At 34.5% G+C, this 72,089-nt stretch overlaps 3 protein-coding genes across 6 annotated transcripts in view; 2 read left to right on the forward strand and 1 right to left on the reverse strand.

Annotated features, from left to right (window-relative positions):
• Positions 1-6,063: 6,063 nt before the first annotated feature.
• Positions 6,064-30,748, reverse strand: rho-4 (rhomboid-4). Of its 3 annotated transcripts, XM_089645005.1 has the most exons (8): positions 30,676-30,748; positions 30,159-30,260; positions 24,670-24,928; positions 19,833-20,024; positions 16,455-16,662; positions 14,868-15,081; positions 11,315-11,465; positions 6,064-8,532 (listed from the first exon to the last, which is right to left on the reverse strand). In XM_089645005.1, exons 2-8 carry the CDS (start codon positions 30,240-30,242, stop codon positions 8,366-8,368), a joined length of 1,275 nt encoding a protein of 424 aa, XP_089501131.1. In that variant the 5' UTR covers positions 30,243-30,260; positions 30,676-30,748; the 3' UTR covers positions 6,064-8,365. The 3 variants fall into 3 exon arrangements, with proteins under 3 accessions (XP_089501131.1, XP_089501134.1, XP_089501133.1); XM_089645008.1 differs by lacking the exon at positions 19,833-20,024; XM_089645007.1 differs by lacking the exon at positions 19,833-20,024 and having other exon boundaries at positions 16,455-16,683.
• Positions 30,749-31,173: 425 nt separating this feature from the next.
• Positions 31,174-40,178, forward strand: Mks1 (Meckel syndrome, type 1). The gene is made up of 6 exons (XM_089645446.1): positions 31,174-31,279; positions 33,755-34,261; positions 34,506-34,731; positions 37,104-37,398; positions 38,573-38,820; positions 39,927-40,178. The coding sequence occupies exons 1-6, from the start codon at positions 31,203-31,205 to the stop codon at positions 40,176-40,178; spliced, it is 1,605 nt and encodes a 534-aa protein (XP_089501572.1). The 5' UTR covers positions 31,174-31,202.
• An 18,819-nt stretch (positions 40,179-58,997) lies between these two features.
• Positions 58,998-72,089, forward strand: part of Smr (nuclear receptor corepressor smrter) — a 608,275-nt gene continuing 595,183 nt past the window's right edge. The window contains exons 1-2 of one of the 2 annotated variants that reach the window (XM_089645124.1): positions 58,998-59,107; positions 68,166-69,375. In XM_089645124.1, the coding sequence (XP_089501250.1) occupies positions 69,338-69,375 (38 nt within the window). In that variant the 5' untranslated portion in view covers positions 58,998-59,107; positions 68,166-69,337. Of the gene's footprint in view, positions 59,108-59,222; positions 59,344-68,165; positions 69,376-72,089 lie in introns of those variants that run through there. The other variant, XM_089645125.1, reaches the window with a different exon arrangement.

The following is a 72,089-nucleotide window of genomic DNA, read 5'->3' on the forward strand; positions in this document are numbered from 1 at the left end:
GCTTTTTGTAGATCTACAAAGGCACAGAAAAGTTTCTGGTTTTTTGCCAGAAACTTCTAAGTGAGCATACGCAATGAAAAGATCTGGTCCATGCATCCACTCATAAAAGCACCTTGCACATCCCATATTTTATCCTTTGTTTCCTTTCTTACCCTTTTCTATCATACAGCTTGCCAACTGAGCTTAGCAGGCTAATAGCCCTATGATTCCCACATTCCATACATGACCCTTTACCTTTGTATCACAGCCCTTCTCCAATCTAAGGGTGTGTAACCCTCCTTTAAACATTGGTTAAAAAGAAGGCACAACCATGTGAGAATTATAAGGCTATCTCTTTTAAAATATTCAGAAGCAATATTGTCGAAACCGACAGCCTTACCATTCTTCATACATTTAATTGATCTTTTTATCTCAGCCATGTTGATTTCGGTAACATTCGAACTACTTCTATCCAGTATTATTGTTATTGTAGGAAAGTACACTAAGATCCTGTTAATAATGACGGCCTCTGCGGTTGAGTGGTTATGATAGTGGCTATGAAAACGGTCGCGGGTTCAAATCCCAACAATAAAAATTACATGTAAATTTTTATTTCATGATTTTTATTTTTTTTTTCATTTAAAAAGAAAAACAAACGTTACAAATAACCTGACAATATTTGAAAATCTCCTACACAGTAAGCGGAAAATGTTGGTTGTGTTGTGATGGAATTGAACACACTACGCCAATGTCAACTAGACCACCGACCGGTCAAAATTTATTCATTTAAAATAATATGTATATGTAGTATATTTTGCGGCACATTCCAGAGTTGTAGATACTTTTAGTATCGCACTGGTAAAAGACCACCATTCAAAATCTAAATGTTGCTTGAAACATTTTGTATATGCAGACGATACGGCGCTCGTAATATCGCACGAAGATCTGGTTACTGCAATGAACCTTATGCAACATGATTTTATTGCCCTACTGAAATGGTCGCATGATGCAGGCCTCTTTATAAACGCCAAAAAAACTAAAATTATGCACATCAGATCTCCACACGCCAGATGTAATGTGATTCCTTCATTATACACGGTGTCCGGAAACTCGTAGTACAAGCGGGAAACTGGAGAATCTACACCACATGGAGAACCCAAATAAACATAAAGTTTTTTGATTTGAGCATTTTCACAAAAAAAAAAAAAAAACCAAAAAAAAATATTTTTCGGCTATTTTAGGGTTAAAGTTTTTTCTGGTGTTTAGGGTTGAACAACAGATGTTTTAACCCTGCAGAGCAGAAATATTTTATGATTACACCGGATTAAATGAAGGGTGATTTCAAAATAATGCTTCAAATCCGAGTTTCTTCATTTGTTTTACTTTCAAATAGTTTTAATTAGTTGGGTACTTCGATCTTCAGTAATAATTTATAAGAATTTGATTAAAAAAAAAAAATAAAATAAAAAAAAAATCTACTTCTAACTCGATTTACTCGATAACGAAAGCTCAAATCAAAAAAAAATATTCTACAAAATCGACTCCAAATGTGATGTAGATTCACCAGTTTCCCGCTTGTACTACGAGTTTCCGGACACCCTGTATACACACACATTTGACTGCATACATAAAAATGTTGCACAGCCCTGTTCATGTGAAACCATTGATTTTGTCAAAAGTTATGTATATTTGGGTGTTACTATTGACTGCTACATGAAATGGGATGTACAAATTGCTAATGTTTGTAAACGTCTACGAGCTATTGTGGGTAGGATTTATAAAATAAAATATTTCGTGCCTATAAGTACTTTAAAGTTAATCTACTTATCTCTGGCTGAATCCACTATACGTTATGGAATTCCTTCTTGGGGACATTCTTGTAAAACTAATATAAGCTATATACAAACATTACAAAACTCCATTATAAAATTGTTAATCCATAAATATGACAATCAACACAGAAGTAACATTAAATTAATATACAAGTCTCTGAATATTTTACCTGTCAGAGGATTATTGTTTTATAATATTGTAAGTCAACATGTTATTTTGTCTGATTCATTGTATAGGGAAAGAGTTTGCCATAAACATAACACAAGATTCACTCAAAATGAAGGACTGGTAGTTCCGAAATGTACTAATAAATATGGTGAAAGAACTTTAAACTATATAGTACCCAAAATTTTTAACCTATTACCAATGACAATTAAAAATAATAACATGTATACTGCTAATGTTAAATATAATCTAAGGAAATGGTTATTGGATAATAATGATCTATACTGATGCCCCTGAAATGGAATTCATATTCTTGACTACCTACCTCTATTTATGAAACTATTGATGTACTTGTTGATAATACTAATTTGTTCATACATTTATTTTTACTTGCTTATTATATAAGGCTTTTATGCTGCTATTTAAACTTTTCTGCAATGTAACCAATTTATGTAATTATGTACCGTTCAAATTGTATCTTATGAGTGTATAAATGTTGTCTCTATGTCCCTGCTGACAAACTACATAAGTAGTTTAGCGGGTTTAAATGTGAATAAATAAAAAATAAATAAATAAAAATGGCTTTAGCCGTATTTGGTGACCAGATCTGAATAGCCAGGTACTTCCCCACCTTCTTCACATCTACTTCCCCTCCCCACTACATTTTAGCCTCACAACATACCGCAATTGAGGATCCATAGTTTCATTGGCTCCAGAGAATTTGGAGCAGTTGGGCCTCTTGTGCGGTACTCACAGAATGTTTTTTTTTAAATACGCTTGGATATATGTATCCACACTAAAACAAATTCTCTTCTTCATCTCTTTCACTTCCCCTCTCCCTCCAGCCTCACCAATTGGGGATGCAATAGTTTCACTGGCTCTGGACAATTGGGACTCCTGTGCGGTATTAACATTAAAAATAAATACTTTCAACTTTTTCAAGAACTTTTTTACTAGCACTGTTAGTGGACATGTTTCCGACGTAAGTGTTCGATTCAAATGATAATCATTTTGCTTTAAAATCAATAAAGTTATGAATAAGCAGCAGTTACAAGAATTCAAGACTTAATTTGTGAATAAGGTTATCATTTCAAGAATGCTAAAAAATCCTGAAATAAGTTTAAGGTCAGGCAAATACAAGGCAATCAATCAAGTGGCAGCCAATGCAAATTTAACAAGCTCAGAGAGAAAAAAACAGGACACATCTTGGTTAAATGCAGTCATGAATATTAAATTGCCTTTTCATGGTTGTCTAGTATTCCAAGAATTGGAAACTTGGCATCAAATGTTATTGGTTTATATTATTAATATCTGGCTTGCAAGAAACTGAGCGTCTTGTATAGGGTATAGCAGATTCTTCAATAGTAAGCAGTTGCTAACCCTATACAAATCTTACTTCTAAAAATTATAACAGAAGTTTAATGGAACTTTCTAGGATGAGTATACCAAAATAAAAACATACAGAATAAATTTTTTTTTCAAATATATGTTTTTATTTACTTAAAATTATAAATATTAATCAAAAACTGTAACAAGAGAATTGTGGGACATTGACACAACCAAAGAATGTAAAACATCTGCAACTAGTAGTTAACCATCTAGGTCAAAAATCAATAACACATCGCTTACTTGCTGCAATAACGACATAAATTATACATAAAAACTTCAATATAATGACTTATTTGATCAAAACTAACAATTTCCTCTTGTCTTTTTTCTAGTACAACGACATACCTGAACTACCAAAAGTAGATGTGAGACAGCAGTAAATGTCTAAAAATATTCAAACTCGTTGCGGGAAAATTTGCGTTTTTGGAATTGTGTCATTATTGCAGCAAACGAGCGATATGTATAAAATAAGAAAATTAGACATTTTAAACCACCTCTGAGTAAACTGTCTATTAGTGCTACTCATTGATTTACGTATATTATCTGTTCACTACACCTAAGTAACGCTACTCCTCGTGATTAAGCAGTCACCAGTTAAACAAAGTTCCTTGATGAGTAGTTACTCAACTGTTTACTCAGAGATGATAAAATATCCCCTAAGATGACACAGCACTTTTTAAAATAAAATCACACCATTAATAATATGATGCTGTAAAAAATATACATAAACAAATAAATTATTGAAAAATTAAGTCGATATTATTTACGTATGTATGTAATGAGCAAACTACATTTATGTATGTATTGTGATGTTATCCATATATACATTCATTGTAAATAGGTAATAATTTTACTATGCGTAAGTAACAAATTTAAATAACACATTTAAAGGCGTGACGTTTCATTACTAGGTGCCCCAGTACGCGGCACTTTTTCATTGATATGTGATCGCAAGACAACTGTTGTGACATCCATGTACAATAGGTTAAGAATGATAGCTACAATAGAATAGCATTGTCTCTGCTTACATCACAACAAGCACTTTATAATAATGAAATTCTTATTTTAAAAAGAAAGATAAACGTTCCCGGGTTATGAATAACTCGACAATATTTGAAAATCTGTTACTACCATCATTAATGTAGGATAATTTCGCTTGTGCAATGCAGGAGAACATTTCTAGAGGAGGAATTTAAAGGAATTGAACCCACGATGATGCCTCGGTGGGAACCCGACATATTTATCCTCTCAGCTACTAACGGAATTAATTTAAAAAGGCAATCAACATTTATTTATGGTATATGCATTAATAAATTCAAACAATCTTTACTAAAAATATCACATTATTTAACATACTTAATTCAAGCACAGAATAAAGAAGAAAACTACTTTCCATACAAATTTGAATGGAAACAAATTTTCCATTTATCGTATTAGTCCAGCGCTGTCTCACTTACACTCGCCTGACATCGTAGGTCTCCCATCCCATTTGAATTTCACAAACACAGTCTTGTATTCGAAATTTAAGGCCCGATTGGACAAATATTTAGATCACGAAAAACGTCCACAACACAGTTCATGTGTGCTTCTTTATTCTATGAATTCAAGCCTTTAATTTTAAATACTATTTTGTATGCAAGGCATGGTTTTTAACATTATAAAACTGTTCATGAAGGCAATACTGAAAGTCCAAATACATAAGTCATCTTATCCTCTCTTACTCTTAGAAAGCACATGGATATAAATTTGGGCCAGTTTTTTACTAAAAGAAAGACAAACATCATCGGGTTATGAATAACCTGATAATATTGCTTGTGCAATGATGGAGGACTTAGCCATCAGCAGATTTGAACCTGACGCATTTGTACACTCAGTTACTAACTGGTCATATAATATTCAACTGTGTTTGGTAAAACCCTTCAAGCCACAAAATGAAAACTTTACAGACGACGATAAAAACAAATATTTACAAATTCGTAAAACCAATTGAAAATGTTTATATGAAAGCGGTTATTTGTTTTTCGAAATTTCGAAGTTTTTCAATATTTTTTTGTAAAATATTGCATTTCTATTTATGATTAAGAGAAATTTGAGGGTTGAGTAATTTCATCTAAGGTTTTCTCAAAATAACTTAAAAATTTTTGTAGGCATAAATTTAATTTAAATATTATCGATTATTCTACATGAAACCACTGAATATATAGTAACATTCCCAAAAAATGTGGCTTTGAGGATTTTACCAAAACACAGCCACATTTAAAGCATTATTATGCTTTAAATTTTAATGCCAGTAGCGTATGTTGAACCACACGGCATAATATAATAAGTGTTTCTATCAAAACCTAATTATTCTTAAAAATACGAACACATTGTGAAGCTTGGTTGATATGATAACAGTGCACTTATTTAAATAAAGTTTCTAATAACCTATAAAACAACACTTATAAAATATTAACACTTGTTTATCGTAAATTTAATACATAAAGCATATTACTACGCTTACAAAGCAAATAAGTGCGTGTTCATTTTATTTTGTACCTTGTTTAACAACATAATGCTCTTGGCATTAAGAAATTACTTTTATTATAATATAGAAAACATTTATTTTAAAAGGGTATAATGAAATATGTAAAACAAAATCTAAAAACTTAAATAATAATTAACTATTTTAATTAAAATACAAATAAAGAAGAGAGAATGAGATAGAGAGAGTAAGCAATAAATATTTGTTTTATTATTTTTGGAATAACTTAATGAGTAAAACCTCAAATTGTAAAATTTAATCATTGAAGACAATATTAGCGATTCTCAAACGAAAATTTAAAACAAAAAAATTGATAGTATCCAATAAAAAAAAAATGCAATGAGAAAATGAAGATTATGTTTGTAGTTCTTAGTCGAAGATTGATACAGGTAAATATGATACGAATACTGCTTAAAATAGAGCGTTACAATAAGTATCTTCACTTAACTTTAAGTTTAAAAAAATAATATAAAGTTATATTCAAATATAATACTTAGAATTATCAACCCTTTTTTCCCCAATTAAGAAGAAATACATACTTTTATTATAACATTATAAAAGTACAACAGAAGCAAGTGTATTGTGTGGTACTCCAACTTCTTTGGATACCCATGCAATGACAGTGAACACTTGTTATATTGAAGATTCCATACTAAATCAAACACTGCCATTGTTAGTGGAAAATACTGTTTCAAAAATACACTCGATTAAATTGAAATATTTACTAAGATTTTATCTTATCACAGATATTAACGCACCTTGAATTATGGTTGCATTTTAAATGAGCATAGAATAAGTATTGTAAGACCAGTGGTGTAACGAACGTCCAGCCCTTGAAAGTGAAAGCCCAGAACATTAAATGTAATATTTTTCATGAATATAAAATTGATTTATCAGATCATGCAAGCTATTCAGAATTTTTTTTTTATATAATTAATTTATTTCATCAATCACAGCATAATTTAAATTAAAGAGCACTTGAGGTGAAATATCATAAAATTACATTATATTATAGGCGACCCAAAGTAGAGGGTCAAAGACAAAGAATGTTTATTGAAATTCTTTTATAAATATCTGACTTCTCACATGACTTGCAAGAAAACAAAAAAGATAGAAAATACTAGAATGTCAAATGTTTCCAAATATGTGTTGATAAATGGATACTTATCCAAAAAAATTCCAGCATTGTAAAGTATTCCCCAGGGGTCAAACCTTGGTCCTCTATCGATCCTCATACTTATAGACGACATCAAGGTACGGCAGTTGTCTTCAGTTGGAAATAACCTCTTACGAAGACTGGTTACAAATGCAATCTGACCTTGCTGCTGTAGCAGAATGGTCAGAGAAAAATAAGTTAGAATTTAATATTTTTTTTTAAATGTGTAACAATGACCTATAATAGTTTTTTAGTACAGCATAAAAGGACAAACAAAATATGGAGTCAATAGCATTAAAGATTGCGGTATTGTCTTCGATCCCAAACCAACATTCTCAGACCACACATCACGGCTCACTCCAGCTTGCTACAAACTCCTGAGGTTTATCATCAGAAAATAGTCATAAAATAATCATCTAAACAGTTTAATGACTCGGATGCAATGGTAGCCATATTCGATGGCAAACTGGAGTATGCTAGTGGTGTATGGACTTCGAAAAAAACAAAATACATAAATATGCCGGAACAAATCCAGAAAAAATTCTTCAGGTATGTCCATAGAAGGAAGCATGGAACTTATCCGAGTTTCATGCACCATATGGACTTACTTGAGGCAACTAATACATTTACCCGAGGCAATTTAGGCAACTAATACATTTATTAATAAACATATTTTAAATTTCACATTTCCAATACATTAATGGTTGTTCATCAGTTGTGTAAAATTTAAAACATGTTTACCTTAGCGTAGAAATCAGACATTGTGCAAATCTTGCAATACTTAGTTTTAACGTAATGCTCAACTCTATTGATGGCCCATTCCTCTTCAAACTTCAGCCGTTGTCATCACCACAACTTGTTAAAGATACCACATGGCAGAACAGATGTTGTAGCACAGCATAGCCATGACAAGAGGAATGGTGCTATTGAATGAAATTTCTAAAACTGTAGATAATATAATTTAATTACTCTTTAAAAAAAGTAAAAACTTATTTGTGTACTATCTTCCCAAATGTTAAAAATGTTAAAATCAGTAATCTTGTATTGTAAATGGATAATTAAGCTGTCATACAATAATATACTTATAATAAAAATAATTATAAAAAATTGAACAATTTACATTCTTTCTGAATCATAGTCGTTAGTGTTTCAAATAATAAAAGATGTGTATTAATGAATGTTTGAATTAGGCATAATTGTTAAAGGAATTATTGCGATGTCTTGTGATGGATCTCTCATAAGTTCTGATACATTATATATAGTATAAATGTGATGCATTATGATTAATATGATGGTATACAAGTTTAGTAGTGGTGGGTTCACTTGTACTCATATCTGGTGGCGGGGAAGTGGCTGGACCAGAAGATGTTGAGGAAGACACCGGCGGTCATGAGGAGGACGTACACCAGCACGGCCACCCACCACATCTTGTTCTCCCACGGCTTCACCTCCAGGTTTCGCAGCACCCCAATGCCGACCAGCAAGCCTGGAAAGTGAAAAAACGAATTAATTCATTCACCCCTAGTAGATACAGTCGACTCTCGTTAATTCAAACCTGCGATAATTCGAACCTCTCTATAATTCAAAGTTATCACGAGTTCCCTACGAAATCTCTTTATATTTCGAACTAAATCCATACATTTTTGTACACTTGGTAATTCAAACGAAAAAATCATTGCTATATAACAAAACGACGCGTTAATTCGAACTCATCGGCGTTCAACATTCGACAATTCAAAGTTGCAGAGAGAAAGAGGCGGAAAGATTGTTACACACACGTTAATACAAATACAATTTTGCGACAAGTTCAAACGTGTATTGTTTTTGTTATGATTAGTTTGTGACACACACTCTAACGAATTGGTTTGTGTTATCATTCAGTTACTGTTACTCTTTCGTTGTGTATACAGATTAAAATTTTCTGTTAGTCATGAGCCCTAGAAAGTATAAATGTTTGACGATTGCTGAAAAGAAGAAGTTAATTCGATACCTTACAAACCTTCTGTCTACAAAACGAAAGTGATGAAAAAGCATTTCAGGCACTTTTTCTCTTAAAAAAAATTATTGAGAAGTCTGAGCAGCAGCAATGTGCTTTGAAGCAAACCAGTATAACAGAGTTCTTTCTTTCGAAAGATTAATTAATTCACATTATGATTACATGTATGTACACGAATGTACCTATAAACTTTTGTCATTGTTATAGAATAGGAGTTAATAAATTATAATTGATCAACACTTAAGAATTCGAAGTTTTTATTTACTCTCACAAATTTCGAACCATTTGATATTTCAAACACTCGATAATTCGTAATATTTTAAGAGTCCCTCGAGTTTCGAATTATCGAGAGTCGACTGTATCTTCAAACCTAGTGCAAATATGAGTGCATTATGAAGTACTTAATTATGCTATTAAAATAACCCTATGAGTCATCGTTTGGGAATAACTAACATAAAGACCTTTAGTCAAATTTAAACATTACAGTAATTGGGGAAACTTTACTGGGGTAATAACCATTAATAATTTCTAACATTTTACTCAGAAATCAATTAGGAAATCAGTAATTGAAATTAAAATACCTATCTAGAAATAATATAAATGTATCGTCTGTAAGTGGGCTACCCACAGTTTGATAATGCCTTCAGAGGGTGAAACAGCTGTCACGCGTAATAATAATTACACAGCAGAACTTGTTTAAAAATAAACTGTTTTTATAAACCCAATAACAATATTATTGAATATATAAAAAAATTTAAATTAAAATGGAGTTCTACAAATTAAACTTGATAACAATAAATAAACAAAAACTAGGTTAAAAGGTTACGTATGTAACTATTTAACCTAGTTTTTATTTCATCACATTAATGACTTTATATCACCTTTTAAAGGTGTGTTGAATTGTCATTTTGAGGAGCTACTATGGAACATGTATTATATTGTTAACATATTTTTACAAAAAAAATTACAATTGTTTTTTTTTTAACTAAAGGTTAATATATAATATATGTTTCTTAACCTCTCAGAAAAGGACTTTTATTTACTTTGTGTCCCTTTGCGAACTGTCAAAACGCGAAAATTTTTGTGTTATTCACGAGTTTTGTTAAAAGCTTCATAACTCACGTTTTGGGAAACGTAGCCTCATTCTAAAAAATGTTTTGGAAAGATTATGAAATTCACTATCGTATTGTTTTGTTATACGTAAATATTTGCGTTTCTAAATATACATTTTCTGAAAACGTCAAAAATATGTAAAAATCGCTGACCATTATTTCAAAGCTGTGAAAAATGTACTATTTTCTGAGTATCATAAAGAAATAACACTTTATATATTGAAGAAATATAATTGAAAACTATTAGTCACCTCAAAATATTAACCGTCCAAACTAAAATATTTTAAATAAATTATTTAAAAACGCAATAAATTATGAACGAACAAGATGACAAGTCCAATCGACTTAGATAATGCACCTCGAAATTCCATAGATATTCTCGAATGCAGACGCGTAGCGTTATTCATTATCGATACTCTGTTTTTTAAATCATGGCAATCCGTATACTAGTGATGGAAATAAATCGATTTTTGTAAAATCTCGCGCGTTTACGTGAAAAGACGTACTAATGTCTTGACCGCTATTATCATATTTACGTCTTTTGACGTTCTAATGTTCCTAGTGGTTAAGTAGTGTTATTCTCAATTATGGAGGTATTAATTATCATCAATCAATTGAGGATTAATATTATTATTTAATAATGTTCTGAGATGTGCACCGTGGATTTCCTAGTAGCTCACCGCACTTGCCTTGATTTTATTGTACTTTGAACAATGCTCCTAGCGTACCAATTTTTTTTTTTATTCGCTTGGCAAGGATACAATGTATCTTAAAATTACTCTAACTTGTTATTTTATCACTTGCGAATATGTTTATATTATCTGTGAAAAATAAAAATAGTGCCATCATGATAATATTTCAAAATGTCAACGACCACAGTTTATTTTTTTGCAGGAATAATTTACGAATTGATTTTAGGTAAAGTTTCCCACTTCAATCAGCATGCATATATAAGCAAGAATGGTAATTGAAAATAGTATTTGTTTTGCTGGAGTCAGTGACTGAAGTAACTGCCGAAAACAAACATTTTTCTTCAATGGTTAACGTCTTGTATTTTCCACTTACCTACCCTGCCCCCGTCACCCGGTGGTTTGAGAAGCGCAATTTCAAATAGTAAGTAAGTAACACACATAAAATAAACAATAATAATAATGACTTACCAGCCATTGCCCCAGCGAGATGTGCCACGTATCCCACGTTACCCTCCATATCCAACACGTAACGGTTATACACGGCCGTGCCTATATCCACCCCAGCTATCAAGAGGAACACCATAAGCTGTACTATTGCGTACTCCATTTCAGACCAGTTCTGTAAGAAAAAAATTACATTATTCAATTTATTCATACATTTAAATTCTTCTTCCGTCTTTTGGCATCATGATTTGGATGTAGGCTTTTCTTAAATGTCTCCAGTAATGCTGATTCTTAGCAGCTTGAACCCATCCGAAGCTGCTGGTTTTGTTTGAGTCACTAGCCCATCCGTCCTCCGGCTGGAGAGGCTAAAGGGTCTCCCTCAACCGACCCCTCCAGATCTGGCCTGCCACGCAGCTGAACCTGGAGAAACCTCACCCCTTGAACCCAGGCACCAGAGGCGGTCCCTGCCTTAGTGCATTTGTGCAATGCACTGCCATATATAAGTAATAGAAAAGAAAGTATAATAGCAGGGCAATAACCAGAGAATACGTGCGCCAGACACCGAAATACGAACCTACGCTCCACTCATGAAGGATCCCCCCCGTATCGTTTATACCATAGGTTCTCAACCTTATTTTGCTCACCGCCCACTTTGAGAATATTTTTTTTAGAGCGCCCCTAATTTTTTTTACTTACCATGTGTCGTGAATCTGAAACAGCTATTGCTACGATTATTTTTAAATGTGTAATTACACAATAAAAAGGCTTTTACATAGAAGTGATACATGATGCAGTGTACATATGAGAATATCTGTATTATACAGGAGATACTGACAGTAAATAGATGTAATCCATTGTAAAGAAGGTACAATATACACAATTGTAAAATTGTGATTACAAGTATTATGAGAAAATATTAAGAAATAATTTTAAAAAAAAACTAAATAAAAACTAAATATGAAGCAATATTAGTAAAACGTAAGAGTAACATAAAGTAAAAAAGAAATTTCAACAACACTACATATAAGACAAATCATTAAAACTAATTTACCAACGCTACTTAACTAATTTGTAGGATTCAACAAAGTGTTGGTGTAGATTATGCTTAATTCTATAAATGGAGTCAACAAATAAATCAATAGCACCCCCATACTTGTTGCCCAGATCATGCATCCTATTGGTCAGTGAGTGTGTCTGATAGTTGGTTGTGTATGTATTGCAGAAGAATGTTATGTTTTGTCTTGTATTCCTAGTCGGTACATGGAGTTTAATAGTGGCAAGGATGGCAGGACTATCAATTAAGTTGTTAATGACTCTGTGTAACACAACCAGGTCTGAAATAATTCTCCTGTCAGACAGTGTTATTAGATGCAATTGTATCATCAAACTGACATAATTAATGTAATCAATAGAAATTCTGAGCTTAAAATTTACGTACTTAAGAAATTTGTGCTGAACTCTTTCTATATTATTAGAGTGAACTTTATATAAAGGGGACCAAATAGGTGAATTATACTCCAATTGACTTCTGACTAATGAAATATAGAGGGTTCTCATACAATCTATGGACTTAAAATCAGTTAGGACGGGTTGTTTCGGAGTATTTGAACAATTCATCAAATTTCAACGTTCATTTCTGGGATCTGTGAAAGTCCAATTCAAGTTCTGTTAGTATATCATTATAGGCTAGTTGCTTGACAAAACTGAAATAAAAACAGAACTTGAAAAAATCTTTCACAGAACTTGAAAATGAACGTTGAAATTTGATGAATTGTTCAAATACTCCGAAACAACCCGTCCTTAAAGTTCTGCAAAGGAAGCCAAACATCTTTAAAGCCTATTTAGTTATATAGTTGATGTGTGCAATGAATGACAAGTTTTTATCGATAACAGGTAATATTATATAGTCGTAAGATAGCTATTTTTGCTGGCTCGACTTTACTTAGAAATAACCATAAGTCGTTCAGTAACATGTTTCTACAGCACAAAATTCCCGTTCAGCTAAATAGGACGATGGGAATGCTGATCAGAAATCGTTGAACAATCAACCATAATCCTGGGTAGCCATTCTAAAATTTAATATTTAATTCCTCATTTGTCGTCAGTTCTATTAGTTCCTCTTCTAACTGGGATGATCCTACTGTGTTGACATTTAAAAAGGATCCAAAACCCAGTCTGGTATCTCAATGTTTAAAATATCCTGAAATCGTTCCTTGAAATCACTGTGGAGGCTTTCCAAGTGTTGACAGAAAACAAGCAAGTCGTCGTTCTTAAATGATACTGCTGATAAATTTGGGAAGTTATTGAATTCCCGTCTGCCGATATTTCTTTTGTATAATAGTAGTTTTGATACAAAAATAGCAATGTTATTTTTTCTCTCAATTAAGTTTAAGTCGTCGCCTTGAAGTTGGAGATTGACATCATTAAAAAATTTATACAGGTCTGTCAAGTACACAATATCGTTCTTTGATGAGATGAGGTTGAACTCTATCACAGACCCAATCAGATTGTAAAATCGAGTCAAACAAGTTTCTTTTGGCAACCAGCGCACTTCTGTGTGAAGCAGCAATCGGTTGAAATCTTCATCATTCCCAAAAGCGAAAAAAAATTAACCTGAGGGGTTAAATTACCTGTATTACATGCAGAGATGTACTTTATTTCAAATAAATCCATTTCAAATGGAGATGCAAAATGCAAAATGGGTATTTTCCATTTTGCATTTTAAATGCTTTTCTAAAAACCATTTTGCATTTTGCATTTTAAATGCTTTTCTCAATGCATTTTCCATTTTAAATGCTTTTTTGCAACATTCTTCCTACTATCTCCACTCATCTTCTTTTCATAAGCCCCAAATATCAGTCGGTCCTCAACCTCGCTATGAGAGATAATTTACATTTGTCAATTTGCTCCCTAGTGGAAGCCCTGGCAATTGAGTGATACCATTACAAAAAATACTGAACATGTCGCCATGACGCTGTAATATTAAATGTTAGATAGCAGTTTCTATGTTTTTACGTTGGCAACATTTGTCCCGCCCAAATTTTTTGTGGTTCATAATCCGTAGTCGTGGCATTTTTTGATTTACCATCATATAATATGTTTGTTCTACATTTATGTCCATTATTAAATGACAAAACTGTTTAAAAATTCTATAATTATTTCAATTGTTTGACCTGAGAAACCATTTTGCATTTTCAATGCATTTTGAAAACAGGTATTTTGCATTTTGCATTTGAAATGCTTTTCTAAAAACATTTTGCATTTTGCATTTTCAAATGGAAAAGTTTTGACCCATTTCCATTTTGCATTTCAAATGGTTTTGGGTACCCATTTTGCACATCTCTGATTACATGTTACCATTTTTTAGTGCAATGCACTGCTGTCACAGGCCGCCTCTGCCAGGCACCCCTTTCACCCCAGGCAATTTGTTGTGGGAGGGATGGATTCATATGTTACTCCTGAACACACTGACTCGCAGATTCCTACCCACCCCTCATACCTTTTTCCTTCCCAAAACCTCCTCTTCTTTCTGTATCCAAGCTAGTTCCATTGCCCTACATATACAACATGAGCTCACCAGCAGGATGGTGGCGATGTGCGCCGCCATGAGGGCGTACACCCCGCCCGAGGCGCCCGCCAGGAACACGTTGGGGTCCGTGATGGAGGTGCCCAGCGAGCCCGCCAGCACGCCGGCCGCGTAAATCACCAGCACGCGCCACCAATGGTGCACCATCTGCAGCGGCACGCCCAGCAGCACCTGCACCAGTAGGTTCACAGTCAGGTGGACCCAGCTGCAACACACATAAATAATATATATGAGATGCACTTTACATATTATCTAGACAGGGCGTGTGAATTTGCAAATTCACACTGAAACCAAAAATATTGGTTTAAGAAAACATTTATCAAAAATAAAGTGCATTATTTCGCAGTCGAAAGAAGCATTGCTTTTTACCCTTTGTTGGTCTGCATGGAAAAATTTGTCTTCCAGCAAGTTCGTCCTAACTCTCACTACTAGCTACTGAAGATCATTTTTCAAACACGAAATCGAGGCAGTTACAAATATTTTAAGTAGGGACTCTCACATACTTCTCTTTAATTTAATCAGCTACATAAATATTACAAGCACAGTGAGAATACAATTAAAAATAATAAAATTAAAATACAATAGAAATACTCATGCACGAAATAGTAAAATAATAGACTAGGTTTATAAAAAGAGTTCATTAATTTCAACTTTATATTGCAGTAATCAGATATTTATTACCGAAGCTATAAAGTCTCTGTATGAACGAGTTAGATACAAACAAAGTTCTTACAAAATAGTTCTTAATGAAATGGAACTATACTTCTTGTATTTCTACTACGTACTTTGAACATTATCATTTCTAGCAGGTCTACAATTCTTCTACCGGATAATTGTTTTAGTTAAAGAAAATTTAAAAGTTAATCATAGTCAACATGCAGTTGACTCTCAATTTACCGGGAGCGTAATCTTTGCGGAGTGAGCCTGGACCTTGAAGAGACTCTAGTTGTAGGAGGGAGGATACACAACTACATCTCGTGTCTGTGGTGATTTTTCACAAAAATGGTACAAATACAAATAATCCAGATATTATTACTAAAAATAACTTCTCTCAGATGTGCACCAGAGCAGAAGGAACTTCCTTTGAAATACCGTTAGAATAAGCACAGCATTCACACCTGACGTCTATGTTATAACAACTGGAATCTGTTTGTGTATATCTGTGTGTATAGCCCATGAGGTGATCTCTCACAAAAGCGGCGCTATATAAATTAGCCAAGAATAAATCTATTTATTTATTTGTAAGAAACAGCTTTTTTAGTTTTCTTTTTACAAAAATAAGTATAGGAGGTGAAGCAAAGTTAAGTTCTCTCATGCTGATGTTGTTTAAAGATAGGAGTTTTATTTTGCTAACAAGGAAAAGGGAAGAGGAAGATAGGATAGGGATGGGAGATGCTCCCGGATACATTATATCATGTGAGTATTGATATATATTATGTTTAACTTCAATATTATAGGTTTGTGCATATTTGTATAGATTTAATTTAGCAATCTAAAAATAATGACTGAAATAATATAATATAAAATCTATTTTGAATTATTGATGATAGATTAGAAATGGTATTGTCTGACACTCACCCGACGTGAACAAACATGTACGTAACGAATCGCCAAGCCTCGAACCGCTTGTACGGGTTGTAGATCAGCACGGTGGCGGCAGGTCCATTAGCCTGCGTTGTGTGATGCGCCACGGCGTCGGTGATGAACAGCGCTATCTCAATCAGCGACACCACGATCATCAGCACCGGCGGAGGCCAACATGAGTAGGCATCCTCATACAGCCCATCTGGGGAAGAGTAACGGGCATCTGTGGGCGGTCGGATTGGCAAGCGGGGGCAGACAACACGAGTGCGACGGGATCGTGGATTTTACACAAATGGATTGCGGGTTTAAGACAATGAGCAAGGGAGAGCAATTGGCACACACATGGTGTTGACTCAAACATACACAAATGCATTGCGAGTTTAAAACAATGAGCGAAGAATGGTGATTAATACACACATGGTATTGTTTTTACACAAAAAGATGGCAGTTTTGACAATGTTTTTAAAATAAATGTAGGAATTAGATATAATGGAGATTATAAACAATAACATGTAGGTAATGTAATGTAGGAAAACAATGACAAATTGATATGTTGGATAACAACCACAAACATGGATTTATGGCAAAAAGGTGGCAGTTTTAATTTGTTTTTAATATAGTGACAAAAAATATTGTAGAACAGGGGATAGTAAAAAGCATGGTTTCAGAAAAAGAGTGATAAAATGACAGTAGGTTGGAGAATAAAGAAACAGATAGACAAAATTAAAGCAAAAACGAAGACACAGCAAATAGAAGAAAATAAGACAGAAAATATAAAACATGATATTTACAGTAAATAGACGAAGACAAGACCGAAAAGAAAAAGTAAAATGATATGTACAATAAATAGATGAAGACAAGACAGAAAAGACAATGTATGATATATACAGTAAATAGATGAAGACAAGACAGAAAAGACAATGTATGATATATACAGTAAATAGATGAAGACAAGACAGAAAAGACAATGTATGATATATACAGTAAATAGATGAAGATAAGACAGAAAAGAAAAGTATTATGATTTTTACAAAAATAGTTACATTGTTTTTGTTATAACACATAAACAATTTGTAAATGGTTTGATTTATACACATGGAACGATTAATGAAAGCCAGGTGTTGTTGGTGAGAAAAGCGAAGGAAAAGGAATAGACGTAAAAAATTATTAGTATTTGTTAATGTAATTAATAGGAGTCGTTAGAAGGAAATTATGCAGATATTGCCCATATCTTGCAATCCCATATGTTACTGGTTTGTTCAGTTACATACATATGAATATGCAGAGCGCAACCATATTAGCTGCGTGGAGTTCATTTTACAATTAACATAACATGGTTATATGTACAGGTAATATGGGTTAACGTGATAACTAAGCTAGAGCAGATGCCCAGATAGCGTAAGATTCCACTTCAAATCCAGGTTGCTTATTTCGACTCTAGTATATGCTCCTCACCCGCACTAAGGGTTAAACACGTCCTAATTTTAGTTAAACTTTAAAGGACGGGTTGTTTCATAAAATTTGAACAATTCTTTTTTTTTTTTTTTCAAAAGACAAACATTCCCGGGTTACTAATAACCTGACAATATTTGAAAATCTCCTACTACCATCACAGTAAGCTGAAAATGTTGCTTGTGTTGTGATGGAGGACTTAGCCAGCCGAGGAATTGAACACACTACGCCCGAGTGGGACCCAAGCTCGATGTCAACTCGGCCACCGACCGGTCTGATTCATTAAATTACAAAGTTGAATTTCAAGTTCTGTGAAGGTTCTATTCATGTTCTCTTATTATATCATTATTGGCCAGTTGCTTCACAAAAATGAAATAATGACAGAACTTGGATAGAACCTTCACAAAAATTGAAAATCGACTTAGAAATTTAATGAATTGTTAAAATTCTGTGAAAAACTCGTCCTTATAGAACAAATTGGGCGTAATTTAGCATAATAATACCTGATTTCATAATATCACAACATACAGTAGTTTAAACATTGGTTAGGCAGATGAGTTTATCAGTATCACTGAATAGAACTTCTCACAGTGATTTGAGTATTAAAATGCATTGTATGGTTACACATGCATAATGCATTCAATCTTAATTCATTTCATAAGATAAGATATCAACCTATGATAACATCATAAATTACATTAATTATATTCATCAAGCATCAAGTGTTTCTGGTTAGATTTACTTTTAAACCAAATTATTTCAGATAAGAAGCATGTGGACCCAGAAGACTGCAACCAGAAATACAGATATTCTGATAGCAAGAAAGAATTACTATAATATTCCGGCAGAAAGTTGTGCACGATCGAAGAATAGATTTATAAGCAATAGAATAATTCATTATTGAGCCAGAACCAATATAAAATTCTGCTTTATTAGAAGATTCCAAAGAGCACAAATGATTGAGAACACGAAGAAATTATACTTTGTTCTAGGATTAATTGTTATCATTATGGAGAACTTCAGGAAATCAATCACCATAGAGAATGTATTTTATTCGAAGACCACACCTAGTCAGACTTTGGGACTATGACACCCTCGATATTTGCGAAATGTTGTGAGGAAGAAAACAAGGAAGATTTAGAGAAGCCGGAACCTGTCTTTTGACTTGGAAATAAATTTTGACTGCCAATCTTTTCATATTACGTAAATTTCGCGCATTCAATGAAAATCATATGAAATTTACAGTAGATAAATATTACATTTTATGTTGTTTGCAAAGTACACTGGACTCTCTTTTTACACGGTTTCGAAACAACACGTTGATATTGTAACAAATGTGCGTAAACGGGTTTGTATATTATCTGATAGTGATAGTGAATAATCTTTGTTATGATTTTTATAAAGTAATTTTTTTAAATAAAATTCAGATAAACAATATCGAAGAATTTTTTATTTTTGCTATACTGAATTTATTTTTATACAAGGAGGCTCATCCACCTGTATTTTTTTTTACACGGTATTGCGTAGAACGTAATACACCATGTAAAAGGGGAGTCCAGTGTAATTAACGATTTTAAAAAACAATAAAATAAAAGTTTTGACAATCTGGAGGGTGATTATTAAAATCTCTTCTACTGTTGAAGGGTTGGTATTTTAATAATTATATAATAACTATTAGCAAATAAAATTTGTCCGTGATTTATTTACAGGTTCGAGCTAGATCTAAGATATAAATAATTTAGTTGTTTATTTGATGGATATTTATGTTGTAAACTTCATCCATTGTCTTACTTAGAGGGAACAAAAGCGAATAGAACCAAGGTAGGTGGTAGATATGTATGTTATGAATTATGTATATTCAAACAAGCATTCGTTAATAATTCCTTAGCTGCGAGCATGCTGATGATGACTTTTCTCTACCTGAAAGAAGGAAACTGTAATCGATGTCCTGCTGCGTAAGAAATTCGCTAAACTGTGGAGTAACGCAGACTGTCTTGATGCCCGGGGACTGTGGCGGAGAGGCGGCAGACCTTCGACTATTACTTCTTAGAGTACTTCTTAGAGGACTTCTTACGGGACCGTCAACAGTGTCTATAGAGTCTATAGCTTGCACTGCGCAATCATATAATGTTTCAGAATGGAGGAATTGATTGTGCAAATTATATGTATATCGGTCAATGGCGTGCGGACCATCGTAATGGATTCATATCCTATAAGATAATGCCTAGCAAGTAATATTTGAGGTGATTTTTCACAAGAAAAATGGCACTATACAAATCATACAATAATTATTATTATTATAATATTAGAAAGAATATGTGTACGCAACGCATTAAAAAATCTGACAACTTACAATGCATACATTTTATTGATATATCGATGCCAAGAATGTATGTAACCGCACGCCACTGATTTTTATTAACAGATTTTAAAGTTATTTAGGTTTATTGCAAAACAAAATGTTACTTGTGTAATTATACAAAAAAGCTATATTTAAAGCACGTGAGTGCACACAGTTAAGCACAAGTAAATGATTGAAAACTCAAAACTGCTGAAAAAAATAATATACAATGAAAGTGCATGCACACAACCAAACTACAGACCTACATGTGATGCAAGTTTTTAGTTAGATTATTATGTTTACTAACTACCCCAATGTTGGCAAATTGTCTAGTTAAATGAAGCTCTTCCATAAATCATGTCCCAAAGTCAATATTCGGAATTTTAAAAGTGTTTTTCATCAACAATCCTTGAAAATGATCACTGCCTCAGTTAGAGACAAACAAACTGAAACCTTTGATGGTGCAATAGTTAATTGGTCTAACCTATTCTCTTGTGTTTGTATAAACATACACAAGACATCACACACATTCTTACAACATAACCAGTGTGCTATGGTAACCATTGATAGCTAAATTCTAGTAACAAAATATTGGAGAAAACCATTATTTTTTCAAAGAAAGCTTAACATTCCCAAGTTACAAATAGCCTGACAAAATTAAAAAAAAAAAACAGCTACCTTCATCGTAAAAGTTGAAAATATTGCTTGGGCAATGATGGAGGACTTAGTTAGCACGGGAATTGAATCCACGACGCTCAGAAGGGAACACAATGCATTTGTCCACTCAGCTTAGTACTCAACCTAACCTAACCTAACCAGTCGAGTGTCTTTGGGACATCTTTTGCAGTGATTCAATTATTATTTTGGTAAACATACCAAAAAAATAGGGACACGCTTAATATACCTACACATTTATTTTAAAAACACTTTTCATCAGCAAGATAATAATGAGAAGTATTTCAGTTTTCGGAAATGGAAAATAATGCATTTTGGTAGCTACATATTTTGTTAAAAAAATTAATAATTTTTATGTCTTTTCTTCAAGTCACATTTTGATATACATAATAATATTGACCCCTATTGTGCGGCTGGCTACATTTGCAGTCCAGTGAAATAATGACTACCTTGAGGTGCACTGCAGTGTACAGTGTACAGTATAGGACAGGCGTATGTATATATCTGTAGCGATGCTACTAGAGTATTCGGGAATGTTTGCTAATGCAAAACGCATCGTAGCTAGAACACTCTAGATACGATGCTAGCATTCGGCGCACCTACCTACAAGTCTGAATATTCTTGACGCGCTGGGCACTATAAAAAGGGCGCATCGAGATGTACTCAGTCAGTCTACAATTAGCAGTTACAACAGTGACCAACCTGTGGACCCTGCGACTGCTCGCTGCCTACTAAGCAGCCGGCCACTCCACCGTGCCGCTACCGGCTACACGTATCTACCTACACCCGGCTCTGCACGGACCACGGATTATCATGGACTCCTCCTAGACCCTGCGAGACCTTCGCCGGTCTACGCCTCGGTCCCGCGGCATCGTCGCCGGCCTGCATCTCCTTCACATCTGCCAACCAAGTTCATCACACCTTCGGCTTCCCTGTTTCACACTGGAGTACCCAGAAGACTCCACGTCATCCCCAGTGCTCAATACATCCACGAGTCCGGTCTCCACGGATGCGGTGTCGACACACCAACAACGCCTCAACCACTCCATCGCCGTCATCGCCGCTTACACCTGGTATCATCGTCATCTCACAACTACATTTTTGAATCACCCCAAATAAACGCTGTGACATTTTTTTGTACCTGTACTCATAGTACACAGTAACGAAAAGTACTCACAGAACCCACCTTTAGTGTGCAGTGCGTATAGATAGGTTTTAGAAGTTTTTAACGCATTTCATTACTGTGCATGAAAATTCAGAAGTAAAAAAGTTTATTTTGTAAAAGCGCGTCTATTATTTCAAATCCAATTTTCAATATTTAATTTGGCTTTGAGATATTTACAAAATTTTACTCATCTCATAGGGGTTAAAATAGTTTTTTTAGGCTAGTTTTTTATTTCTTTTTTATTAAACCCAAACTAAGAACCTATTTTAGGATCACAGGTTAGTATTTTGGTTTAAATAAAAAAAGAAAAACTAATCATAAAACTTTGATATCAATAAAAATGGCTGTCAAGTGAAAGTGAATTGGTTTTCATTTGAACAAAATAACTATTAAAATGCATTATTTTACATTTCCGGAAACTGAAATACCTATTTCTCGTTATCATATAACTACCACAAAGTGTTTTTAAAATAAAATGTGCTTATTAAGTGTGTTCCTATTTCCCGTATATTTACTATTATTTAATCTGTGGTTTTATGAAATGATAACACAGTAAAACCTCACTAATCAATTAGAAGTCTGGGACTAGCTTAATCCGGCACTATATTATCAGACAACGAAAGAGTTTTTAGCTTAACAGTATTTGTGTACGAGGAAACAATATTTTCATAATTATTACCACTACCCAAAAAACATGACATATTGGAAAAAAAAATTAATGAAATGCAGAAATAGTTAGGCTAGTATGCAGCTTTCATAAATAATACGTTTGCTGCCATATTGCACTGTGAAAAATTGACATAGGCCAAGGTTCATAGAAAATGTATACTTAACAAGGTTCGCTCATCCAGACACTTTTGGGAAAAAAACGCATCGAGCCGTTTGTGATTTAGCTCAAAATCCGGTTGAAGACCGAAACGAGTGATTTTACTTTTCACTAGGTATATAATATTATCATTTGGTAAATTTAAGTTGATTTCCTCGAACCTTGTGGTATACAATGGTAGAAAAACTCTCGATACCCGAGGAAGACTGAACACATTATCTCTGCACTGGAATGATAAACGGAGTGGAATTAAAGTCGATATAATGTAGTTTTCTTAACAGTTATAATGTGGTACTCAGTAGTGAAAGATAGAAAAAGTCGGGGACGCCCGGGGAAGACATAGCCCCATCAAATGAAACCAATTCATGAAGGATTTTTGAAGTGAAACTTCTTTACGCGCGTCGTGCAATTTCGAGGACCGGAGTAAAACCGACCTAGCTAATATTATATACCTAGTTTAGGTCACTCTGCAAACTCAGCTTCGCAGTCTAGAGGCAGAGCGCCCGACTGTCGTCGTGAAGAACCGAGGTTCGATCCCCGCTTTAACTAATTTTTTTTTTCTTTGGGTGATTTTTTTAATACAAGGAAAAGTGATAAAATGCTCTCATGCTGCGACTTTTAGATATTTTGACTATATGATATTTTGGTCGAAATATAGCTTACAAATCGAGCCGGTAGAGTCGCTCGGTATTTGGATTAATTATTTTCATTTTGAATCATTAAAATTACTAATCAAGGCCGATAACGCGACTAATTACACTCGCAGACGTGCGTGACAAGTTTTTTTAGTAAAAAACACAACCGTAAGTGAGTTTTTCAAAATTTAAAAATGTTTTTCAAATTCCTCCATACGGGTATGAGACTGTTAAAACACGATAGATCTTTTCCAAAACGGACAAATATACGGAAATATTTTGAAAAACGACAGATATGACTTCACACTGCCGATATATCTTCGATTCGACCCTATATAAAGCGTTAACGAGACGTTATGTGATATTATTCATTTGCCGTGTTTGGAAACGAAAAGTTGGGCGGGACAAGTCAATTGAGGAGTACACGTTGTATACGCGGTTCTCGTTGCGCGAGATACATCTCCTCGCGGTCTAGAGGCAGAGCGTTCGACACTCGTTATGCAGGACCCGGGTTCGAATCCCATATTTTTATAACTTTTAATTTTTTTTTATCACATGCTACTTATAAATATGTCAATAGACAGAAAAAAAGAGAGAATGAAATGAAAAGAGAGAGAGAAGAATACTAAAAGTTTCACTTCCGTCGTGCGTAGGCTTGCCACACACTGTATTTTTTTTCCTAGTTGGACATACAAAACATTTTTCAGATGTATATAATATATGTTACGACTTTTTAACCAATTACCGCTCTACCCCCTCGATGAGCGAACCTTATCGAATACACATTTTCTATGAATATTGGACAAAGGCCAACTTTTTTTCTTTATCCACTTGCCGTAAGTTGTATAAATTCAGTACTAAAACACAAAAAGATAAGTAACCAATTGAAATAGCAACTCGAGTGGGAAAGATTGGCAGCGAACATGTTAAGTACCATGGCCCTATGGTGAAAAGAGTTTTAACCTTTTCAATGAAATCTATCCCACCACGCAGCACGTTAAACTTAAAGGATAACAATATCCACGTACGGGGATAGCCGCTGATGGATCACATATTCGACAGCCGTGTAGAAAAGGTTTAAAGTTTAAAAATCTAATTGTACATTTTATAATTACCTATGGAGTCGACATGGCGGCGCGGGGGTATGACCATGTGCACGTACCGCTCCACGAGGTGTCCAAACACTCCCTTCAGCACCGGGTGGTGGATCATCGCGATGAACTCATCGAAGTCCAGGAGACCCGAGTTGTCGCGGTCAGCAATCTGCATGATGCGCACCACCACACGCTCCGGGATGTCATTCTCGTATTCGCGAGAGTTGATGATGGCACGCAGTTCGTGGAGGGAAATGTTGCCGGTGTTATCGTGGTCGTACTAAAAACATCATTTTCATAAATAAGTTAACACAAACAATATTATTATTACTAAGTGCAATATAGTTGTGAATGAGGAATACTTGGAGCAGGTGGATGAATTTTTGTATTTAGGGAGGATGTTTACGAGAAATGGAATGGATGACAGATATTGAACGAAGGGTAAATGCAGGTAACTCCATTAATGGAGGACTGAACGCAGTTGGCGCTAACAAAAAATTGTCCAAAGAAGCAAAGCTAGCAGTCCACAATGGAGTACTGATACCTACCTTGATGTACGGAAGTGAGGCATGGAACTGGCAGAGAACGGATGAAAGTAGACTGAATGCTGTAGAAATGAGATCCCTGAGGAGTATGTGTGGTAAAACCATGTATGATTGTGTGCGAAATGTGGAGATTGCAAAGAGTGCAAGGCTGATGTAAGCGTAATGAGTAAGATCAAGAAAGGGACGCTTAGATGGTTTGGGCATGTAGAGCGAATGAACGAAGAAAGGAGTGTAAGGAGAATATACGATACAAATGTGAATGGTAGCAGAAGTCGGGGACGCCCGAGGAAGACATGGCACGACCAAGTGAATCAGATACTAGAGTCGGGCCATGTCAAGAGTTAGAATAATAGAAGAGTATGTATGAGACGATGTATGAATGTGAATGAGGCAAGGAGTGTGTGCCAAGACCGAGTTGTTTGGCGGTCCGTCCTCTCTGCCTACCCCTACGGCGTGATGGTTAGTTAGTGAAACAATTTCATTAGAATATTTATTTATTATTAGTGGACCCCGCAATGCTTCGCTGTTGCTAATATCTTTCTCGGGCGTCTCCGACTGCTTCCACCATTCAGTACTATATACCACAATGTTACTGTTAAAAAACTACATAACTTCGACTTTAATTCAACTCCCTATCTCATTCTGATGCAGAGATACTGCGTTAAGTATTCCTCGGGCGTCCCCGACTTTTTCTATCATTTAAACCACTCTCTAAACACTCCTGCCACCAATAAGAACAAACTTTCACATTTAACTTCGAATAACCGAAAATGGGTTCGTAAGTAGGAGATTTCGAACTTTAAAGCAGTTTTCATAGGACTTACACATTATTTTTTTCTGGACCTATAAAAAGACTTATCTAAAAATACTCGATTATTTCAAAGGCCAAGATGTATTCTACTCGCAGTATTTAATTAAAGTATATGAAAAATTTCTAGGCGACCAAATTTTCAAACCAAAAACACATGATTTTGCATTACTACGTATGGCATCGCCATAATGAAAATAACTGAGATATCTTAGATATCTTATACCCCTTTGTGAAAATTACTGAGATATCTTAGATTTCTTAGATTTCTTATACACCTTTGTGAAAATAACTGAGATATCTTAGATATCTTATACACCTTTGTGAAAATTACTGAGATATATTAGATATCTTATACACCTTTGTGAAAATAACTGAGATATCTTAGATTTTTTATACACCTTTGTGAAAATAACTGAGATATCTTAGATCTATTATACACCTTTGTGAAAATAACTGAGATATCTTAGATTTATTATACACCTTTGTGAAAATAACTGAGATATCTTAGATTTTTTATACACCTTTGTGAAAATAACTGAGATATCTTAGATCTATTATACACCTTTGTGAAAATAACTGAGATATCTTAGATTTATTATACACCTTTGTGAAAATAACTGAGATATCTTAGATATCTTATACACCTTTGTGAAAATAACTGAGATATCTTAGATTTCTTACACACAGCAAGGGAGAGAGGGTACGTAATTAACAATATGCATTTAGTAAACTGAACTAAGGACAAATGGAGAATATCAGCATCTGAAAATATATTATTGTATTTTATGCATGTCCTTCTAAAAAATTAATGATGTGTGTAGTTTTTGAGTGTGGGATGTGAAGAAAAATAAAAATAAAATAAAATAAATAAATAAATTACAAATAATACATAGCTCAAAAAATGTACCACAATCTAATGTAGATGTTTCAATGGCTGTTATCAAAAAAATATCACTATTTACTTGGTATAATTTTTGCCGTGGTGGTTAGTCAATTGAGCAATTTTTTATCTTTTCGGAATACCTCTACAAAATTTTAAGATAACCACTGTAAATAGATTGAATTGGTTTCATGTGATCACAGCGCAAGAGACCCGACTGCTCGGAGATAGTGGGACTGAGGCATCCCCAATTTGAGGAATGTTGTGAGCATGAAGGAAGTGGTAAGATGAAGGTTGGGAAGTGTAACAACCGATCTGGTCACTATGCATGGTTAAAGCATTTTCAAGCAACGTACCGATTCTGAATGGAGGTATCCAAACAGTGCGATACTGAAAGTATCTACAACTCTGGAACGAGGTGCAAATATATTAAAACTTATGTCTTATTAAATATCTGCTACTTGTGCATACTAGTTGCCTAAGCTGGGTATGCACGGTATAAAATATCTGCTACTTCGGCATACTGGTTACCTAAGCTGGGTATGCGTGTTATGAGGGAGTTTATAAACTAATCGATATTTATTTCTTTTTTAAATTTTTGTGCTGGTAACCCTGCTGGTATATTATATAGTATATTTGCGGCACGTTCCAGAGTGATAGATACTCTCAGTATCGCCCCTGTGAAAGACCACTATTCAGAATCGAAGTGCAGATCTGAACAGCCAGGTACTTTCCAACCTACCACTTCACCATATCCTTCTCCCCATTCCTTTCAGCCTCACAACGTACCCCAATTGGGAATATCCAATTATAAAAATATGATAATAAAAATCTGACTTATTCTATCAATAGAAATAGAGAACCAATAAAAAACAGGAAAGATTCATGATTCACAAAGAATGTGTACACCATTACCATGGAACAGATAAATTACATTCATGACTCACGCACAGAATACAATTAATCTGTAAATAGTGTGGGACATAGGCTTGTCTAGACTTCCCAAATGTGTCTTGCTAAATGAGATGATGGTAACCATTATGAGTGAGCATGAAACAATATTCTGTGATATGCTACAAAGTTTTTAGTTTCACAATATATGAAATAATTTTTATTAATTTGTTATCCTGGTAATAAAATAACAAAATAATAACAAATATTTCATATAATGTGAAACTAAAAACTTTGTAGCATATCACAGAATATTGTTTCATGCTCACTCATAATGGTTACCATATTAGCCAACAATGAGTTAATGCAACAAATGACAATGCAGTGGAACCTCTCATAACGAGCACCTCCTATAAGAAGTAATTAGCATAACGAGTAAAACAGATATGTAAAAAATGCTCCCTTAATGAGCGACATTTCGCATAAAGAGTGACGCAAAGTCCCATCTTCACGTCACTCACTTGTGAGACAAGACTTCCGCGCCAGTGCGTCAGTCTCTGGCTAGCACTTGTTCCGCTAGCACGTTTGTGTCGCATGTAATCACACATTTTTCCAAACTTGTGTTCAGACATTATTTGTAATATTTTTTTGTACAAAGTTTAATAACCCTTGCTAAAATGTCCCTGGAGAAAAGACCAAAAGAAGACGGCCATAAGAGAATAAAAGCAACGGTAGAAATAAAACATAAAAACAAGGTATGAGCGTGGTTGATCTAGCGAGCACATTCAATCGGTCTACATCAACGAATAGCACTATTCTCAAGAACGATAAAATTAAGAAGTTTATGGACCAGCAGGTTATTTCTAACTTTAAGAAACTCTCCACTAAAACACTCTTCGAGCGTTGTTTTGAGGTGACTGAAGGGAGAAGTCTCACTCTCAAAGAGTTTTGGAAAGATCACTTTCACATCGTTACTTGCCTCAACATGATTGACTGAGAAGCTTTGGCAAGAGCGTTGTTGAATGTTATTTTGAGGGGTTTGAAACAGTACCTGTCGAGTCTACAGTCAACGAGATTGTATCTTTGGCCAATACCATGGGGCTGGAGGTGGATAACAACGATATTGATGAGCTTGTGGAAGAGCACAGTCAAGAGCTGACCACCAAAGAGCTTATGGATTTGCATTGTGTTTCACAACAAGAAGTTATGGGGGAGAGTTTTTTAGTGGATGAGGAGGGAATAGCATAGCAACAATCTTCTGGTGCAATAAGAGAAATGCTGAAAGCGTAGGAAACTGTTGCATCATACATTGAGAAGTATCACCCTAATATGGAGGTGGCTGTGCATTCTACAAATTTATTCAATGATAATGCTTAAGGCGATGCACTACGTCGTGTAATATTTTAAATTGAGCCGCTATCAATAACAACCCTTACGTAAATGGCGATAAGGTTTAAATTCCCGCTTAACACCACCCGCCTGTTTTGATTTATGCAAGAAAAAAACATGGCCAAAAAGTACCTTTTATTTTATTTTGTGGATGTTCAGGCATAAATATTAAATTTTTTTTCGATCATTTTATAAATAACTTAATTTTCCACATTATACAATAAAATTATAACCGAAAATAAGTTCGTAAGTAGGAGATTTTGAACTTTAAAGCAGTTTTAATAGGCCTTTACATTATTTTTTTCTGGGCTTATAAAAAGACTTGTCTAAAAAATACTCGATTGTTTTAAAGTCCAAGATGTATTCTACTCGCAATATTTAATTAAAGCATCTGAAACATTTCTAGGCGACCAAATTTTCAAACCAAAAACACATGATTTTGCATTACTACGTATGGCATCGCCTTAAATAAAATAACTTAAAATAGTTCAGTAAATATTCGGGATCGCTGGCCACGCTTAGTTATTTAAATTACTTATTGTAAATGGCTGTCATCCCATATGACGAAAGCGAATTTTCATTTTATTTCTCTACTTATTTTATAATATTATATAATTCCTTATGATGTTTTTTTCTTCTTTTATTATTATATTGTGTAATACATAATGTTCATTATGCACTTCCGAGAAATTCCTATTCGCCACCTTATTAGGAACTAGTACTATAGGGGAAGGAAAATAAACAGAAAACGAAACCAAAAACCTATTTTGAAACATTAAAGTGAATAATATGTATTGTGTAGGTACCATAATATAGTGTTTTCAAACAAGCAAAAGAAAGTGGTCAAGCGAATTATAGGACAACAAAATGTTAAAGAATCACAAGGAGCAATTAAAAACAATAATATAGAATAAATTTGCAAAAATTTCGCCAACCTTTGAGTTACGATAACACAGAAATTAATGACAATTCAAATAAATGGCGGCAAACTCACCCGGTTGAACACTCGTCTCCAATGAGCCAGCGATTCGTCGGACATGTTGTTCAGCGGAATCTCAACACTCCGTTGAGTCTGCATCTTGAAGGCACTTGTCTTCTATAATCGCAATAATAAAAACAACAATTTTTAACTAGGATATTTATTTAAAACTTAACACGTCACCCAACCGCTGAAAAACGCGAGTAACACATTAATGAAAATCAGGGCACGTCTATTTTACTTTACAGGAGATTGCGATTATCCGTGCAGTTTTCGCCGGAAAGAGATAAGATAATAATGGATAGCAATTTTCGGTGAACAATGTATTATAGTCACAGGATTCACGGAAATCCCACGATTCCACGCCTACTTGATGATGACAAACAACACAGTCAAACAAATTAGCGAAATTTAAATCTCTAACAATTAACTCGTTTTATTTTGTGGTATTTCATTATTTATAGGTTATATTTCACAGTTTGGGGATTAGTTTTAACACGTTTACGTTAAAAAACAGGAAAATAGGTGATACCTGTATACGTCCATACACAAAAAAGGCTTTCGTAAAAAGTAATAATTATTGTCTACTGTACTGTCACAAGTTTAGTTCAACTTAACTGTCCAGCGTTGCCAGGTCAAAATATAAACTCCCTAGAAAAGTCATCTAAAATCCATATAAATGTATTTTCTGTCGGAGATTCTCGGAATTTTGTAAAAAATGGCCGATAAAAGATTTTAGTAGTACCGAATTCTCCTTAGATTTTATCAAAAACTTTCTTTCTGTCCAGGATTTCTCTATTTCTCCCAACATCAAGGGATCTCTTCCTAGACATGGCAATGCTGCTACTGTCAACGAGCGCATGGCCGCCAACTTAATGAAGCAAATCAAAGGAATTTAATTGATAATTTAAGTTTCCTGCAGTGAATTATTTGTAATGTTACTATGGCAACCATTGAAAATAAATACAAACATTTTACAAGTGCAATTTGTACCTGTAATCTAATGCACGTATTTTTCACTTTATTACTACTTAGAAGGGTGTTAAATAAACCTTTGTAATGACAAACTTCACAAGGAGCAACAAGATATCTGCAGTTTACAGGAGCACGGATAAAATTGCGAACTTTAAATTTAAGTTAGTAGAAACATAATACCTACTTTGTTAATTTTGAACTTTGTTATTATTTTTCTTATTTTTCAACGACTGTGTTAGGTCCGAGAATGTAATAAATAAGAAAAATTTATTGTGATAATAGTTACTTAGGAAACATACTACTCTGATTTTTTACAAAGTAATTTCAACCAATGTTTCAACTGACAGTGGTTATTTTAGAATATTTTTTATCAAAGTTCCTTACACCCTGGCGTCTAGTTATCAATTCCCCGGCTGGCTAAGTCCTCCATCACCACATAAGCAACATTTTCCGCTTTCTATGGTGGTAGTAGGAGATTTTCAAATATTGTCAGGTTATTCGTAACCGTAACTGAGAATGTTAGTCTCTCTTTAAATTTTTTTTTCCATTTATTTCTGTTCTTGTACATTTTTCAGATTTTATTTAAACGCCCAAAGGGCTGTTACATACGATGTAATGTTACATAACATAAAAGAGTTAAAATAGGTAATCTGCAAATATCCCCCAAATCAATGAATAAAAACGTATAAAATTGCTAACAATAATTTACACTAGGTAGAAATACTCCGCACGTACCATAGACATATGAATATTAGTAGACCTGCCCTAAGTGATTAAAAGCGTATTATCCCCACTCCCCATACCGGTTCCATTGGAACCGGCTGTGCTGGCGTATGGCCTCAAGTGAAATTTGAAAACGTGACGTCATCATTCTTGTGCGAACTATGGTCGAGGCATCATCGGTTCATTTTACGAAATAACACGGCAAAATGTTGACTTGTCCTATGAAAACTTGTAAAAATAGATGTGAAAAAGAGAATAAACCCAATTGTCGTATTACATTCCATATACAGGGTGTCCGGAAACTCGTAGTACAAGCGGGAAACTGGTGAATCTACATCACATTTGGAGTCGATTTTGTAGTATATTTTTTTTGATTTGAGCCTTCGTTATCGAGTAAATCGAGTTTGAAGTTGATTTTTTTATTTTATTTTTTTTTAATCAAAATCTTATAAATTATTACTGAAGATCAAAGTACCCAACTAATTAAAACTATTTGAAAGTAAAACAAATGAAGAAACTCGGATTTGAAGCATTATTTTGAAATCACCCTTCATTTAACCCCGTGTAATCATAAAATATTTCTGCTCTGCAGGGTTAAAACATCTGTTATTCAACCCTAAACACCAGAAAAAACTTTAACCCTAAAATAGCCGAAAAATATTTTTTTTGGTTTTTTTTTTTTTTTTTGTGAAAATGCTCAAATCAAAAAACTTTATGTTTTTTTGGGTTCCCCATGTGGTGTAGATTCTCCAGTTTCCCGCTTGTACTACGAGTTTCCGGACACCGTGTATAAGCATTATTTTACTTTATTTTAAGCATATTCACATCGTATAATATAGATCAGTTTTAGAAACATATTATACTATCACATCGAGAAACGTCTGGACGCGAAACACAAAGCTGGTTGGTTGCTGGGAAGTAAATTATGAACATTTATAAAAGTGTCTTAACTAAATACTTAAACGAAATATTCGACTCTGAAAATACAACCGAATTTTTTTGCCGAATTTGGACTTCGCAAATTTGTTCATAACGTGGCGAGTAATTTGCGCTCCCATGTAAAAATGTCTATTCATTCAAAAGCAGATTTTACTTTTAAGAAGTAAATGGTGATATTATAATGCGAGATGCCTATTTACTGTCAGATTGATTTATTGACGAATCACAGTCAGCCTTACGCCCTTCGTTCTTCAACAGTTGATTTTACCCCTCGCCATTATCTTCTCGTCTATTAATTCCTATGTCTGTGGCACGTACGGTATTTGAAGTTTGCAAAACTCAAATTATGGTAAAAATACTATTTGTTACCAAGACTAGGTAAATGTTGTATTGGGGAATGCAAACTATATTACAGTTTACATAGATAATAAGTTTCATTAACTAATACAAAAAATGTTAATAATTAGTAAAAGTAAATAGGTTAGTAGTTGTGTTATGTGAACACCTCACTAGGAAAACCTGTGCTTCACGCGGTGTTCACATGTTTTAGATAAAGTGTTATTCTGCCGTCAAAAGTCAAAACACAGTATCCATCCACAGTATTCCACCCATGGTGGTAATATTGTATATTAGGTTAGCAGTAGTTAAAATATATAATTATATTATGTTGACACAATGTAAAGAAAAGAAATGATATTACCACATTCATTGGTGTATTATATTTAGATGAGACATTTTACTTCCAATTGACCTCCAACGCTTTTACTAAAACTACCGAATCCGGTCTACATGCACCGCTAATCGCGTTCTGACAGTGAAACACGTTGGGACGAGATTAGTATGCAATAGCTCCTCTAATTATATAGCTCTATGACCACATTGGAATAATATTTTCATTTGCACGATAAAGCTGAACAATTAATACTGTTGATCTATTTAAAATTGTGCATTCAATTTTCCTTGTTTGGTTGCAGGGTTAAATTCAAAGAAGTAAACACCGTCATACCGCTTCCAAAATTTGAAACATTTGCTTCTCAAGACGGCCCCGTGGAGCAGGAAAACACCGGATACTATGAAGAAAAAACATTCTCGTGGCAAGAAAAGACTTTAGGCCCAGCGGAGATCTATCTGTGTTCAGAATTGAGCAATTGCACCACCGATGCAGAAAAAAAATACCACGAAAAGATTGTTAACAATGAACTGAACTTAGATAACCACAAAACCAAGTTGTTTTCTTATGTAAATGAAGATGATTATGGCTGTAATCTCCAAGAAAGATTGACAACTGGGACGCAGAGTCAAATGAATGAACTTGTTAAAATGATTCATGTTCTCAAGTTAAATAAAGATAGCAGTAATAAGGAGGATGGTACTGACATTTTGAAACTGCCCAATTACAAAAAGAGTGATACCATTATTGGAGATTTTGACAGCCACCTGGAAAAGATGTATATTCTTGTTGATATGAATAATCGGGAAAGGTACCAGATAATTTTATATGTAATTTATTTATTTTTTCAAGTTCTCCATAAAACGGTTGCACATCAATATATTAAGGAGAAGATTACAAATTTGAGGTACATGTGAGTATAAATAGGTCATGGGGGCAGTTTTACTATTTTTTGACATACTTATTGGTCGATGATGATATTCCACCAAAACGGTCCTATAAAGACAAATTGTAAGAATATTTAAATATATAATATGAAATGCTCTTTTTTTCAGTGATCCAACATTTCTACTAAGACGTGAACGCGTCCTCTTTACCCTGACTTGGAACGCAGGAAAAAAACAACTAAGGGTGTTGCCAGACTTCAATGATATTAATTTAAACCCTTATTTGTTGGAGGTTAACTATTACTCCAAACAAATCTTTCATTATTCCATAGAGCATGTAATTGATGATTTCTTCGATGAGGCAAAACTTGTAGAGATGGAATTACTAAATCAGGTCAGAATTTAGCAAATTGTTGCAGATTGCATTAAACTTAACAATTATTGAAGAAATTTCATGAACCGCTGTGAACATTTTGGAGAAATTGAAGAAAATTTAGTACCAATATTACAGTCAACTATGACATTTAGTGGCATACACATCCAAATTAATAGACTTGCTCTAACATGAAATCTGGGTATCATTTCGACCAGCTGGTGGCAAACCACGTGACCTTATGTTTGACACCAGGAGGGTTAGAGAATGCTTTGAATAAACTATGACATCAGTCGTATGTTGTCCGCCGAAGAGTGCATTATTGAAATAATCAGACCCTACGCAGAAAAGTAAAATCTGCTAAATTAAGGCAGCTGTTTCCAGCGCAGTCCATTGTGGGTCTTTTCTGAGCAGGATGTTAATGTTCATTTTTAACAGAACCAACTAGCGTAGCGACGCTAAAAACGAGTGAGGTGGGAACATTATAACACATTAGTAAAAGTGTCTAACTAAATAGTTGAATAAAATATTTAATTTTGTAGCTTTTGTTTGCGATTTAGGATTAGTAGTAAAGTTTTTACGCAGCCAGCACTTTGCGAGCCATTGTATAAAGGACTAGTAACTCATAAGTACAAAAAAGGTTTATGCGTTACCTGTATATGAGGGAATATACATACTATCCATTCCTGTATCCATCCTTGTTCTCAACAGGAATGCTCGATTTCAATACATTAGAAGCCCGCAGAAAAATATTTTTAGGCCAACACTTTTTTAAGTTAATCTCTGATACAATACACAATCCGCCTATGTTGAAAGAGGTTAACTTTTATGTCCCTAACAATATACTCGAGGGAGATCCCATGCACTCCTATATGCTCCGAAAGCGAGGACTTCTGCCTATCAGAACGCGCCAATAAACAGAGCGACTCAACTGCTTAACGATTCTGCATTAGCCATCGACATTTTCAATGTCACCTACAGACAATTCAATAACTATCTTTTAACATATGTCACAAAATAGTAAAACTGCTTCTGTAAACTTTTTAATTTGTAATCTTCTCTATGATATATTGGAGTATAACCGTTTTATGGAGAACATGAAAAAATAAATAATAAATAAGCAGATTTTATGTTCTACTGCGTGGCAAACCGAATCGAGAGAGACTAGTTGAGGTAGACCTTTCGACCTCTCCAGCCAGACTTTCTCGACCATCTTGCACCGCAGTGGGATTTATTCTCGTCTATACGTCACTCCTGAACGCATTGACCCCCCAGATTCCTACCCACCACTCATACATTTTTCCTTAGCAGAACTTCCTCTCCATACTTTCCCTAAAAATACCCTCCACAAAGCATCACCAATGGGTTTTTCTTCCTCTGGGCCTCCTATGTGAGGCTAATGTAAAGAAAATGTGATATTACAATGCGAGTTCATTTATACACCAATAACAAAAATGGAGATGGTCACGCTGCCTTCACTTGATTTGTCCCCCTTTCTCTGATGGGCTAGTCTATAAATTTGGATATCTATGGTTAGGGGCAGAAAACTGCTTTACCGACCAACAATTTTTTTTTTTTTAAATTAGCTCCACAGGTGAGCAAACGCATCCGCTTAAAAGATCTAGACAAACCTCACCCCCATGAATCCGGGCACCCCTGCTAAGTCATCAAACATAGCAAACTACTTGGGGTGACCTATGGCAGGAGTATTGGTTACCCAATAAATGGTTCCCGGGGCCGCGGTACCCATACCCACCTCTCAAATTAATAATAATATTGAACAGCGCAAATATGATTGGAGCGAGTGGAGTTTTTGTTAATCTAAAATTTGCAATTCATCCTTGTGCGTGCAATGTCTTCAACTGTTTTTGTTTCTCTTTGCTTTTGTTTATATTTTATGTAATAGCACAGAAGTTCCAACCACCCAGAACAAGTGAAATTATGACATCCCCGAATCGAAGAACATTATGAGGAGGAGAGTGAAACAGGGAATGGGAAGGTTGGGAAGTACCTGGCTGTTCAGATCTAGTCGCTAAACGTAGCTGTAGTAGTCCCAGAAAGAAGTCGTACGTATGTCATCGACGATCGTCCTCTTCATTCTCGCACGTCATGTATGAAAACAAAAATACAGAAGATACTAGAACGGTGACGTCACGTACGACCCCTTTTTGAGACCACTTTAATGCCATTTTTTTCATATTGTGAGGCTTTAAGTCTGTTAAGCTTAACCGACCTTACAAAAACGAATCCTTATCTTTTTCATTCACAATATTTTCAAATAATCTTTCACAACTGCATTTATTTTGACGATAAAAGTTGCTCAGGTTTTAGGTATTACTTGTTAGTTATTTCACATTTTTTCATATACCATTGTCTTTTATATATTTTTTCAGATAGAGCTTTCTCATAAACAAATACGCAAAAGCAAAATATTCAGAAACTTTTCTCTGCCACCAAAAAATGTGCTCAAGTGCTTTTATATTATAGAAATATTATCAGCGCACCTCTTTGAGTACGACAATCTCTATATTGAATATAATATTGAACTTCCCTATGGCTTTGTATCCTCCAGCCCTGTGAAAGGGATCACTCAGACGGCGCAAACCAAAGGCCCTGATAAAGATGCACACTTTGGCCATGTTTTTGAGCTGTGCGCGAACTATCAAATGGATTTAGTGTACGAAGAAGGTAAATTAGAATTTATAAGTATAATAATTCCATCTTATTCAGTTGGAAGAGAGTTTATTCTTTCAAGCATAATCTCACATTTGAATTTACTAAAATTTATTTGAGAATCGGTGTTGCCACAGTAATGAAAAAAAATTATTTCATTTTATTAAATTTCTTGACTTTATTACAGACTGTAAGTAGGACTCTGACAACCTCAATATTATAGTGAATGTTGTGAAACATTCGGAGTTAAGGGAACATAGCCGGCCCTGAACCAAAGGTCTGGTGCTGTATTAGGTTTTAGGTATTATCAGCGACTTGGTTCCTTGAATCCTTGGCACCTTGGCAAGTCTTAATGGACTGCTCCAATTGTGACAGCACAGGGCCGGCCCTCTAAGCAAAGGGAAGAGTCCAAACTCTGGTCCCTATTTGTTTTTGAGTACCCATGGTACTCCGAAGGAAATGAAAGGGTCAGCGTAACATTCAATATTAATCTATTCATATCTGGTTGCTGAATGTACCAAAAGCCTTTTCAAAATATTGGCTAGCTTAATATACCGAAAAGGTCTTGAACAGTGTTGGTTCAGCAGCCAGGAACCACTCTTCAGTTCTCGAGAAATATCGCACCAAGGTGTTTGTACAGAAAGCGGTGAAGAATATTATAAACTGACACATTTTACAAACTGAAATTTCGGTAACTAGATCTTGGAAGAGTGACATCTCTTGACATAAGTTAGAACTCGCATCAAATTTATACATTGCCCAATAATATCTTTGTTACAGTTAATTCGTAAGATTTCATAAGTATGCAGAGGCAGCTTTATACTTTAAAAATGATTCATTAAGTGTACGGAGGTATCACATAGATGCATTATTCGTATAGAAATTAGTTTAAAATAATATACAATGCCCGGAGTTGCTAAATAAGATTCATGCGCTCTTCACACGCTATTCTCTCCTATGCAAAGTGGATCCATGCAAAATCAAATTCTTGCTTGAACAGACTATGTAATAATTACAATAACATGATATTAAAAGTGGACATTTTCAATTACGAGCTGAATAAACTTTACTGTTGTTTTTTATATAATTATATTACTGTTAATTTCACAAAGAATAATAAATAAACCACATTTTTTACCAAGAAAGTGTAACAATAATAATAATTTTTATATATATTCTTTCTCTCCAGAAGTCCTAACCCGCGAGCCTGACATATACTTTGAGATAATATCGTGCGACGCGTGGGGCCGGCAGCGCACAGAAGGCTACTGCCACTCGCGACTGCCGATCACGCAGCCGGGCCGCCACGCCCGCACCCTCCTAGCAGTCCGGCCGCAAGGCACCAACCAGCGCCTGTGGGAGATGAACCGATACTTTGTGGGCGGAAGACACGTGTTAAATGATCTGACGTGGCTTGCCATTCCGGGGACTTTGGAGGTAATTTTGAGATGCAAAACAATATTTTCTTTTCCATGGGGGGTCACTGCGATACCCCGGTTCATTTTCTCATTATAAGAACATGTATGCTATAAATTTCAGAGAATTAGCTTACCCTTGTGGCAATGGAAAGGTTAATATTATGTTTAATTCAATTTTTTAAAACTAAACCTTTTTTATAGTTTTATAGTATGCATCTTTCTCTGAGCAATATTTGTTCTGAATAGGATAATATATAAATTGATTCCCATTGAAAGTGTCCAAAAACTTGATCTGTCCAACTGCTAGCCAAGTGTCCTACTCACCAGGCTATCGACAGCTTGTTTGTGATTACTTTTCCCAATAGAAGTTTCATTATTTAACTTATTTAGTAGAATATATATAAAGATATAAAGATAGAATATATAAAGATAGAACATTAAGAATTGATCTGAGAAACTAATAATTACAGGTTGACGTGGTCAACTAGCTTGCTAGTGTGGATTTTGTGGATACAAAAAAATTATGATTTAAAAAATGGTTTGTTCATTTGTGCGTCTTCCTCTTTTGGCCACCTACAAAGTTATCCGTGACAAGGGGTTATAAATGTTAATAAGTAGGGAACAGATGAGAAACGGAAAGTGAAAGGTAGGACCAGCCCTGAGGAAAACGGCGACTGGCGCTAGTCAAAACCTCAAGGGCACTGTATTAGGTTTTATGTATTATCAGCGCCTTGACTCCTTGAATTCTTGCACCCCAACAAGTCGGCACCCGGAGCGGACCACTCCAACTGCGCCTGCACAGGGCCAGCCCTGAATGAAAATAAATAGAAATTAAGTTTATTGCTGGTGGGATAGAAACAACATTGAAACTGGCAGTTATCTATTAATCAATTTTTTTTTTAATTAGAAAAAGAAAGACAAATATTAGCGGGTTACGAATAACACGACAATATTTGAAAATCTCCTACTACCACCACAGTAAGCGGAAAATGTTACTTGTGTTGTGATGGATGACTTAACCAGCTGAGGAATTGAACATACTACGCCTGGGTGAGACCCAAACGCGATGTCAACTAAGCCACCGACCGGTCAACATTTCTTTAACAACATTTTTTCTAATTGCAGGGAAAGAAACTGAACAAGTTTGGCATCAAAACCATGTCGATGGGAAGACTGAAAATTTGCATCAATGTTATTCTGCAAAGTAGGAACTTTGCCACCAGTAAAACTACCCGGGAGCTTTCGGTAGAACTGAAGGAGCCCGTGGCCGAACGTCTGAGCGCTGACTCGCTCTTCAAGAGCGTCAATACGGTTCTGCAGGCGTACAAACATGCCAAGGAGAAGCTTGTATCCTGTCAGGAGAGTGAGGACAAGTAGGTTAGAGATGAACCGCATTATTGGCAGACGCTAATCTAATAGAATGATTCGGCTATGATATTATTCTAAGGTGTAAAGTTGTGATGTTGTGGTAAAAACTTACATAACTAGCGTCCTAGCCCAATTGGACCCACCCTATTTTAAAATTTCAGAAAATCATCCGATTTTGATTTTTATTTTGGTTTATGATTATATGTATTTATGTTCATGTTGCTATTTTACGTAAATAAATTAAATTTAATAAATAAAGTGTTTATTTTTTCTCTAACAACAATATTGGAAAAAAAAAGATAAGAACCTTTTTATAAATCAATCACATATTCTTATACTATAGGCATCGACCAACAAAGTCTAGACAGGGCGTATGGATGTTATAAATGACACCCAAACCAATAGTTAATATATCAATGACTATAGGGAATGCCCTTAGGGAAAAATAATAAAAGTATTAATGGTATAAATTTAATGTTGTTATTATTTTAAGTTTACATATATGTATTTTTTTTAAATGATATTATTGTAAAGCTGCACATCTTGATACAGGAATGCCCTAGTGAGATGTGCAGAGTATGTTTTTTTATGTAAAAACTGTTTTTTGAATAAATAAATTAAAAATATAAGAAAAAAAATAGCAATGGGTAAAGTTGAAGATATTTTTTCACTGATTCTGCATACTCTGACAGAGCATGTGATGCAAACGGGATTGTTACACTTGATAACATTGAAGCAGATTCTGCATACTCTGATAGAGCATGTGATGAAAACGGGATTGTTACACTTGATAACATTGAAGCAGATTCTGCATACTCTGATAGAGCATGTGATGTAAACGGCATTGTTACACTTGATAACATTGAAGCAGATTGTGCATACTCTAACAGAGCTTGTGATGCAAATGGGATTGTTACACATGATAACATTGAAGCAGATTGTGCATACTCTAACAGAGCTTGTGATGCAAACGGGATTGTTACACTTGATAACATTGAAGCAGATTCTGCATACTCTGATAGGGCATGTGATGCAAACGGGATTGTTACACTTGATAACATTGAAGCAGATTCTGCATACTCTGATAGAGCATGTGATGAAAACGGGATTGTTACACTTGATAACATTGAAGCAGATTCTGTATACTCTGATAGAGCATGTGATGCAAACGGGATTGTTACACTTGATAACATTGAAGCAGATTCTACATACTCTGATAGAGCATGTGATGCAAACGGGATTGTTACACTTGATAACAAAAATGGATGGTCTGGATGGGCACGCTTACCAGAAGGACATACAAAGTATCTTTTCCTTTTATTGGTATCCAGGACTTGTTCGGGATGAGGTTGATGTACAAGTAGAACTTTACGGATAGGTACCAGAGATTTTCAACCGCATTTCAATAGATATCCTCCTTCCATATATTCTTCACACACAAACTTAGAAACTCTAACTTCCTTTGAGGAAGTTTGTTCTAGACATTGTTGCTGCATGTTCATGACTTCAGTTTGCTCAAGCCCAGTAAATTGTAGCCTCGCTGTACCTCCCAGGTAATGTAACTACTGCTACTTTCACTCGCCCAACGGATACGCACGTTCGAGCTTGCACGTTCCATCCTCGACCTAAGGCAGGTACTGAGGTGGGGAGGTCGCTGCGGCAAATAGAGAGCGAGTCCAATAGGGCAAGGTCGCCAGTTAAGGGTGTAGTTAAAAGAATTCATAGTCTGCTATTTCATAGATGGTGTTCATTGTATTATTTTATGAAAAAACACTTATGGCAAGTTATGCTTCACAATACAGGGTGCAGCACGAGAACTTCCTCATTTAAAAAAATCATTTATCAAAAAGTATTGGATAATGTATAAAAAAATCTTTATAATATGTACCTCTACATAATGAAAAAGAATTAAAATGATATCTACAATACTACATGTTTTATGATTTTTTTTAAGTAAGGCAGTTCCCGCACCGCACCCGTATTAAGATGAATTATTTTTTTGCACCCCTACACAAGCAATATGAATATGAATAAATAATTTTGTCCATATAAAGACAATTCTTTCAAGAAAGGCATACAAATACAATATTGGATTGAATCACCGATACAATATTGTATTTGAATGCCTTTCTTGAAAGAATTTAGTTTTTATATGGACAAAACTATGTATTCGTATTGCGTATGTGCGGGCGCAAACAAATAATTCCTCATCAAAATCATAATTCAATACACCTTTAAAAGTGATATAAAGTCATGAAAAGTAACGAAACAAAAACTAGATTAAATAGGTTAGGTTTATTTGTTTTTTTCGTCGTTTTAATCACTTTTTAAAGGTGTGTTGAGTCATGGAACCATATTATTATTATTATTATTACACATACCTACTTTAGTATTTTTTTATTGTTTTTCACAGTTATGTATCAAAAAAATCCATTCTGTATCAGAATAAACAATCTGGTTTTTACTAACTTATAAAAATATGTATTTTTTATATTAAATGATTTCGACATTTTATGTTAAATTAATATTGCATGGAAATTGGATGCATTTTTTACCGTGATTCCGATGCAGTTTGGTTCTGAATTTCGCATCATTGATTCGCAGCCGAACAACTAGATGTCGCTAGTGATACCGAAATCAGAATTACATGCGTATGCTATTATTTCTGGTGACCGGATAACTCGTCAAAATGACAACTGAACAAACCTATAAAAAGTGCTATAAAGTTATGAAAAGTGATGAAACAAAAACATTTGTAACTATTTAACCTAGTTTTTGTTTCATAACTTTATAGCACTTTCTGTAGGTGTGTTGAATTGTCATTTTGAGGAGTTATCATGGAACCATTATTTCTATACATTATGTAAAAAATATTGTTTCTTTGTTTGTCCCCTATAGACTCAAGAACTACTGGACAGATTACGCTGAAGATTTGGAACTTTATTTAGAGAGTGGCTTGAATGGTAGGAGAAGTCGGGTACGCCCGAGGAAGACGTGGCACAACCAAGTGAAACAGATCAGACCGGTCGTTGGCCGAGTTGCCATCGCGTTTGGGTCTCACCCAGGCGTAGTGTGTTCAATTCCTCGCCTGGCTAAGTCCTCCATCACAACACAAGCAACATTTTGAGCTTACTGTGGTGGTAGTGGGAGATTTTCAAATATTGTCAGGTTATTCGTAACCCGGGAATGTTTGTCAATCTAAAAAATAAAAAAAAAGTAAACTTATTCAATTATTTTTAATAATTTTATTTCCACCTTTAAATGTACACAAAGTTTACAGATATACTAGAATTCACAACTTCAAAACTTTACTACAAATCATTCACAACCCCGAGCAATCCTGGGTACACATAACCTAGTATTTTATATAAAACATAAAAGTCAGTATCGAACTAATAATTATTTATTTATTTATTAATTAACGGACTAACGTCCAATATATTACAATGCGACACGAAATTTGGGACAATGTACAATGCAAGAGTAAAGGATGGTATATAAAAGCAGAGACAAACAGGGAAAACATAAGAAAATAGAAGTATCAAGTCAAGTCAAGATCTTGCTAAAACTATAGTGATACAAAATATCCTCAATTGCATAGTGAGCGACAAAAAACAATCTGACTTATACCAAAAAAATCAAGGTCTTGACGTGATTTGACCATTCTACATATTCTGGACAATGGTAAATTATAAACATAATTAGTCGAGTGTTGATTGAGGAAGAGCAGTTCTTTATTTCTGAGTCTAAGAGAAGGTACCTATATTGAATGAGTTGTCATTGAATGTAGGTGAGTCAATAAAATTGTTGATAATTTTAAAGAAACAGATGAGATCAGATTTTTTCCGACGGTCTTCTAAAGGAGAAAGGTTTAGAATTTGTTCAATTTCATAATACGAGTAATTGCCTCTTTCTAATCCTAGCCTCCTAGCGATCCCTTTTAGGAACCGATGTTGAACGGACTCAATATGACGAATATGGATAGCATAAAAAGGAGACCCAATAACACAAGCATATTCAAGATGGGGGCGAACCAAGGAGCAGTAAAGAGTTCTAAGGGTTTTTATATTTTTGAAGTCAGAAGTGATTCTAGTTATGAAGCCAAGTAGTTTGAAGGATTAATAATAAATAAATAACAATCACATTTATATGTTCCCGAAAAGAAAGCTTGCTGTCAAGAGAGACACCAAGGTCTTTTATTTAGTCTGTATTCGAAAACAATCGGATTTTTAGTTCTGTGGAAGGATATAATTTTGATTTTAATAATAAAAACATAACGCGATGGTCCTCGAAAATATTATTTGCTTTACGATTTGAATACATGTGCTGTTCATTATATAGGTATCATGTGAAATATTATTGTTTAATTAATGGTGAGTAGCTATTTATAAATGACATTACATACCGATTATCTTGTTTCGTGGTGTGTAATCAATTTTGTTTGTGAAATCCGAAATACCATTTTTCGTAGGAAAGTGGTAAATTATTCGATGCAATATCATTTTATTAAATAATATGGCGCATGTCTATCTGGTTTATTGGCGTTTTCAAATGTGCTATATCTTATTATGTAAAACTTCAGTCAGATATTAAAAAAGTTAGTAAAACCAAAAATGTTCAATTAACCAGCACAAATGAACGGTGATTTTTTGCGTCACAGCTTTCCTGTCTGAAACTTCAAGTTCAACGCTACTGCTTTCATGTCGACTCGTAACGTCATTTCCATCAAGGGCATACCACATGGCGCCTATAATGAAAATGATTTTAGGTTTTGAACATCCATCTGTCAAAAATAAGACAAGATGCCGAGGGTATTGAAACATGGGACCATAGACTCCCAATTGGGATATTGTGAGGCTAAATTGAGTGGGGAAGGGAAGGAGATGAGGAAGAGTAAGGTTGGAAGTAACTGGCTGTGTAAATCTCGTCATCAAACATGGGTATAAATATATTTTAAGCAACGTTTCGATTGAGAGTGGTGGTCAGAGCTATACTGAAAGTAAGGTACCTATCAAATTCAATGGTTGAGATATTAAGACAGCCCAAATTTAATAATCTATGTTTAATTTTGTGACAACACTAAATAAATTATATGGGTACCTACTTACCCAGTGATTTGCGTTTGTGAGATTTTTATTTTACTTTGTATTAAAGTGTAAAAGTCGTCTCAGACAATCGCATAAAATTAAATTTGACTTATGTGATTTCGTATTTGAAATGTTTCGTTAGCTATTTATCATTCCAAATGTTTCATCAAATGACTGTTATTTTAAAATTTGCAGAATAACTGCATTATAATTAAGTATTAAACTTATGTAATTATTTGCGAGATTTTTATTTAATTTCATTTGGGTATAATATTATCTCACAAATCCAGCTAAAGTTGAATTTCTTTATCATTTGAAAGGTTTCGTTAGCTATTCATCATTCAGAATGTTTTGTCGGCTATTTATTTAGATTTCGAACGCGGAACACGGCGAGCCGGCAACGCCGCGCGCCGCCAACTACCTATTCTTGCATTCTGGTTAGCTATCGATATTGCTTACGATGCTTACGGCGCGCTCTGCTAACGAAATGCTGCTTGCCTCTATTATAAACTCCAAACGTCACGTATATGTCTTATATTTATAGTATCCGTGGAGATATTGCACGTATATTATTATTTGGGGATCTGATATTAGATGCTGATACGTGGGACGTCTAAATTGCCAGATATCTGTCCATTATCTGTCTATATCTATGTAGGTAGGCAAGTCTTCGTGAAAATCTTGCTAGCCACCTATCTAAATGGAAAATGTATTAAGTAAGTATGTACCTACATAGTTGCATAAATTTTATAGTATAAATTCCCCGAATTTCGTATTTTTTAACGCAAGTTATGGATTTTATGCTCGTTTAGGTAAAAAAAAGGAGGTACTTACCTACCTACCTTAATTAATTTTGGACAAACATTCCCGCGTTACGATTAACCTGAAAATATTTCAATTTAATGATCTTGTCCAAAAAACATAATAACTCAAATAATAAAAGAAAAACAAAATCACAGCTTTTGAACTGAAAGTCGTACTCGTCAAAAACATATATTTACAACACAAAAATGTAACACCACTTTTGCTCAACATCATTACATATATCTAAGGAAAAAATACTTCAACAGACTACCCGAAAATATGAGAACAATAGAAAACGATAAACACCTACTAAAAGCTATTAAAGAGAAGTTCAATGTAAACATACCAAAATGATGAAACCTTCTTTTTTATTAATTATAAATTTTAATATTCATTTCACAAACACTAAATATTCTTCATCTTGATGCTCACCTTCTTCTAGACACAAGCGCCAGCTTCTATAGAAGAGGAACATTAAAAAATCAAAAGCAGTGAAAACTAATTATGTGAATTATTTTAGTTAACATTATTGATTATACTCTGTAAATTGTTAATTATTAAAAAAAATAAAAATAATAACTCGTCTATTCCTACATTCCATCATAATAAGCGGAAAAGTTGCGTTTGCAATGATGGAGGACAGGTACTCGCGAAGCTTCGGCGGGAACCCGACACATTTGTCCACTGTCTGTGATCTGCTAGCCAGGCTATATTTGAAAATGATGCCGTAGGCGGGAGAGGGGGTCAGATCAATTTACAGACCGCCGATCATATGTCAAGGTGACAGGTCCCATTCAAAGAAATGAAATTTCACCGTCTTAGTCTGATTTAGAAAAACTCGGGTAACGCCGGGGACTTCGGTGGGTCTTCTAAAATAATTTCTATTGCGGGCGCGGGTTGGATTTGATTTTTATACCAATCTATAGTATTTTCCGAGGTTGATGAAATTTTGCACAATTGACCTTCAAAACAAGATAAAGGTCACGGTCGGCATTAAAATGTTTTGTATAAAGCCAGTATAATATAAAGAAGAGTGACTGGCAGGCGGCGTGGCTTTGCTTTGATACAAATATACAGTTTTATTCCAAGATTGATAAAGTTTTGCACACTAGACCTTCAAAACAAGAGAAAGGTTACTGTCTACATTTAGAAAAACTACCATCATCCCCTTTTCCCACCATTAAAGCTGAATTTTGATACTTTTTGATAAAATTTTGCACGCTTGACGTTCAAAATAAGAGAAACATTACTGCATATATCTGATTTCGAAAACCTATGTGTAAAGCCTGGGCAACGGCGGGAACTTGTTCTGAAAGGCAAACATTTTGGAAACGAGGAAACGTTTGGCTCTGGCGCGCTTATGAAATTGCACAGCATTTTCTATATGGTATTTCTAAGCAACGCAAGTAGTTGAAATATTAACGAAATCAGGCAGTAAAACTAGTTTTTTGTAATATTTCCTAGTCAACCTACCAAACCTACCTACATAATAAGAGAACTTACCTAATTAAATATTCTGTTGAATCTATACCTCATGGTATTTTTTGTAGTCAGACCATTGATGTATAATACTTTAGTCTATGAGTCAGGCCTATTATTTTATGACTTTTACATTGACATTGCACGTGTTAACGCGATACAGTCTGATTAATATGGTTAAATTATGACTTACGATATGACATTATGAGTTATGAGTTGAGATGATTATAATACAAAACAAATGGAATACTTTCTTTGCAAATAATATAATAGAACCTAACATTAATAACGATATTTATATTTCACTGCAATCAAATCAACAAAGACAAGTTCTGAATAATTTAAGATTATTGACTAAAATTAAGGCCCATGTGTATGAACTTCGTCACATTTAATGTCATCAGTCATCACAAATCGGCATTCATGGTTGTGTCACACGACGCTAAAAATGTGTATATTATTAATATACCTTATATTGTAGGTAATAGGCATTAAAATCGCTTGACAAACGGAGTTTGAAACGTTCGATTTCAAGCACAAAACTGGTTTTTATTTATTTTGTAAATATTTTTTTAAGAAAATAAAAAAGTTAATCAAGTGAAACTCTCACAGATAATCTTAGCTATAATACTGTATATTTATATTTTTAAAAGTTGTTTCCTTTACGCGTTCATACATTTCTATTGAAAAAAAAATGTAGTTTACATTTATATTTTTTATTGAGTAATTTATTTTATTTATTTGTATTCTACTCAAGCGAAACGATAGGGAAACCTCAATTTATCTAAAACATATTTTTTGATATTCATAATGTACACCGATTCGTTATAAAGATTAATCAAAATAGTGATTTAGCATTAAGCTTCGCCTTAAAGCGTTTTTTGGGCGAATCGTTTATTACGAGATTAATATATATACGTATGGGCGTGGTCTAGATGATGTGTCTTGATCTGCTAGCCAAGCAATATTGTAAATAATTTAATAACTTAATGTGTACAAAGTATAAATAACCAAGTTGAATTTATAAGTTTAAGTCATTTCACCTTCACAGTTCACGACATTGTAAATAATTAAATGTGTAAAAAGCATAAATAAGCATTCGTTATTTCGCATTTAAACCGAGTCGAATTTCTAAGATAAGGCAATGAATGCACTACGTAGTGTAATATTTTAAATCGAACCGCCATCAATAACACCCCTTACGTAGATGGCGATAAGGTTTAAATTCCCGCTTAACACCATCCGCCTGTTTTGATTTATGCAAGAAAAAAACATGGCCAAAAAGTGCCTTTTATTTTATTTTGTGGATGTTCAGGCCTAAATATTTAGTTTTTTTCCGATCATTTTATAAATAACTTAATTTGCCACATTATACAGTAAAATCATAACCGAAAATGGGTTCGTAAGTAGGAGATTTTGAACTTTAAAGCAGTTTTCATGGGCCTTATACATTATTTTTTTCTGGGCTTACAAAAAGACTTATCTAAAAAATACTCGATAATTTCAAAGGCCAAGATGTATTCTACTCGCAGTATTTAATTAAAGCATCTGAAACATTTCTGGGCGACCAAATTTTCAAACCAAAAACACATGATTTTGAATTACTACGTAGTGCATCGCCTTAAAATCATTCCATAAGAATCCTCGAGTCCCAAGTTGAACAATTAAAAAAAATATCACATATAGTTTGGCACTAATTGTCTAATAAATATAACATCAATAGTAATGGAGGGTAAAAGAAAAAAAAAAATCAGGCAATGTACAGTATTTTTGATAGTATCATCCAAAGATATTAGGTTGGTATCATCTGTGTGCTAAGTTGTATCTTCTCCAAGCAACTTTCTAATAAAAGTGTTTATGTTTTCTGTATGTTAGTAAATAATAAAATTAGGAAATCATAATTATTGCACTGCACCCTTAGGTAATTTTTTCCTAAAATGCTATACAATTTATCCAACTGTTTATTATTCATCAGACTGAACGCTGTAAAAGGAGATATCCCTAAATCGCTTGTATGGTAAAACCATGTATAACCATGTGTGGAATGTAGAATATATGCCGCAAATGTGAATGGTAGGTACGCCCGATCAAGTGAATTTTGAGTCGGGCCATGCCTGGAGGCGACGACATGGCACGAATAAGTGAACCAAATACTAGAGTCAGGCAATATCAAGACTCCGAATAACCGAATAATATGTATGATACGATGTATGAATGTGAATGAGGCAAGGAATGCGTGCCAAGAGCGAGTTGTTTGGCGGTTCATCCTCTCTGCCTCCTCTGCAGGTAAACGACGTGATGGTTAGTTAGTTATTATTCATAATAATTATTTGTAGGAGGACTGTTGTGTGTATGCAATCCAGATGTACCAAATGATGCTTTGAACTAGGTAGTACTATAGAAAGAATAAGACAGAGAGCATTGTAGAAAAATATTATTTAGGTACTTGAACAGACTTGTGCGCTATGCAAATCATCCAAATATTATTATTATTATTGTTATAGAAACTAGTAATGCCTATCCCTCCTCCCTAGTACTAACATTAGGTAACTGCTTCAAATAAAGAGATAAGCGTACTATTTTTTTATGGCCGCACTTCTCTCACTGTCTCAAGAGGTCCGAGCAATCTTTCCTCCGTGGGCCCGAGTGACCGTGAAATAGCATCGTGGAGTAGTGGAGGTAGGAAGTGGGAGTAGGTAGGTACAATAAATTCTACCGTCTAGCAACACCGAACAGCGGTAGGTACCTAGTTCTAGTACTTAACTTCCAAGAGGTGACGACGTCAACATTCACAGCGCGCGCGGCGTTGCCTGTCCTAGCACTCCCGACGGCCCGGCGCGCCGGTGCAGGCTGAAGATAGGCAACGTCGCATTATCATAAGGCACTCTCTGAAACGGTGGGAATTAATAAAAGGCTCGTGCAGAAATAGCATAATAACTTTGATTTTTTGCTGCAGCAGTTAAAATCAATAATAGACATGGCTAGTTTTATTCATTCTAAAACAATAATTACTTAGTTATTTGTGATCTATTTATTTTTTCCGAGGATTTTCTGAAACTGCAGAATCAACATTATTTTTTTTTGCTGCAGCAGTTAAAATCAATAACAGACATGGCTAGGTTTCTTTATTCCCAATTAATCATCAATTAAAAATTGACATAAATAAATTGAGTTCATTAATCGAGTTCACGTAGGAACAAAACACATCACAGACTACCGAAATTAGTTAGTTTGATGATTATTATGTACCTTCCTACTTGCTTAGATTGTTACCAAACATAAGCTTTTAAAACAGCACAATAGAAAAATGATTTCCAATTCTTTTTTTTAATACTTTTTGGTTTTCATCCATTTTTTCCCTTTCCAAACCCCTTCACTCAAGTGACCCAAGTCCAACTATGAAGTTGTAATATATAATATATAAAATGATACTACTATCACGGTTTGGTATATTTCAGCATATCACTCGCCATACACTACCAATGCGATTGTATGGCGAGCGATATGCTGAAATAGGCCAAGCCACGACTACGAGCGAGTAGATGGATACTCCACACACTTTCATTTTTATATAACATTTGATTCACCGACTTTTGAGATGACGCGTTACAATGATCATAATATCTTACTCTCTTATATTCACTCAAAGTATTTAATAATAATGTTTGGATGATTTGCATGGCGCCGTTTTTGTGCAAAATCACCTCAAGGGCGCTGTACAAATACTAACTATAGACTAGCCCAACTATTGTCAATTTATGGCAACATAACAGATAACAGAGCGGTTCGTGGATCACCAATATACAAAGCCATATGTACAATGCATTTGATTGATGAACGTGATGCTAGAATGTACATATGTTATTATTATTTATTTATATTTTATGCAGATAATCTACAGTACCAGGCCTGGTAGGTCACTTGTGATTAACACTGTTTATTGTTTACTATACAAATCTAGATACGGTTCGCACGTACATGACATAATTAGAAAATTGGATTGTTATGAACCTACACATCTTGCCATGAATAGAACTTTGAACTCTAAAATAAGATTACATTATTTTATCTATTTCGGTTGTATATCAATGCATATGTACACAATACAATGTCACCATTATATTGTAATAACCTATTATTTCAGTCAAGTTTGTTATATAACTGATAGAACTATCTTTAATTGTTGTGACAAACTATTTGTATAATCATTTGGTAGCTGACCCTAGCCCAACTGATATTGATTTACTTTATGGACATTGATGGTTGTAACCATTGATGTTTGTAACACATATTTAAGCACTGCAAGTTTCCTATGAGAGCAGATTCTATAAGATACAGTAACAGTTAATATGAGTTGGGGTAACGTTACGCTTCTGGTGTAGACATTTCTCTGTAAAACTATAATAAATGAAGAATAAGTGTTTTTTTCAACCGTCCCCATGCCGGGGTCGGTTGAAACAGTACTTGGGGTCGATTGAAACACATGCAAATAATACAAAATATAAGTTTAATTAATCATCTAATAACATTTTACGACTCGTAATGACATATTTTGATGCATAGATAAACAAATGATAAAACAAAACAAAAATAATGTGTTTAAGAAAATTAAATTCACAATTTTAAAAAAAATTTGCCCTTCAGCTATAAAATAGGTTATGAAAAATCTGAAGACTATTATTTCTATAGACATGAATATTTTATTAAAAAATAATTAAGTAAGTGGTTACAAAATCAATCGGAATTACAAATGTGGTAAACATAACTAACACATTGTGTGCATTGTATCCATTTTTCCCTCGGTCTGCTTTCTGAAAATGCTGACATATAAACAAGGCAGTACCACTCCTCTAGTTGACTTCCTTGACATCTAAGAATCAAGCAAATTAAATAAATAAACTGTTTCAACAGTACCCACATAACATGTTTCAACCGTCCCCAACCCCCTTCTAGGTATAAAACTGTTCACAGTAAGAGTGATAATAAATTTGAATATAAACTAATCATACTTTCATATTCTACAAACTTCAATTAAAACGATACAAAACTCTAACTTTGATCAAAACCACAATAATAGCAAATGAGTAGGAACAAAAACACTTCCTTTTTCGTCAAAAACACAATGGGGGCTACTATACACAAGCACAGCGGGCGAAGAGCGATAAATTCGTGTTTCGACTTGTCGCCCACTTTGTTCTCCCCTTGTACACCTCACCTCATCACACACGGTTCGCGAGATATTCGATTTGTTTCAACCGTACCTCGTTTCAACCGTACCCAGTCTACCCTACCAAAGTACAAGTTTTTGATAAGAATTCATCTTCCCAAATGTGATTCTTCCATAGACATATGAATATTAGTAGACCTGCCCTAAGTGATTAAAAGCGTATTATCCCCACTCCCCATACCGGTTCCATTGGAGCCGGCTGTGCTCGCGTATGGCCTCAAGTGAAATTTGAAAACGTGACGTCATCATTCTAATGCGAACTATGGTCGAGGCATCATCGGTTCATTTTACGAAATAACACGGCAAAATGTTGACTTGTACTATGAAAACTTGTAAAAATAGATGTGAAAAAGAGAATAAACCCAATTGTCGTATTACATTCCATATATAAGCATTATTTTACTTTATTTTAAGCATATTCAAATCGTATAATATGAATCAGTTGTTACTATCACATCGAGAAACGTCTGGACGCGAAACACAAAGCTGGTTGGTTGCTGGGAAGTAAATTATGAACATTTATAAAAGTGTCTTAACTAAATACTTAAACGAAATATTCGACTCTGAAAATAGAACCGAATTTTTTTTGCCGAATTTGGACTTCGCAAATTTGTTCATAACGTGGCGAGTAATTTGCGCTCCCATGTAAAAATGTCTATTCATTCAAAAGCAGATTTTACTTTTAAGAAGTAAATGGTGATATTATAATGCGAGATGCCTATTTACTATCAGATTGATTTATTGACGAATCACAGTCAGCTTCACTCCCTTCGTTCTTCAACAGTTGATTTTACCCCTCGCCATTATCTTCTCGTTTATTAATTCCTATGTCTGTGGATTCTTCCCTCAGTATAAGTTTCGAATAATAAAAATCCAATAAGAAAAGTGTGATTACGATGTATTAAAGGCAATACAAGAATGCTACTTTCAGGCAGGTATATTTAATTTGGGTATGGAGCTTAAAAGGTAAGTTTTTGGTTTAGACCTGAATTCTGTTGGACTTATTATGCATCTTAGTTCCGGAGGGAGTTAATTCCAAACTTTCGACCCAGATGCTCTGAAAGCGCGATCTCCAAACTTAGTATTTGGCTTGCACTCAGGTTCCATCAGTCTGCCTATAGCTGATGATGTTGCTGATTTAAGAGTTGATGCCTCAGAGCAGTGTTTTCCGGATCGCATAGTTTAGAGATGTAGGGTGGGGCCATTTCACTGATGGATTTAAACACCATCCAGCACCATTTGTACTGGATTCTTTCAGAGCACTTGAGCCAGTGAAGGTTACTAAGGTGTTCTGAAATGTGCGAATATTGCTGTATATTATTATTTAAATATTGAAACTGCTGCATTAAACACTAATTGAAGTTTGTCAATTTGATATATTGAAAGGCTGGCACAAATGCCGTTGCAATAATCGAGACGTGAGACAACTAAGTGTTGATAAGTTAGTAGTTTTGTTGCCTCCGTAGGAAGGTTTCTTCGGAGAGTTCTGAGTTGTCTTAGATGAAAAAACGGTGCTTACAGTCCTATTTATTCGACTTTTAAACGAAAATTCCCAATCTTGACACTGAGAAATTTGACTGTTGTTTTTGGGATGATATCGCTGCCGTAAATAGAAATCGTCTATGAAATGTTGACGTTTGTTTGTGGCCGCCCAGAGAAACTCAGTCTTCGATGGATTTGGCTTCGGCTTGTTTGAAGACACCCAACGAGTTATTGGTTCTAATTGATGCAAATGATTTATGATAAATCATTTGCATCTGTATTTATCCTAAACATAAAATGATTTTATGTGTGGAATTAACTGAGTGAGTGGTATATATTTGGTATCCCAACGCATTGACCACTCGGCCACAAACCGGTAAAATATTATTCCTTAAAACCATTAGGCCACGATGACTGTTCAAAATCAAAATGCGATATCAAAACCCGCACACAACAATTCCGCAGCCGAAAATAGGGTTGGTCTGATGATCACCAGAGTGTTGCCAGCTTGGAGGAAAGAGCTGCCAGTTTGCAGTTAGTCCGTTGCAAGTCGACAGTGTTGCCATAGACTATAATAATATTATAATATTCTTCTCTCGGAGATTGGCACGAGCAGCAACGTGCCCTGGGACGTTGCCAGACAGGCCGGGACGATCGCTCGGCCCGAAACACGTTTAGTGCAAGTCCGGCAACGCCGCTTCGCACGCATACTCTTTAAAATACTGGCTGGTTGCCTCCGAACGAACGTAGCAAACTGTCTGATATTATATGGATATTGGGTACCTATCTTGATGCTGAGTGCCTACCTGCAGGTATGCAGTTTCAGTTCTGATTGGAGGTACCCACTGCAGATTTGATGAGTACAAACTAATTGACACACAATGATTATTTGATTATGACATCCGATTAGATGCATTTCCCCTTTGATTGGGACATGCAAAACACTAATTTAAGCCTTTTTTGTTTTTGTGTTACTTGATCTATTTTCACTCCAACTTGATATCTATCTATGGTATATTCTTTATTATAGAATTCGATGATAGATGAAGTTGATTCAACATTTGGTTTATATTTCTATCGGGTATTCTATGACATATAAAGCCTGTCCTCGGCGATCTATTTCATAGAATCTATAAATAGATGAGGTGGGAACACGCCATAAGGTGCCTATTTACAGGCATCATGAACCTAAAAGGGCCTTTTAGGTTCATGACAGGCATGTAGTTTTGATACTGCATTTCTGATTGATGACGAATGCACGCAAGTAGGTAGGTAGGTCATGAATTAAAATTAAAAAAATATAAATATGTACCTACCTTCACGATTATATAGATTTTATTGTTTGATCATTTGCTTACAGTATGATCAGTCTGATGATGTATTTTCAAATAATAAAAGATTGGCTTATTTTAAAGCACCATCTTTGTGAAATATCGCATCAGAAATCCTCGAAAGTCAATGGCCCTCTTTTCTAGCGGCAAAATACGTATTATAAGTATTGCGTAATTTAGCTGCCCACCCAATATAACGATTTCTATGTTCTAATTTATATTCGCGAAATTCCTTACATCAAATATCGCGTTTGCCATAACTCGAAAAAACGCGATTTTTTCCATATCACAAGAATAACGCAAAATTTGTAATTTCGGACAAATAATGCAATTTTTTGGAAATCGGACAAAGAACGCTGCTGACTTTACTACGTCCAAGTGTACTATAATCATTATTCTTATTCGCCACTTTGTTATTGCAAATACCAAAATGTTAACATGACATCACTTTTGTTGCAAAATAACGTTAAATTTTCCCTTACAACTTAAATTAACAATTTGACCAACTAAATGGTAAACTTGTCGAATTCCTCTGCATGCAAAGACTCTAAAAACATCACTTCATTTCAACTTAAATAGCGAATGAAGACAACTACTAAGTCGGGGGTTTAAGTAAACGTCCACAAAATAGGTTTTTAGGGTTTAGTTTAGGTTATTTTAATAATGTACGCGTATTTCCTAACCTTCAAACTTAATTTTGATTGAGAAAAACTTTAATTTATCTTTACTATCTCCCACCACATAAATAGTTATTTAATGAAACCAAGAATTATATATTTTGTTGTTGCGTATTAAGCGTACAACAGAATTCGACAAGATTAATATATTTTTTTTATATAATATTATGGGCTAACTAAATACAACCGTTAAAAATAAACCCGATATAAAACTGGAAAAGGATTTTAGTTTGACACATTAAAACTATGTAGCTTATCTACCTACCCGACATTAAAAATAGAGCGTTTGCTCGTATGTTCTAGTTCGTATTATGGATATCATCATAGTTCCATGAGTTCTTTCATTGACCGCCTGCAAAATTATTCGTGTCAAGCGGTAGGAACTTTATTGCTAGTGTACGAAATTGAAAAATTGGTAGGCAAGTAGGTACCTAACTACTTATTATATAGGCCCAATTTTCTTGTATTTTGTTGATTTGTGAATTAATGTTCGTGTCATCTTTCGATTTCATGCTTAGGTAGGTACCTAACTTATAAATAGTTATAAATCAATAATAGCATTGTTATGAAGTGCAAATAAAAAAGTAAAGTTCAAAGAAATGAAATTCATTAATCAAAATTCAAATACATAGGTCGGTACATATACAATGTTAAAATATCGTACACAAGGCCCGGCGTAGATACATAGCGAGCTCCGACAACAATGTCGATTCAAAATCAGGGCTTTTCAACTGAGGATCCCGAATATCAATTAAATTACATCTAAATAACAAGGTCACAATATATATAGGTTTAAATATGGGCGACAAAAATTAAGGTTGACACAAATAATACACACGTGATTGTGTATATTGGTGCATATGTATAAACTTTCGACAGTAATGAAATATTGTAATGCGCTGCCGGAAAATGTAATAGTTCGTAAGCTATACAAAATTTGTCATTTGTAAAATTAGATGTACAAATAACCAAAATAAAATCAATCTATCTTCTTCTATATATAAATAAAACTGTAAGTGTTCGTGTGTTCAAAATCTTAAATCGAAAGTTCTTCAGCGATTGCTTTTGAATTTTGATACAGCGTTGCATTCGAATACGTTTTTGTTTTTATACACATATATTTTATTGATGTCACCTATGACAGGTAAATACGAGCTTAAAAAAAACAGTGCCATTGAACGTAAAAGCAACACACGCTATTGTTTCTCTATCTGCACAGACAGACTGAGCCACAGCAACGCGCGCTGGGGTACAGGTAGTTAATGAATTAATAAATATAAATTATGTTCTTCGATACGTAACTGAGAAACTTTATATACTGTATGCAAATAATACATATGTGTGAGTGAGTGCTGATACCAACCTTGATAAATGGCACTAAGGCATGGAACTTGCAGATGAAGGATAAAAGTATACTGAACGCTGTAGAAATCAGCCCCCTGAGTGATGTGACCCCTGAGCCGATCTCATTTCAACACCATTCAGTCGTAAATGTCGTAATGGTAGATTAAGTTTGGTAATTTGACGTTATACTGTGCGCTCAGTAATAGAACGTTTTATAACTTCAACAAGTTAAAATAATTTTACAGTATTGGGACGTTTTCGCATTTTCCAATGTTCAATGATTTTTACTGATATTGGGGGCACTTAAAGCATAACTAGAATGAATACTGGCAATTTGCTTAGATCAAAGTACCTACTTCTTTATTTGAGTAATTTGATGCAGCACTCCCACCTGATATATTCAATGAGAATCTATGATCAATTTATAGAATCAAACATAACTCTTGCCTTAGAATCAGGTAAGTTATCACTTATCTCACTCCTAGACATGAGTGCAGCGTTTGACACGATTGATCACGAATTCCTCATTAGGAGGTTAGAGTATATATTTGGTTTGAATTCCGACATCAAAAATTAGCTGGTATCCCATATATCCAATCGCTTACAAGCAGTGAGGGTTGGAAATAATTTGTCTAACTTTGCAACACTTTCTCCAGGGGTACCCCAGGTATCCGTTTTGGGTCCACTTCTCTTCATCCTTTTTACAAACGATGTCGAAAAAATAATCGAGTCATTTGGTCTCTTGTCTCACTGCTACGCTGACGATCAGCAAGTTTATTTTGACTGCGCTCCAAACGAAATCAATAGTCTCAAGATCCGTAAAGCTGAATGTCTAGAAGCAATAACTCGTTGGATGTTTTCAAACAAGCTGAAGCTGGATCCATCTAAGACTCAGTTTCTCTGGACGGCCACAAACAAACGTCAACATTTCATAGAAGGTTTCTATAGAAGTAGATCTTTGTAGAAATGTATTATATATTTACACAGCGCTATTGAGGTGATTTTGCACAAAAACGGCGCTATGCAAATCATCCAAAGATTACTATTATTATCAACGAAAATTAAAGTCTTTGGGTTTCTAGGCATGTTCTCACTGATTTATTCCACAGATTCTGTGAAATATATCATAGAATAGATCGGGTGTTATCTCAGCGTAAGTGACGTATACCGGCGACGTGTCAAATGTTGCCACGAATGAAATTAATTAATCAATAATAACAATATATAATTTTCCCATCGGCATGAGAGACTCCTCGGTTTGGCCGGCCTGGCTAGCTGCTCGCTGCTCATTCTCGCCGTCTCTCTCTGGCCCGGGCGACACCCCCCCGCCGCAGTGGACCGGCCCGCCCCTCCCCTCCCCTCCGCTCTTCCCGCACTCCGCCTGCCACCATGTATATGTTGGCTATACAACGTTGCCTCGCGTAATATTTTACTCCACGTTAAATTCAACTGGAACAGTTCAATGGACTCTCACAACTTCAAATACGTTTTAACAGTGAAATAATAGGTGTGTTATTGTTGTAAAACGTATTTATATAAAGATTGGGGTGTGTTTTTGGTTTTGGCCGTGTTTTTTGTGTGAGTTTTGCAGCTCGTTCTTGTCCTGTTACACGTTTAACCAGTCCACGCGATAGGTCTGTGCCTTGCGAAGGCGATTCTGTTGCTCCTCCGACCGTTTTCGTGCTTATTCTGCTAATTCCGTATCAAAAAATACCTCGTCCGTGTTTTTGAACGTTATAAACGGTAAATAGAGTGTTTTTAAAGAAATATACACAACTCTGCGAAAGTGCGACTCATCTGGTCTATTTTGACGTATGCCCTTTATAAATTATTGAATCAAATTACATATTTATCTCCTCCAGTGACGTATATTTATATACAGGAACAATTAAAGTTATTAAAATGTGATTTTCTACACAACGTTTATGTAAGAGATCCCTGATGCTAAGAAGAGATCACTTTCGGAGTGGATATTTGACTTTGAAATTATGAAATAAATATCCCTAAACCCAATATTAACGTGAATTTAAGTGAATAAGTCAAGATTTTCTATAAATAAACAGCATTCTTACGATTCATGTCGTCAGTTACAAGGCGTAGTTTCATTAACTTTTCCATGAAGAAACTGTAGAAATTCTTCGTAAATGTTGCTTTTTATTGTCAATTGTATTAAATTAAGTCCTATTAGTAATGATTTCATGTTATATGAACATACTTGACTACCGACTTGCTGCTCATATTGATACGAGAATTGTGCAATTCAATGACATTTCTGGTTAAAACTTCTAGATGAATGCTTAATTAATAAATCTATGGATGAAATTCATTGAAAACCACAAGATTTTTTGTTAATTTATCATATTTTTACGATCTCGTGACTTAATTGCACGAATTTGAGAATATCACTCTAAATCATTTTGTTTCGTTCTTATTTGTGAAGATTCAGTGATAAAATGGTAAATTGCTTTAATGATAGAACGTCCAAACCCTTGTCCTGCCGGAAGGAGCTTCCGGAAGGACAATTCGACGAGTGTGCGTCCTGCCAGCAGTACGCAATTTTTTGCGGTTTTTGTATGAATATAAGAGGCTGTCCTTCTAGCAGTACTCGACTTTTATGCATGTTAAAAATAGGCAGAGGTGACAAACTTTCTGTATTTTATTTAATAAAATTAGATATGGGCGCTTATTAACATAACAGGGTAGAAAATAAACAAGAAAATGAAAAAAAAAACGAAAGTGAAAATTGTATTTATTTTGAGAAAATTAAAAAAAGGTATAATAAAATAAGACATGGGCGCTTATTAATATAACAGGGTAGAAAATAAACAAGAAAATGAAGAAAAAAAAACGTAAGTGAAAATTGTATTTACTTTGAGAAAATTAAAAAAAGGATTATGCTGGAATTCCATTCGCGATATGGTAGGTGAAGCAGTTTCTTCCTGTCTGTGGAGAGCATAAAACACATCGCGGACCACATGTCTTGCAAAAAAAGCTCGCCTTCTGCTGTTTTTTGTTGACTCTGGAGCAAACTATACATTTGCGTTGAACTCTCTTTCTGTCATCTGATTTTGACAGGGCCTCAAGAATGTGTTCTCCGCTGTGAGCGATGTTCTCGTGTGGTGGCGGCTCATTCTCTTGTAGGTTATCATCGTCATTAATAGTTAGAGCTAATACCAGGTTGGTAGTAAACCACCTGTGAGACACCTGATCATGTTCGGAGCGAAAGAAATTATTAAAAACCAAATACGCATTCGTTTCTATAATGCCCAGAACTGAGGCATATATTCTATGTTCCCATTTTTGTGTGCCCCAAGCTTTCTCCAATGCCAATCCATCCTGCCTAATGTGATTGTGAATATCGATAGCCGCAGCCCCGTCAAAATATTGCTGGACTAATTTAGGCCGATCGACTTCTCGGTAAAATAAATTTCCTTCATCGTCCCACCTTCTTTTGCGTGATGGCAGGCCAGGCAGTGTCGTTTCGCAAGTGGCTACAAATGTATGAATCTTTTTGTCTCTCCAGGCACAGGCAGTGAGCTGCACAGAGTCTTTTTCTGCTGTACTCACAACAGATGCCCCCTTATGCGTAGGACACTGAGCTGCCATCTCAGACACAGGATAGAAACTATGTGCTGTCTTTACCAGTCCAATAAAATACAATCCAACTTTGAATAACTCCACAGCTGTTTTGACTGAAGCAAACCAAGAGTCACCAACTATAACTCTGCCAGAACCATACCATGGCTCTGTCAATCTCAAAGTAGTTGCAGTTCCTGCGCCAAATTCTCTTTGCCATTTCTTCGTACTCATTGCTTCTTTGCCCTCATTAATTTCCATTCTGATCATAATGTTTGTGTCACTATCACACGCTGTTTTTACTTCACAACCGACTCCTTTTGGTTTTCTTTTAATCTTCATAACTGCTGGCATTCCGTTTTTGAAGTACGCACCCCTTCCATACCAGGCGAACATGGATTCATCTACAGTTATTTTTGACCCAGGATGGATGGTATCTTTTAGTTTATCATTCACCATCGTTACTAATGTTCTAGTGTTACGCCATTTATCAGAAAAATCAAGGTCTGAGGATTGTGTGAAGCGCAATGCCATGAGAATGATCTCAAATCTTTGGCGGCTCATACCAAATCTTTGTCCAAAATTTGCAGGGGGATATATTCCATCAGAGGTGGTATTCCAATAGGATCGTCGATCTGGAAGTTCTTGAAGAGTCATAGCATATAATATGCCAAAAACAGTTAATAATTCCTTCTCGTTCAACAGTTTTTGTCTTGCTGGAAACGAATAGTTGGTGCAATGGACTATGTAACTAAGCTTCTCTCTCGGAAATATCATGAAAAATGCATCCTTGATACTTCGTGCGGGCCCCAATGGTACTAGCAAGGTAGCTTTGAAATAGCCTTGTTGTCGTTGATCGACACGTATTGCTTCATGAAAAGTCCAGGTAACACCCTTTGCAACTGTTGTATTTCGAGCAGAATTTACGTTGCTTGTACTTGAATTCGGATGTACTGAAATACTTGTCTCGTCATCTTCGCTCGAAGAAGAAGAACCCGATTCAGACGATGCTGAAAAAAAATCCATTATTAGTGATCAACAGACGCAAAGGGGTGTAGGTACTCAATATATTTAAACTTAAAATTATTTTCCAAATAAATATAAGCAATAATTATTAGCCAGAAACACCCATACAAATTGAAAAAATCTTCCGAGAAGAAATAATAACCGCCGACGCGTCGCGACGGTACTCACACCCTCCTGATTTCCGGTCAGGTGATCGATCCATTGAGCTACGCCGGCCTATCTCCTGTCCCGTCAAATTATTCAATATGTATTAGAAATATTTCGTTCAACAACTATTGCTTATTTTATTATTTCACCTAAGAACAACATACTTTATTATAGTAGGGAAGGCAATTTTACTTGCTAAATTCCCCACTAGATAGCGTCGCGACAAATTATGTCTACATTTTATTGGTGAATACTTAGAATTGTCAAATATTATTATTTTTCGTCGTCGGCAGTTATTATATCTTCTCGGAAGATTTTTTCAATTTGTATGGGTGTTTCTGGCTAATAATTATTGCTTATAATAATTTGTAATCCTTTGTGATATGCATAAAAACCTTGTCTTATAAACATTAATAAAGTTTATCAGTTAAAAAATAATAAAAATATTTTTAATACACACACACCCAGGCACAGACACACAGGCAAGCACGCGCCCACACACACAGACACGCAAATACATACGCATACATACCCATACAAGTCAAACTTAGCAAAGTTAATTTATGTTGTGCCTGTCAAAAAAAAATTGTCAATCACGTAAATAATGGAAACGAACAAGCAACCTCCAAGTACTATTTTTTCTATGGGAATATACTAGGCTTACTATAAACGTAAGCCTATGAATAAAATAAGAAAGTTTGTACTTACAATGTTCTTCATTTGTATTTGCTTCCACTAAATTGTCATTTTCGGTTTCAGCAATTAGAACTCCAACGGGCACGGTTGATATTTTTTTGTCAATTTCCCAATATACCCTTGCATAATTGTTTTCTAACTTTTTTACAGTGCCCCAACAATAACTAATGTCGTAATTATCACCAAAATGTTTGCGACTCCATGTGTTTAGGCCATCATTTTCGTCGAAATACGTGGCTTTGACGCGAACGCGGACCCCACGTCTTATACTCGCCGCCATTTTGGCCAGACTGATCGCAGAAATACGATTCAAAAACTCGCTGAATCAGAAAGAGACGCACTATGCAATGCAGTTAACGGCATCCTGCTAGCAGGCCTACAAAGCCGCATATAAACAAAAAACTTACGTCCTACCGGTAGTACGTAAAGTCCTGCTGGCAGGACGCTGGACGTTCTATCATTAAAAACTGATATCGCAACTATATTGTTACGAAAACGGTGTCAAGACCTGTTAAATTCTGTCCAAAACATTTAAAAACGGTTTAATAACTCCCACTGGTTGTGATTTCATGTAAAAACGTCAATAATTTACGAAAATAACCCTTTTATCGCCATACTGAAAATATTCCCTATCAAATTGACAATTTCATAAAATATCATTATTTTTTTTTGTTATTCGACTAAATACTTCGTACTTATAACTGTTTAAGTAATATTTTATGCTAAAACCTTGTTACGAACGTTCGAACCGTGTTTCAAAAGTGTGTCTCATACTAAATGATGTGAAATTAATCTCAAAAGTGTGAAAAATTATAAATATTGAAAACCTGCCAAAATTTAATAATAACATTCGACAACTTTTGATTTTGTGATTTTCTCCTATTTTAACACATTTTTAATCTCTCGAGTCCAAATCTGCTTATCCGAAATATTACCAAATCAAGGGATAAATTTTATCAAAAGTTACGTTTTATATTCTCAAATCCATATAAACCCCAGTGTATTTTGTATTAATCTTTCACCCGTCTTTCATAATCGTGTTGTGAAAAGTGATAAAATGGTACACGAATTCCTCCCATGGACATAAATAAAAATAATCCCATTCCGAAACTTTGAATTTAAAAAATAAACCTGGGAATTTCTTAAATATAACTTTTCTAACAAATACTATTCGGAAAGTTTATTAGTAATAAAAAAAAATTTAAAATACACAATTTAACAAGTTCAGTTTTGGAACAAATTAATTTTGAGTTGATTTGAAAAGTCTCAAAAAGTTAATAAATTCAGCGTAAACCATTCCCAATTTCTCATCTAAGTCGGTCGTGTTTTTTAAATAGTAAAAACTCTTTAGAACTTTCCCGAAATAATGTGTTTTTCTTTGACATCAAAAATTTGAACCAAATTCATTAAAAATCATTCGCATCGGTCGTAAATAATGAAAATAAGTGTTGAAATATTTGTTTGTCCCGTTTGATAAAGTTTTCAAAAGCTGAAAAAAAATCGTCCATAAATCCGTGTTCGAAATGATGATTTATAATACTTAAATATATTTATATCCCAACTATATTGTGAGTTAATTCGATATTGGACTCTGAAATTGCGCGTTAAAACTAAGTAAATTTGTTTCCACGCTATAGTTAAAATCATTAATTCGTAAATTATGAAATATCGATGTGAAGTGTTTAATTTCAAATTTTGTAATTTACCCGGAATAATGGATAGTCTTTCAAAATGACCTAAATCATATGAAAAAAGTAGTTACCTACCATATCGCAATCTTTGTTTTCGTTACGATTTAAAAAAAAGTGAAAATCTCTAACTCTGTCCCGAGTTGCACGTCAAAATAAAGTTGTAAAATTGTTTTCACAGTATTGTTAAATTAAACTCGTTCGCAAGTGATAAAAATCGAAGTGAAAGTACCTTTAAGTCTTGTGATTTCTCCATTATTATAAAATTTGTTATAACTAACTAAATTATGTAAAGGGGATTCTCGTTATCTCTAAATCCGTGTTTGTTATTGAAATATCTGTTTTCTGAAATTTTCATTTTCGAAGTTGGAAATTGTGCATCAAAAATAAGACATTTGAGAGAAAATATCGCGGTGTTAAAATCATTCACAACGTTCGTAAATGATGAAAAATCAAAGTGAAGTGTTTAATTTGAAGTTTTGTGATTTATTAATAAAAGTTATCAAAAACAACAAAATGACCCAAAAGCCATTCACAACGTATCAAAATATATGTTAGTTGGGTAACTAAAAACATGAAATCCTCAATTCTGAAATAATATGGTTTCAATGACTTTGAAATTGCACAACCCATATCAAGCATTTTAATGATATTGTTTTTACTGTGTGTTTTAAAATATTTTAATTCGTTCGTAAATGATGAAGAATCTAAATGAAGTGTCCAATTTGAAGTTTTGTGATTTCATACTACGAGATGATTAAGTTGTCTAAAAATACATTAAATAAATAATTTTATCTATTTATTAAGTAAAAACTTTTTCCCTATTATCCCTACACCCGTTTTCGGTATGGTACTAAAAATTAAATATCTCTAACTTTTTTATGGAATACATAATTTCATTTTTGATGCTGTATTGCGCATCAGAATCAAGTTATTTATGAAAAATATTTTTCAAATAATGAAAACAAATTTTCATCTGTTCTCTCCGGTATGATTAAGTTACCAAAGTAACAACATTATTTGAGGCACTCTCATTTTATCCTAAATTCCTGTTCGTTATGATATGTACCAAGTAAAATATATCTACTGTATCCCGAATTAATTTATTTGTCTAGACTTAGATTAACGTAACTGCATATTTCTTATAAAATTATTAACTACGTTTGCTTTGTGGTTCACAACGTTCTTAATTTATGAAAAATGTGAAGTGTCTCATTTGAAGTTTTTTTAATTCTCCTTGAAGATAAAGTTAACAAAAATCAATCATTCATCTGTAAAATTTAAAGTCTTTCTAAAATTTAAGTAAAGTTACGATATTAAAAAAATGTTATATCTCTCATATTATCTCTATTCCGAAATTTTAGTTTTTACCGAAATTGCATTATAATTATAATTTTATGTAAATAATAAAATTTTAATGAAATAATATTAGTTTTTTTTCGTTATTTTCCCGGTACCTTTTGTAAAATTCTCAAAAACCAAAACACAATTTTACAAACTTACTAACATTTATCTGCTTCCGTTGTGGTATTCAAAATTATAAGTTTCAATAACCACATTCCGAAATCATTTCGTTTTTGAGACTTGCATATTGTGTAGGTACCAAAATCAAGTGAGTTTTTCAAAATTGTTTTCAGTTTGGTTAATATTCATAGTACGTCGATACGTAGGTAACTCCTAATATTGTGAAGTACGTTATTTGAAACATCGTAATTAAAAATTTGCTATTTTTTAAATTGTATGGAAATTTTCTGAATTTCAGTAATCTACGCCAATTAATTATCAAAGTTGGCAAATAAAACTAATTAATTTTTTAAAAGATTTATGGCTTAAATTCAAAACTAGTTTAAAATCTATTCCCAAATTTTATAGTTTTCGGGCGTTGGAAATCTTCACTAAAACAAAGTATTTTTTTACACGAAAGGATTTTTTTGAATTCTGAAAGTTTCCGTATTCAGTGAAAAATTTCATAATCGACGCGAAAATTGACGAATTGATAGTCAATTGTTTATTTATTTTTTTATTAGAAGTCTTAATTACACATAGATAATCGGTTCCATGATAACTCAACACAGTGACAATTCAACACACTTTTAAAAAGTGAAATAAAGTCAAAATGAATGAACGATGAAACAAAAATTTTTTTTGACCTAACCTAACCTACTTAACCCAGTTAATTAAGTTTTTCTTTCATCACTTTCCATGAATTTATATAACTTTTTAAATATGTGATGAATTATCACTGTGATGATTTATCCGGTCACCAGATAATCATAATTATTTATGTTAGAAAATCGAATCGGCAAAGTGAACAAACAAATGACATTATCAAATTTGTGATCATCGAAATGAAAATTTGTCTAAAGTGACTTTAAGTTCACAATAATACATTGAAAATGATATACGAAAAATCCTTGACAAAGCGATATACCCATTCGAAATAAAAAGTTTGAAATATTGTGAAAATTTTATCTGTGTGAATTATTCGAACATGAAAAAAGATGTCAGAGTTCGTCTAATATTGGAATTTGTCTATTTTGAACAATGCAAAATCACTTCAACCAGTTTAAAGAAAATTGAATTCAGATTTATATAGTTTAACGTAGTGGAAATATTTTTCTTGAACATAAAATAATGATCAACATATTCTCTCGGACCGTCTTTGATTAATTTTTATGGCTGAAATTTGTCTCTGAAATTTGTGGGCTGTTTGCTACGCCACACGCTCTATGATCGCGAAGTAGACGTTCTGGCAATAGATTTTATTGGTCACGGACTCAATCCACAAATCGCTCAAGAATTTTTCACGATGTGACGGCGTTATTACTATTGCAAACCATTGTTTTCACTTATGCTGCGTATATACATACAGCGGCATTTGGCGCCATTTGCTTTGTTCCTTTTCCTTATCCCATAATTCGACTGTCGACGGTCGAATTTGCCCTAGCGTGTCTAAATTGATCTTTCCGCAGGGTTTATTTTGATTAATTCTGATAAACATTTTACTAAAATCTCAGCTGTTTCTGATTGAATAACTCGGAAAGTTACCAATTCATCGTCTAGAAAAATAAAATCTTGTGCTTACCTCTATCTTGTGCTTACCTCTTATAGTTGAAAAACCTTTTAATATTTTAATGGTGTACTGTTTTTATTAATCTTAAATATAAACAACTTACATCCGTGGGTATCGGTCTGAAAAAGAGAAAGATGTAACGACGAATCGTCGGAATTAATTAAAATTTGTGCCTCGAGCAAACCCCCGTTATTAGAGTCTTAGAACTCGCCTTAAATATTTTATTTTGTATTTATATTAACTTAATACTGAACAATCTACGTTTCGTGAGACTCTTTCGTTTTTTTCTTTATATTTTTTTTGTTTTCATATTTAGTTATAATGATTTCCGAATTAATAAATTTTGTTTTTTTTTGCAGGTCCCCTAACGTTTGGCAACGGTGTCACGTAGAAGTACTAGTTGGTAAAGATTAATAATAATTAAAATCACGCTTAATAATATAATATTTAATTGTAAATACTTGGCTAAGGTGTATAATTAGGGAAAACATATTTTTAAAAGTCACTCTTCACGATTTACATAATTAGAATCAAGAATAACATGAAATGTTCTAAGTATAATAGTTTTAATGGAAGTGCAAACATAGTTCTCGTCAGATTATTTCTACTGTGATCCTTTTATCGTAAATAATATAATATTCATCTGCATTTCTTAATCATTTACACGTAATCATAAATCAAGAAATATATTTAAAATATTTAAAAATAATATAAAGCCTGGCTCTTATAAATAATACTTTTAACTTTAAACCTAAAATAATACTTAATAATATAAATATTTAAAAAAATAGATTTTAAACCTACCAAGTATAAAAATATTATCCAGTCTTCCTACTTTACAGTGTTCTGCTTTTTAATAAGCAATCTCCGCGTAGTGTTAATTAATAAACAGTGCATGATTAATAATAATCTTAATCAAATAAAAGTTAAACGTACATGCATGCTGCGATTTTGAATAAATATTGCTGGAAAATCAATGCGGAAAGAAAGCGCTGTCGACCTTGATGTTCTGATAGTCGAGCGCCGGCGACCCAGACGAGTTGATAAGTGAGCGCTGTTGAGTGGAGCGAAAATCCAGCTCGATTCGAGCTAACCAGCCGCTAGCGCTGTCGAGCGAAGTGAAATTGGCCAGTGACCGCTGTCGACCGGGCCTTGTAATTTCATAAGCGCTGTCGAGTGAAGCGAATTTGCTCAGTGAGCGCTGTCGGTAGAAGCCCAGTTAGCGCTCTTGACCGAGCGTTTTAATTTGACAAGCGCTGTCGAGTGAAGCATTGAGCATCAGTGTCCGAGACGATTCGGCGTTTCCGTCTCGCTGTCGGCATTGCTAGTTTGAATTCCCTCTCGGGGCGGGCAGGCAGCGGGCAGGCAGCTGGCAGCAGCAGAGTAGGCCAGGTCGCCGGCGGGCGGTGTGATGCCCCCTGCGCCCCGCTGGTAGCCATGCCCTGTGGCCGAGGCCCGCCCCACGCAACCAGCCACCCCGCCGCCTACCGCGTCCATCCCGCCCATCCCGCCCACCGCCCGACGCGCACACATGGCGCAGTACACGCAACGATCGCAGCCTATGCACAGGTGAGAGTTAAAAACATATTGTAGATCAACAAACAGCACTTCTGAATATGTAGGCGCATACAAGTGTTATCTACACCGATTTGAAAGAAAACTGATGTGAGGCGATTTTTCACAAAAACGGCACTATATAAATCATCGTTAAATAAACTGTTATTATCGTTAATTTACATAAGACGTTTTGACTCCCAGAAAGGACAACGAAATTGATTATCTATCTGTTTAAAGATGAAAATAAATGGTTCATGAAAATTGATTAAATTATAGAAGTGCGCTTAACTGTAAAAATAGCTCTAGCTTTGTTATTAAATTTAATTGATTTTTTATTGTCACAATACTTTCACGTAGTTTAATAGGATGTTCAATAATTCAATATAATCAAATATGTTTACCTGTCTAACTACTGAAATCGATGTTATGAATTATCTACTTCTTAGTACTTAGGACGGGTTGTTTCACAAACACTCAAATGTAACATTGTCATCAAATGGCTATTCAGCTCCGTTTTGTTTTTGTTTTTCAACATTTGAAAAAATAACGGGTTGTTTCGGAGAATTTGAACAATTCATCAAATTTCATCACATGGGCCAGTGGCTTCACAAAAGTGAAATAATAATATAACTTGAATAGAACATTCACAGTCTTTGAAAATTAACTGTGAAATTTGCTGAATTGTTAAAATTCTCTGAAACAACCCGTCCTAAGTCCGGTATGATTTGAGATTTTCACGGCCAAAAGTATCATCGTGATTTGTTTTTGGGGTATTATGCCGTGTTTCGCTACCTCCTTCTTTAGCCAACATTTCGGACAGCATTGCAGTGTCCATCATCAGGGCAGATGTGTAATCAGATCTGCCCTGATGATGGACATTACAATGCTGTCCGAAACGTTGGCTAAAGAAGGAGGTAGCGAAACACGGAATAGTACCGCAAAAACAAATCACACGTCCTAAGTCCGTTTAAGCGTTGAAGAGTACAACAATCTTGTTAAGCTTGTCAGCTGATTACAATATGATAGAAAGCTGAAACGCAAAATCGGCCAAGTGTAAAACAAAATCAAAATGGCGCTGAGTGACCATTTGATGATGACTTTGTCACACACGAAACAACTGGGCCTTAGCAATTCACAATTTGCTTGCATATTTATAATAGGTCCATGTGTTGATAAACTCACAATTCGCTTTGGCTCCGCGACCATTCGCTGTACAATAATATTATTGTATAGGTATATAGAAGTAAAATGCCATGACCTTTGCTACGTTACTTGCATACATTGTCCACTGTGTAGGTTAACTGGGAAGCCGATTATTTATTTCTTCAACAACGTACGTGTACGTTTTACATAATTGACTGAGCGTAACAAAGTCCCGTTTTAACTCGACCGTTTTGTTTTTCGTCTGTCTGTAAATTTGTTTGTAGGTCAAAACAAAATGGACCAAATGGTAATATTACAATGCGAGTTGCCTGTATACTGTCACATTCATTTACTGACAAATCAACGAAAGAGGGACAGCCACGCCGCCTCCCGCGCAAGTTGGTTTGTTCCCTTTTCCCTGATTGACTCATCTATTAAGACGAGACAATACCCTAAAATAAAGCCAGAATCTTAACGCCGACAGACTTGCCCTATCAAATCTCTAAAACAAAGTGGGAATATTAACGACATAAGTGATGAAGTCGTATAAAAACAATATTCGGCGTGCGGCCTGGCGTAATGGATGGACCTACGGTCGACTTTGCCCTAGCAGGCCTGTAAAATCGATCTTTCCGTGGGGTTTATTTTAATTATTTCTAATGAACTAATTGCAAAAATCTCAAATGTTTCTAGAGGGATCCCTCGTGAAGTTACTAATTCATCGACTAGAAAAATAAAATCTTGTGTTTACAGCTAATTTTACAGTTGAAAAATGTTTTATAAAATTTGCAAACCGTTTTACATAAAATATTTTAACGTTACGGTCCTGTTTTTATTAATCTTAAATATAAATAACTTACATCTGCAGGGTTCCCTCTAGAAACATTTGAGATTTTAGTAATACGCTCATCAGAAATAATTAAAATGTGAGCGTCGAGCAAACCCGTTATTAGAGGCTTATGTCGCCTTAATTTGAATGTCTGGACAAAACCAAATTCTATACGATACAAAATCGCAAAAAAAACCGATTGGCGGTTACGACCGCTTTTTTCTTCTAACTGGTTTTGTTAGAGTATGACTGATTATTATTATTATTATTATTATAAAAGAAAGAAGACTCCAGTAATATTATTTTGTGTAATATTTCACGCACGTCTTCGTTCGGCTTTGCGGCGGCCGTGGATAAATCGGACAAAATGATTATTGTATCCAATTTGAACGTTTCCTTACTTTCGGTTCTCTTTTTCTAGTTTTTTTCCGTTAACCTCATTTTTTCGCAGCTTTTTAGATGATTGCTGATATTATTGAATTGATTAAATTCGTAATAGGTTGTTAATTTTGTTGCCTGGTTTGTTTGCAATTCGATCGAATTCTCATTATATCGTATTTTCTGGTCAATTATGATAATAACATTAATAACACATAAAAATAAATTATAGAGCGATATTTTTGTGAATCACCGCAATGGCGTTGTACAAATTTGAAAAATACACTTTTTTCATCTGTGGTTGATATTATACTCGTAGTTTTAAAACACTGAAGATATAATTCGATAGATGTGTTTTTTGGGCGTGTCTGTGCAC

The sequence above is a fragment of the Hesperophylax consimilis genome, chromosome 22 (genome assembly GCF_061612785.1).
Source record: "Hesperophylax consimilis isolate HC1 chromosome 22, BYU_Hcon_1.0, whole genome shotgun sequence".
Lineage (NCBI taxonomy): Eukaryota > Metazoa > Arthropoda > Insecta > Trichoptera > Limnephilidae > Hesperophylax > Hesperophylax consimilis.

Bases quoted from the DNA above. Each gene is read 5' to 3' on its own strand.
- rho-4 (XM_089645005.1), bottom strand. From the start codon at position 30,242: ATGCAGACTCAACGGAGTGTTGAGATTCCGCTGAACAACATGTCCGAC. The intron at 20,025-24,669 runs GTAATTATAAAA...ATGATTGCGCAG, and splicing joins CCGCCATGTCGACTCCATAG to TGCAAGCTATAGACTCTATA. The intron at 8,533-11,314 runs GTAAGTCATTAT...TTCACTTTCCAG, and splicing joins TCTCGCTGGGGCAATGGCTG to GCTTGCTGGTCGGCATTGGG.
- Mks1 (XM_089645446.1), top strand. From the start codon at position 31,203: ATGACAAACTTCACAAGGAGCAACAAGATATCTGCAGTTTACAGGAGC. The intron at 34,262-34,505 runs GTACCAGATAAT...TCTTTTTTTCAG, and splicing joins GATATGAATAATCGGGAAAG to TGATCCAACATTTCTACTAA. The intron at 37,399-38,572 runs GTAAATTAGAAT...CTTTCTCTCCAG, and splicing joins GGATTTAGTGTACGAAGAAG to AAGTCCTAACCCGCGAGCCT.